Raw genomic sequence first — 72,089 nt, 5'->3', positions numbered from 1 at the left:
GTTTTCTTTGTTTCGCGATATAAAAGTTATTTAGGCCACTTCTAGACGTGTAATCAGAGCTTGTCCATTAGTAATAACATTTATAAGGAAAGAGAAATATGTTTTATTTCTCTTCGTTTCACATTATGACTTTTTACTCTAACCATACATCTGGCTTGTGTTTACATCGCTAGTCGACTTCCCTCCATCTTAATGACATGCGCATGGGACCTTTCAGTAGTCCAAAGATGGCCACGTTTTCCCTTGCAAGTGGGGAGTAAAACCTTCCTTGTGGTTTGCTTTTTGTTATGAAAAAAGTTATGATCAGTGTTCATCTAAATTGATGATAGCCTGTTCATAATTAAAGGCTGAGTGTTTTAGGGTGTCGAGTGACTCACAAAAGTTAAAGGTGTGAAGGAAACAAATAGAAGGGTGAGAGTTTGTCGCCATTCTTCCCAACTCTCACTAAAACCCAAACCAGTGATCAATCTGCTATCCTTTGTTGTTTTATGCTTCACTTAAGGCAGCCTCTTTCATGTAATTTTCTAATAGGAAGTTTGGCACATTTTGCTCATTTTTTCCCGTAGCGCAAGCTTTCCCAAATATTTATCCAACACTTGTCCACTGTCAGAAAAGTCACGTAGGTTAAGGGCTTTTGGAATGAAAAGCGTTTTGGTCTAAAAGAGGAATATTCATATTGGTGAAATATCCATGGGATAGAAAACACAAGTGGCGGTTCTTCTAACCATGTAATTTCCTCTTTTCCAGCCCAAACCCCGACTTCTACTTGAGCAGAATGGCTAACATAATATTTGATTTCAATGCATTAGCTATTGGCGATGATTTGGAGGAAATATGAAAATATTGTTCAGGGTAAGAGTAATCATGAAGAAGGCGATGTATTACCATGGTGTTTATGAGACGAAGGAGATGGGCTGATAGCTTGTGTTGTCTTAATAAATATTACTCGTAGTTGTTGACACATCTAGTAAAGCCGACCGGATCTATTGCAAATTACACAGAAATTAACAACGTATCAATAGACAATGAAGTCGGCTAGTGTTCGTGCCTAATAAGACTCGGGTTGCCAACAACAATTATCACAAAGTCAACAACTACCATTGATCTAAGAAAGATATTCCGTCTCACTCATTTTGGAAGTCATTTCAGAAAGTGTCGTCTTCGTCTCGGCCGTTGTCCGTGAATACATTGTAATTGAAAACCTAAAAGTTGCTTCCCTGCAAATCTTTGATGCTCTTTTTTGGATTATAATGTAATCTGAAATCAGATATGTTTAAGGAATCGGTGACGTGGAATGCCAAGGGTTGTTGGATAACGTATATGCTTCTGGAATTAAAGTTAGCTTTATCAAAAGCATTGGGACCTCCTGCTTTTTGGAAAGGTTACATCCTTCGGTTCTTGTCTCGAATCGATAATTTCTTCTAAGAGTTAATTAAGAATTAATTAAAAAAATTGTTGACAATTTATGAAAGAACGGCACTGCCGTGCTTCTATTTCATTGTACTTTCATATCGACATACATATTAAAAACAACATATTTAACATAATCTAGAAACAATATGACGATCCGATAATAGAATCAAACATTTATGGAAAGATACATACCAAAGACACAGCATCTTGAACGGTCATTGGTAGTCATTATAGAAGTCTACTTGAACATCGGAACCCATGAATTCATTTAGTAATGTACCCGTCGTGAAATTCAAATCATTAATAGGTTTGTTGCCATTAGATACCCTTGCTAAAATCTTAAAATGCTTCTTGGGTTTGTTTTCAGTGGTAAACTTTTAGTTCTTTTGATGACATCAACAGCACAAGTTAATTAAGCGGATTGTTATTAATTAACAAATTCCAACCTGCTTTGAAATTGCCTCACCTTCCATAACAATCTGAAACATCCCCTCGAAATATCTGTCAGTTGACAAACTATCCCTGTAGATGCCATATGAAAGGTGTCAATCAAGCAACCCTCATCTGCCAAGCACAAGTTTGAGATTTTAGTTTTTTTCATACAAATGGAATAATCTTGTTCGCTGTTACTCCATTTGTAAACACGAAGTTTAAAGCGCTAATACATATCTCTAGTTATTTACCAATTTATTGCCCCAACCTACGCCAAAATGCTAAGAATATCAAGATATCCCCAACAATGCAGATGTTTCTTGAATTGCATAATAGCTCCTGGAAATATATGACATTGTCTATTTCATAGCTCCCCATCTGTTTCATTCTCTCTATTCGTGCCGGTTTTGTAATTTACAAATACGTGCACAAATTGCACTGAATGTTTATATCCCGATTGTTTTCAAGAAGAGAGCAATTTCGGTTGCTATTTTGTATATGAACATCAACTATGGGTAATCTGGAATATGACTTAGGCTAATGAGTGTTTGGTCCTTTGTGAACATATTTTGTGAAATATTAAATAATTAAGAATATTCAAAAACTGTACCCCATGTGACTAACTTTAAATGAGACCAACTTTACAGATATTTAATTAACTTTTCAGGTTGTTTTGCCAGATTAAGTAAAGAGAATGATATGAAACATTCTTAATATTAAGTGTACAGCAGAAAAGTAACTCGTTATCGCTTTTACCTGTTGCACGGTTTAAATATAAAAGAATGCATGTATACTCTGAACACATCTATATTTGAACAATAATTAATATAAATTCATTGTGTCGTTTATGTTTATTTCACCTGTGATTAAAAGTCCAAATATTAAAAAAAATAATAAATCCACTACATGTTTCATATATAATTAAAAATATCGGAAACGGTGGAAAAATATACAAAATTTACCAAGACAAATATTTTATACTTATTTTAAACCTTAAAGATTATTTTAATTAAGATATGTATTTTACAATAAACAAAACAAATACTGAAATGTTTGTGGTTTAAATGATAATTGGATAATTATCAGTATTTACTTATAATGTATATAAAATGTTTTGTATTGTATTATTAATTGTTTCATCTGGGTCAGATGTGCTCATCACTTCAAAAAATAAACAGAAAAAAATAACAGTTTTGCTTATATATTGGTACGATAAAATTAATAAAATAAACATAAAACAGTTTTGTTTGTATATTATTGGTACGATAAAATTAATGAAATAAATATATATGTCTGTAAGAACATTATCATACAAAACAGAAATACATTGTTCTGATTATATATGTCGACAATTTTGTGTGAAATTAACACAATTGGCCACGTTTTGTATTTATTTCAATTCGGGTCGATATTTGTATTAACAATCATCAATATCATCATTAATAATATATTAAACCCGTATGCTTCAATTATCGCTGAAGAAAAACACAAAATATAAACTATGAAAAGACGCATCGATTTCACAGACACAATAAAATGTCACAATAAAGCTAATTTAAAATTTAATTTATACTTTTACAATGGAACCAGCAACTTTAATTACAAAATAATTATTTTTCCGATTTGTTGTTTTGTTTCTGTAAGACACATTGTTTCGCCCAATATTCTTATGTTTATTCTATAAACAATTGAGGGGTGAGAACTGTTAAATTTTCATATTTTTCAAATAGTTGCAAAAAATTTATCTAATTGAATAAATATTAACAGCATTGATTTGCATGTCGTGGACAATAGAATATTTTTTCTTCTCCATTTTGACACACGTTCATAATTCGTGAACCTTCTCAGACCCGCTAATTGTTTTCTTAAATACATGTTATGGAGAAAAGACAATTACTCATCTTGATTTCGGTAACAGCACAATACCAATAATAGTTTTGAAAAAAAAGAGTTGCATAATTATTTCATTTTTATAAATATTATTTTATGTATATTCGCGAGTTTGTTTTATTTATTGTTCTAGATATTCCAGATTAATTTATATTATTCTCATAATACCTTCCCCATTAAACACAGTGATAAAAAGACGATTGGCTTGTAATTGGAACGAACTAACTTCCCATTTGAGGACTTGACACAAAAACCAAGAAGCTTGTATTGAACGTTTATTTTGTATTAAAGATTTTCATCAATTTGTCCTTTCAGATGTTATATCATTCAAGTTAATTGAGCAAGGTGTCGTGTCTTCGGCTTTTAATTTGGTTTCTCATATAACTTGTCCATGTATAACGGTAATAGTTCCAGCTTCTAACCATGGCCGTTCGAGAATCTGGATGCAACCAAGCAGAGGAAGACAGATCTAATCAGATTGAACATAACTAATCAGATTGAACATAACTAATCAGATTGAACATAACTAATCAGATTGAACAGAACTGAACATAACTAATCAGATTGAACATAACTGAACATAACTAATCAGATTGAACATAACTAATCAGGCTGAACATAAATAAGTATACCCCTGAAAACGGCAATAATGATAAATGATATGTGTACATGGATCCTATTGTCAAGGTCCAGATTTTCCGGCGCGGGACAAAGATAGCTGTCTAGTCGTGCGAATGGGACGAAAAACCGAGGCGCCGTGTACACATTGGCGTGCACGTATTAGATCCCTTGACAGTTGGAATTCGATATAAGAGTAGACCGTACCGCCGCTGTCCGGGCAAAATTTCTCTCACAACACATTGTATGACGTGTGCCCGTCTTCATTAGCCCAGTTAGGAGCTGAACAGCAGAACGTTAAATCCCATTTCATTTACTATTGTCAATGCAATGAAGGAATTTATTAACTGTCTATTTCAAAATGATTTCTTGAATAGTTTTCCTGTAATGATTCTCCATGTTGCATCTATCTGGGTATATTTCGTCTGACCAGTAATAAACCAAATGAATGAAGGTTGATGTCCGAGAGTTGCAGAATCACTTTTAATTGTCTCATATCTAAGACATCAGGCGGATCAGATTCCGAACACTTTTAATTATCTAAGGTATCTGGCGGTCGTGATTCCAGGAAAGCAGGGTTGAAAGAATTATTGAGTCTGATAAAAAAGGAATTATCGTACATCATAAAAAAATAAACAATTGAATCATATCTCCAAATTAAACTTGGAACAGAACCTTTCAACCCAGGAACGACATCACTGGGGATGCCAAGGATGCCTTAAACCAATCAACTTGTTTACATATTCCTAAAATATCTTTTTTTAAATATAATTTTATTTTTACCTACATCATTTTGCGTAGTAAAACTATTGTTTATAAATTGCTATTAGTGCGGACTTATTACCGGTACTTGACTAAGCTGTTTAAGAAAAACAGTAAAGTACTAGTACTATATAGTGCAGTGGAATTATTCCGTGCACTTTTCTCGAAATGTTATATAATTTACTAATACTTAAACATTGTTAAGAAAAAAACCCTAATATATTAAACATATGTTTCTCTTCTAAATTCCCGTGCCTTTTTAACTATTTTTATTTTGCCTCGGGAAAGTTTTTTGAATGTGTGTGAGTCTTTCTGTGTTGTAAAATTCGCAGTATTTAATTGCCATGTTATCATGGCGTTAAGTGCAAATTGTGCAGTTAAGTATTATATGGTCAGACTTGAGTATTTCTTAACATACTATACTATAACAGTTAAACATGGTGTTATGTTTTAACGTTTTAAAAAAAGCTTCCGCTTCAAGATATACATTATGGAACTGTGACAATGTTTTCAAACATTATAATACGATATAAGGATATCGTATACGTCATATGTGAATGTCACACACGTCATAATACAATATATAAAGATTGCGTGTACGTCATCTTTTGAATTTAATTCAAATGTTAAAAATCCGAAATGGATGTACTCCGATTAAACTTTCAATTATTTCACCATTGGTAATCCCATGAATGAAAACCATGTTAAAAATCTGAAATAGATGTGTTCGGATTAAATTTTCAATTATTTCTCCAATGTTAATTCTATCGAATGAAAACCATTTTGGAAAGTTCCATGGTTTAAGACATATTTGGCATTATTGTATTCTTGGAATACGAAACAGAAAGAAAATACTGAAAGCGTGATATTTTTTAACTTTACTATATTTTAAGTAGATATATATGTATGTTATGCTACACTTGTACGTCTAATAATATTAAATACGTTTCACGTGTTGAGGTCAAAGGTCACTAATATATAGCTGTCAGTTTTATATATTCCTTCTAACCAATTTTACCGACAGAAGTCGTGTTATATACGCCCATATACGATGTCATAGAGAGAAAGAATCGGCCAAATTGGCTTTAGCTGCTAAAGATTTAAAGTGGCACTATCAGATATTATATTGGCAGAATATGCGTATACTTATGTTACAAAATATAACTTTAAACTGAATTAAAGTTGGTGGCTTAAATTTTAACCGAGGAAAGTTGTCTTTTTTAAACGATGATTTTTGGTCGTATGGATTTTGATATTTATATAATCTCCAACTTTCCTTGTTTTTTTCTATATTTCTATAAGCCTTTTGTTCATTTTTTGGTTTAGATTATCTGTGCTGTGAGATTGTATATATATATTGTTTATGAACTGTTGTTTCTGTCTGGGTTTTGTTGAACCGGATTCCTACATTGTCGTCCATACATATTATCTTATGACATTAATCTTTTGTAATATCCAGTGCGCTTGTAGTTCTGGTGGTCGCGCCACTTTAACCACCAATAAAAACAATATGGCGGCATTAGTGAACATACACTAAGAAATGAACAACTTTTTTTTGTTCCACCAGTCTGAATCCTATTAAATCGTTTGAACTTGTCGTTATGTATAATGAACCTTTATCATTAAACCAAAGCTTGTGAATCGACAGATATAAACACAAATAAAAAATCTTTAAACCTTAACTGTTTTTCCTATTGATTGTCATTGAGTTTTTTAACGGCTTTTTGTTTCAATATGCTGGTTACACAGTTAACATTAACGGGTGGACCCTTTTAAACTCTTGAAATGCCATTTCAAATTAACTACCAGCTTTCGATTACGGGCTGTATTAGAACCCTGTGTAAATAAACCGACTATACTTTCAATATATAGACATCGAGCTGTTGGAAATAGCCGTGGGCAGCCTCTCTCTGGGATCAATTATTGTAAATTCAAACCGGGTTCACGTTTTCTACGTTTATTGAAAACTTTAACTTCATTTTTTCCCTTGCCAATTTTTCTTTGTATTTTAAAAAAACGTTTCAAGAGTTTGAAAGACTCAGAAGTGTCAGCGATTGTTTCCTAAGCAAAATTCTCGACTGGTGCTTTATTGTCTCCAAGACAATTGCACCACATCGAGTCGGGACACTTTTTTTTCGAATCCGCCTTTCTCTATATTATTTTGAGAGTATTTCGGATTTAGAGACGGACGGTTGTCTGTATTCAAAAAGAATCGCTGAGTAAATATGATATTTGAATGGTCTCTCCTTCTCAGGATTTCTTTGTTTAGGGTAAAATGTCAATACAACTTGACAACTTACTGTTCAATATTCTAGCGTCTATGTGAATTTGTTTTAAAAAATACTCGGTAAAGGTTTAGAATTGAGCCGTTAGGATTTTATTGTTCAAATAAAGAATTGATACTAAATCCATTTTAACATTGTTTCTAAATTGTATAGTCAGTGCCTAAAGTTTATCTATTTACATTGAAGTCTATGTTTAATTTTTTTTAAAAAAAAGAAATATGTTTCATTATTTACTATAAAGAGACCAATACAGAACAGAGCATAACAATTACAAGATACAGAACATATAGCTAATGTTACATATTTTGATTTACACGGAACAATTATAAAGATGCTTAAAAAGAATTTATCAACTATTACTTATTATGTCATGACAAGAACAATACAGAACAGAACAGTTATAAGCTACAGAACAATTATGTATGTCATATAGCGAATGATTCGTATTTTGTATTGATACGGAACAATTATAAGAATATTTATCAACTATTATTTATTATGTCATGTCATGGCAAGAACAATACAGAACAAAACAATTATAAGATACAGAACAATTAGTGATACTGGACAACTGAAAGGAATTCTTACAGAGGCATTATTCAAGAGCTAAATATGCATATTGTAGGTCTTTCTTAAGGCCTTAAATGTTATATGAACTATTAATGATACATTCAGTAACATGTCAAGACCATATAATCAACTCTCTAGGTCATCGGAAGGCTCATATTTTAAGTAGATTAGAACTCTTCGGCTATTTAATGATTTAATTTACAAATGGAGATGCTAGGTCTCGAACAACCAGTACGGCGGTTACGATAATATACAATCAATGCACACATCTCATCAAAACTACAAACATTGATACCTTCGCTCAGAATAAAGAAATGTAAATGAAATTTTCAATATATTCATTTTGTATTATCTATTCTTGAAATATATTAAGAACGACCAGCTCTTTATCTAAATCTTACATAATGTTTCTTTAATGAGAATCTTTATCCAGTCTTAAAATTAGGAAATATAGGATATTCTTTGTCTATCAATTTCGTCTGGTTCTTCAAATTATATTGAAAGAGAGGAGGGCTTTTGGAAAGAACACTGCTCGGGCAAATTCCTCCCTCGCTTTTCACACAATGAACCCACAATTTAAAATCATACTTTAGTCTCCGAATAATGGTATATTCGTCTACAAATGATCGTAAGTTCGTCCCATTGATCCCATTTCAGACCCTAATCATATTTTATTTATTTATTTAATATTTAACAAAAGATTCATAGTCATATGTTAGTCTCCAAATTATTACCCCGTTTCAGAATCTAGAATATGTAATCATATTTTAGTCCCAGGAATTTCTGTATATCATTATTATTTAACAAAGAAAAATTAGTCATGGTCTATTAATAATGATTCCTTTGTTACATTAGTATCAGAATCTCTGAGATAGACATGCTTTTAACAACAATGTGCCAAGACGACCACACAACACACTTTCTTGGAACCGACCCAACCTCGTGTTTACAATAAAACCAGTAGAAAGGTAATTGGAACGGAGTTGGCTAAGTTGGCCCACCTGATGAAAATCTATTTTTTTCTTCATCATATTTTAATTGATCTTTAATGCCCACAGAAACGATTCATTAGACATACGAAGATCGTCGATTTTCATTCTTGAGAGTTCGATCTGTTGTAGACTGCCAATAAGCCCCATGGCTGTATTTTGCTTTATGTTTCATTACTCAATACGTTTATTCAAGTCAAGATGACAAGAATGGTCGACTATTTACATTTCACACAAATAGTCTGATACATATCGTTAAATGGCAGTATTTATTTAATTGGTTATCCATACAGCAAAAAAACACAAATCATACAATTATTTTATAACAATTAAAATATTTAACTTTCTTCTCGGAGCTTTTCAATATAAGAAATATTTTGTGTAATATCTAAAATGGCGGAAATAAAATACATATGTTCACCAGGCCCTGACTATCAGTGGCTATGAAATTTATTTCTATATTTACTTAAGTTAATGGTGAGATATATGTATTTGTTATACACCGTCAGTATGTATTTAAATATATACAGATAATATAAAGCAAATATATCATATATTGAAGTCTGTGTGTACAAGCTTTAATTAATTTTTAATTAATTTTACAATAATTTTTTATGTGTTGTTCCATTTTATTAATTAATTGCTGTTGCATTTTTTATTTATATTATTTATTTATAATTTTGGTTGCAATATTTATTTCTGTTTCTCTTTGTCTTGAAAATTCCTTTTTTTTTAAAAGAAAGTTGTCGATTTTGAAAATGATCACAAATTATTGATGCTAAGAATGGTTGAAATATCGAAACCTCTATGTACTTGAGGAACAATGCTAGTTTAAAAAATCTATTTTTCGTTTTTTCCAAAGCAAACAAGAGGAAATTGTTTTAAGGAGCTAGGGTGTGAAATTTATTTCATGATGACATACTTTTCATTTTTCTTTCATTTGCCTCTCTTTAATACGTCATACTTTTTTCCATGCGATGTACACAATGTCATTGATGAACATGATAAGATGGTCTGTCGTACGGAGCTTTATCGTCGCATCTCTACTAATATATAGCAGGGGTGAAGAGTGAGCTCTATCGTAGAGCAATTCATCTTTCCTACTCCGCAACCAAACTAGTAAATAAATCAACCTTATCAATAAATTGGACGCTCTGTGCTTTTATCTGCTACGGTACACGCGTTCGAAAATATATAAAGCCTGTCTCAACTTTGAACAGTTTCAGCAAGATTAGCACAGGAGGGAAAGCTCGAGTTTCGCGAAAACGGTTTAACAGAGACCGAGTCAAGACAAACGTTATCTTCGTCTACACCAATTTGCTACTAAACCATTTTGAAAATTTGTTTCAACAATAAACTTTATTGTAAATATAATCAGATGACGTTCTTGATATTACACACAACTATTTCTAAACGCCTTGAGAATTCTCTGATAAAAGTGAATGCGTTTTTCGTCTTGTGCTCTTTTATTTTACGTTAAAATCTTCTTTTGAAATTTACAACATTTGACAGCTTTGAAATCCGAGCTATTAGACAGATCTAATACTGATAACCTAAAGCTGTGTAGTTTGAACGCCCCTTCGTTACTAGCCAACGTATATAACATATATATATATATACACCCTAAACAAGAATGGCGGTCTGGCAAAAATATGTCGGTTTCATGATGCCTCGTAGCTGAAAAAATAACAACATCACAATTCATAATAAAACGAGACGAAATGCTTTTCTGAAATTTATGAGATTTTTTTTCTGGGTAGATATGTTAAGTAATTAAGTTTAATTTCTGACATTCGTCAGTGTAGATGATTAAATGGCGCTCTGTGTTAAAACATGTAGGTATCACCTGCAGTATTTGATGAGAAAAACACACATTTCACTCACAAAAGCCGGGTAATTGGAAATTTTGGAATCAATCTGAACTTTGTGGAAAAAGACATCTATCATCATGGTAGCTGTTGATCTCTATAGGTGGCCTGATTGGACGAATGTCGGCTTACGTAAGATGTGGAACACAAGATGGCAGAAAGAGCAGAAATGAACGGCTAGATGAGTTCATCGTGTTAATGAGAAGTGGTACTAATTAAACGGTACCCATCTTACCACAGACTAATGTAAACACTGCCCTACATGACGTCAGGAAATCCACTCAAAATCAGACTGTCAAGTTCATGCCATAAAGTTCCTAAATGAACGAATATAGGGCTTTATTGCTGAGCACAAAATATGCATATTGACTGTAATGTAATTTGTACCTATATTATATTCAGCCACCTGTCCATAGAGATTTTCAAAAGCAGACTGTCAAGTTCATGTCATAAAGGTCCTCAAAAAGATCCAATATAGAATTTGTATTGCGGAACATCAAAGATGCATATTCATACTTCTTTTACAATCCCTAGAGATTTTTAATACCTCATTTAATATGCCCGGTCAATTTATTATATCTCTTCTTTATCCTGATATTTTTATTGAGGTTGATTGTACAATATGACGATGTGAACCTGTCGATTTATTCCGTCTATTTGTTATTTCTCTGATCACCCTGAGAAATATATTTTTATTTGATATTCTGTGTGTACATTTACTTAAGTTAATCACAGAGTAGGCAAATTAAAGGGCGACAATCATTTCCAAAATTGAATGGCGTAAAATTGTTATTTTTGTATGTAAGCACTTGAGATTGTATATTTTATAGTAGTTTGAGTGAGTGCTTTATTTCTATGGGCAGACGATAACAAAATACTCTTACCAAGTAGCCTCTTTGCTATTGTATATTTATAATATCTAGTGGATTTAACGAGGGACTAGGATGGTGTCATCATACCACTTTCGCCTGTCCCGTAATACACAAAACACACACATAACAAATAAAAAATATGAAATTAAATGTAGGTTTAATTTTTTCTTTGTTTAACAGGCTGTTGGAGATGTGAACGAAAGCCTGAGAACATGGCTCGATAGTTTTTGTCAAGTTTTTAGAAAAATGTCGAATTTTGTTTGTTAATGCGTTTAACAGAGTAAAATTGGATCTGACAACCTTTCTGTGAACTTAAGAATTTTGATACGAGGTCTATTTAGCATTTTGTTAAATCATCTTTCAGCAATTTACTGGCCCATCTGTCAGACTGATATGTGTGCCGTAAAGCATTTTAATAATGTACACGGTTAACTAGCCCCAGTATACCTTCTATGTACATCTCCCCACTGTAAATACTATATATACGTATTATAAGGACGAAAGTAAGACACCATCAATTGAACTTAATAGGCTTATCGCTCTCTAATCTTCTCACTGCCTTCTTATCATAATTTGCCATCTACGCCAATTTCTTAAGGCGTAAATATCAGCACATTTTCACCTAAATTCCCCTTGATCAAACGCCTAGCGGTATTCGTACTATTGCCAGTGAACTTTGAAACCGTGTTCAGATATAGAACTTATGTTTATTGCCAGCATACAAGCTATTTAATATTTCTTGCAATTTAATTTCCAATCATAACACCGTCTTTATGTTTAGAATTGTTTTAAATTGTTGATTTATTTTTCTAGTAATGAATAAATAAATAAATAATAGAAATATAATAAAATGAATGAAAAATGTCAATGTTGTTTCATATGCATTTATTTAAAAAATAAATTAAATTGGTGTTATTGCCACATTATTATTTATAACAATATTTATTTGTTTATATATACAAGATTCTATGTAAATAAACACTCGACTGATAGATAATTAAATTGCAAGAATTATTAAAATATCTAAAGACACTGGCAAAATATATTCACCTTTGTAACATAAATATACTCATTCAGTAATTATTATTTTACTAATAAATAATAATATTTAATTTCGTTTTCCTTAAAAAGCACAGAACAACAATTTATATATTTTATCTATTATATTTTTTCTGTTCATTTACAACAAATTGATAAAATGTCATAAAAGTGTAATAATCTACCCTGAATAGCCCTGTGTAAAAATACAATGCATTCTAAAAAAAATTTCAACTGCCTTTGAATAATTACTAAATAAAAAAATTGTGACTGATGATGGAATTATTCCAATGGGTGCCAATAAATGCATAGGCCTACAAGACATGAACTGGTGTTGCAAAGAATATTGATGGATACATGTAAAATACAAAATGATGGGTGATTCAAATACTGATTTTTTTTTTTTAAAATAAGAATCCTAAATAAAATGAAAGGAGAATATTTTCAGATATTGTTTTTTTTTTGTTCAGCACTGATTAATAATTTATACAAAATTGGGTTTTGGCTTTTTTCTAAAATAAAATAAAAATGAACTAAAAAAAAAAATTCAAGTTCAAAAACAACAATAAGAAAGTCTGTGACCCTTAAAATTTGTCTATACAGGGAACATTTACAATAACGTTAAAGAAATCCTAAAATTTCTTCAAAGAGCACTTTGTCCTATTATTTTTACACTCTATTTTACAACACTTTGCCTTAAATAACCGACATATTAAACATACAAAGGGGTTTACGCACATTTATTAACGGTAGTCAACAGTTATAGTGAATGTGTGATGAAACTGCATTGAAGAAAAGTATCTAGCCTACCTTTTAAAAATGAATTCCAAATGTACACAAAAAGGAGGTGATTCACAATTAATAGAGTTCACAGACAATTGAGTCATTTTTGGTATCTTTGAGTGAAAGCTTTTTTTGGGGAGTTTCATTATAAGTTCTCGGCACATCCATACTGTCGTTCGACTTTTTATTATTCATCTCTTTTTCTGTCGATCAATATTTATATATTCTTATATTATTTACTATGTCAATATGCATAATATAAAATTATTAACTGTCTTTTCTGCGAGACTTCTTTTTTTCTGCGGAACTACTGTTTATCAATATATATATATAGACTATAGTTCACGAATAAGTCAAAATTAAAACAATGTTTACACAGACACATTTACACCAAATAACTGAATGTTTTAGCAAAATTTGTACCCATATGAAGTCCGAGCTTAAATCGTTTATTTATTCTCAAGTTACATATCATATATAGTTCAGAACTTCGTGCAATCGTATGCATATGGGTTGCTTGATTTATAAGGGGTTCGGAAAGCTAGTTGACAACTTGAAGCGGATTGTCCTTGCCCCTGAGCACTAAGAAGTCTTTGAGAATCGAACATATCCCGAACATTTGGAAATGGCGAGGTTGTGAAGTCCGTACCGTGATTTAATTCGGATGATGAGGACATATACCAACTATTTTGTCGCGGAAACGAGCTGGGCTGCGTCACAGAGAATACACTTGGATTAAGTCCATTTGATGGTGGAATCGACGCATGGGGTGAGTTACAACCATGTCCCTCGTCCGATGATTGCGAAAGAGACGATTGTTGCGCGATCGACATATGTTGAGATCCACTGGGAAACACGGCTTGAGCACTGCACGGGTAGTTATAGGTGGAGGGAGTGTTCTGGGTCGTAGGATTACGATATAGATCAGTTGATCGAGAATAGGATAAAACTTGCGGTGACACTAAAGGTGGTGGCCGACTAGTAATATAACTGTTAGCAGAGTTGATATCGCAGTTAGAAACTCCGTGATTCGATGTCATGAGATTTTCCACGGAAAAATTGCTGCACGGCCCGCCGTCAATAGGATCATGAGGAATAGGTAAAGAGTTAGCAGTAGGTGGGCGTGGTGCAGACATGCATTCACTTTTTGGAGAGTCCATCGGTTCTAGCTTGGTGCTCGATAACACGGGTGATGAATCCAAATTATTTTGATGATTCTCCTTCTCAACTTTGACCATTAAATCAGGACTTCCGGCATTGCTGGATACTGATGTTTCACCATTTAAATCGCCATTTTCGTGTGCTTTAACCTTGTCCTTGTCTTCCAAATCACGTTTTTCCCGATCGTCCTTATCCGCTTGAGCCAACTTCTTTTTGAAACGTCGTCGTCGTCGAAGATAACTTCCGTTATCAAACATATTGTAACTATCAGGATCTAGTGTCCAATAGCTACCTTTACCTGGTTTCTTGTCGTCACGGGGTATTTTCATGAAACACTCATTCAGGGACAGATTATGACGAATACTGTTCTGCCACCCTTGTTTATTTTCCCTGTAGAAGGGGAAACGATCCATAATAAAAGCATAAATACCATTTAACGTTACTCGTTTCTCCGGGCTGCTCTGTATAGCCATGGCGATCAAGGCGATGTAGCTGTATGGAGGTTTAACCATATCCTTGGACATGTGGTGCTGTGGAGCGTAGGTTCCATACGGGGAGGGTCGGGCAACAGCATAATTCTCCGGTCCGTACATCGACATTCCTCCCATGGCCATGCCAGTATATCCACCATGACGATAGTAGTTCAGGTTGTTTTGATCTCCGAGAAACGGCACCATTCCAAGACTGGAACCATTGGGGATGCTGGAAACCCCAGCCGTAGAGTAGGGAGACTGTAGTCCGGCGTGCTGCATGCCTCTGTTAACAGAGATAACACTAAATATTACTAAAAGTCACACTCGTATGTTTGTTATAGTCGGTACTGATAGAGCAAAGTCCCTCACAACCATACAGATATATACATCGACATGTGATTCGATGCGCTACTACTACGCCATAAAAGGTTTTAAGCTCCGCCCATAACACTGCACTAGCCAATGAGAAAATCGAGTTCGGTGTTTGACAGCTAAATGACCACACACTGAAGCACGTTCAACCAAGAGCGCTATGTCATAACACGGCGCGATGAGCATATAAATTAATTGATCATTTCAGCTAGAGCATCAATATAGTCGAGCGAGACGAGAAAAACTCAGTAGGGTCTGGTGTTGGGGAAACGATACGAGACTGTTTTGTAGTATAAACTCAGTCTCTTCAATATGCTTATACATTAACACGCGACCCCTGCCAAATGTTTTCGCTTTAGATAGCATTTTCAAGAGCGGCGTTGAGTAGTTTTGTATATAAAACGATTATACTCTACAGTAAACGAGGTAAATGCGCCCGATGGCCACCACTTGTTTAAAAAGTTCAGGAAATACCCCAAATCTACTATAGACTGTCCAACATAGAATTTAGTCACAATTTTTACATTTTTCTCAACATATTATTTTCAAAAAGCGTGAATCATATGTGTAATCGGAACCCTCTTCCCCTTTCCCGGGGCTTTTAATTTACTAGTTGGTATTGTTCAGAATCTTGAGGCTGTCTCCAGCTGGCATACATTACAGTTCCTGGGAATACGATTAAATTACTTGCATATTGCGGACCAAGTCTAAATGCGATACCCAGAGCGCTTACAACAAGTCGCAAATCCAAAAAACACCAAATATATTTTTTTGTTGAAGTAAAACGAAATAAGGTCTTTATGTCGGAATTTGGATAAGAGAGTCAGAGGATCTATTTTAAAACGGAGGTTTGATTTTACTAAATGCGTTGCTGCCAAATTTCTGCTCAAAACCGGGTCACTTACAGGCGATGGCTCTCACGAACAAATAGCTTTTTGTTTTATGTCGTATTGTCATAATGTCCGGCCAGGCTTTCAATAAATTTTACTAAAATATTTTAAAATGAGCAACAGCCCTCCCAGAGTGGCATAAATGCTTAAATTCCCGCACCCTATGTTGTTAAGGTCAGCACAGACTCTTTGTCCTTTTAATTCTGCCAGACTTTTTTCTCTGTTGTTGAAAGTCCCGAGTCAGAACCCCAAGATTCCTTGGCGTCATAAATTTGTCGATCGAGGCTGGAGGTCGAGAAAGGTGCCCGTTAACAGCCTTATTAAATTATTTCAATAATTCCATATGAGTGTCCTAAAAATATCTAGTCTAATCTAATAAATTTGGACGAACTGTACTCACTCTATATACACGTCGAATGATAAACAATACACTAGACAGATATGTTATATAGTTCATAAATATCATATAACAATTTTAAAATACTTTACAACATTCATTGTCAGCGCCTTTTAAAATGAAAAATAACACAATAGTTGACGCGAATAAGCACTCGGTATGATGAAAAACAATTTTAAAGGAACGAATTAGTCATCTAGGTCTAAAATATTGAATGAAATAGGCTTCGGTGTCTCATAAGTCTCATAAACAATTCTTAGGTCATATTGAGACTAATGTAGTAATTGGTATTTTTATGTTTTATTTAAGCGAAGAACCCGTATCTGCTTTTCTGTCTTAGATTTAACTATGTGTGATGAAAATATCGGGTGTTCTAGAGGCATTCAGCTTACTATGCCTGGTACATTACCCCTTTCACTAATAATTAGAATAACCAATGGTTTAAAAAATTAAACGCATTTACTAGTTTCAAACGACTGTCTTTATTAGCCAAGTTCGTGCAAAGCAATAGAACGTCAAACCCCATTTCATTCATCCCGCTTTAAACGATTTATAGTTAAATAACAAAGTTTGTGCACTTACTTTCCAAATAGAAGCATCCCGCCAAATCAACGTTTCGGTAGGTATATGGACGGCGTTTAATTAATCTTTATCTGAAATGAGAAGAAATAGATATTCTGGTAATATAATTCATATTTTCCATTTTCTTTAATATAAATTGTTTTAGTGTCATTTAGTAATTGAAGTGGAAATACAAGGGGCACAATTATATGGAATACAATCACTGTTTGTTACTGAACGATGTATTCCATAGAAGTGTGTCCTATGTGTTTTTCGGCCTGACAAGGACAGCCGTCTAGTCCTTCGGATGAGACGAAAAACCGAGGCCCCGTGTATACATTAGAATGCACGTAAAAGATCCCTTGGCAGTTGGAATTCGATATAAGAGTAGGCGATTGTGCCGCTGCCCGGGCAAAATTTCCCTCATAGCTCACTGTATGGCGTATGCCCGTCTTCATTAGCCCAGTGTAGGAGCAGAACAGTAGGACGTTAAACCCCATTTCATTTCATTTCATTTCATTTCCTATGTGTTTTCGTTTAACATAAAAATGGCCCGCATAAATTTAGATATCTATTGAATTATTAAGATTACTCCACTAAATTTGGACACATTTAGTATTCATTTAATAGAATTGAAGTTACATTTTGTATTCATTTAATAGAATTGAATTGAATTGAACTTACATTTTGTATTCATTTAATAGAATTGAAGTTACATTTTGTATTCATTTAATAGCATTGAAGGTACATTTTCGTCAATTTTAAGATCGATCAATGAAGACCCACCTATCGCCCCATCATTAATTAGTGATTTACTGATAATAATCCAAAAACCTAGAATAAACTACACCCCTTTAACGTAATTAGTGTAATTACCTACCAAAATAACTCCACCCCCTCTTTTACAACCACGCCCATTTTAATCTTTTAAACAATAGCTGTCAATCGCCGGCCTAGTCTTATTGATTTCAGAATGCTACACTTGCTGTATAATGTGCAAGTTCTTGGATCAAAAAGCTCATCAATGCAATTTTGTTTTTGACTGAATTGTATAACATTATTTTAATTTTTTTTTCTTTGTATAACACATAGCTAGTATTTCCTTTACAATTCTAAGCACAAACGCTGTACAGATACTTGTTTGTCTTCGTGATACTAGCGAAAGTTTTGGGGTTTCAAATCTGCGGTTATCTCCTCAATTTTCCATATATGGATTTACATTTTAATAATAGAAATCAGGAAAATATATGACACTATTTTGATTTTGGACAGAAAATAATCATGTCAAAATCTAATTCAATTTGTCCAGAAATCACACCCACTTTAAAAAAAAAACCCGCACCACATCCGTGTGAAAAATATCGGTTCCGGTCTTTGTGTGATCACTAAGCAGTCAGGTGGGTATTCTTATTTTAACCCTCATATTGCGGTCATTTTACGCCTGGATGGTCAATTTTATGAATTTTACTTTTTATTAACTAAAATGCAATTAATTAAGATGACAAAACTAACAAATAAACATCCGCTTTATTAAAATCTTAACAAGCCAAGCACACTTTCTTTATAGCTAACAATTACAACCAACAATCTAACTACAGCGTCTTCATTCTTCAGACAGAAATCAAATTTAAACCGTTTGTCGTGTTCCAATAAGCTCAATAATGCTTTTCTGCCATTGCCAGGGGCCAGAAAAGATTTCTGGAAAGATCATTCATGGCCAGACCAGTTCAAACATTTAGCTATTAAAGTAGCTTTCAAGTCGTAGCGTAGAGGCCATATTGGCGATCAAGTCATTCGAAGTAAATTTGGCGGCATATAGGCCGTAGAAAATTGCATCCTTTGATAGAATCAATGATGATTGTTGGCAGGTTGCAGCCTGAGGGTGCCAAGCGCGATATTTGTCTTATCCCGTGTTGCACTTTCACAAATTGATCAAATCTGCTCTGACACCTCTATTGTTAAAAGCTAGGTAGTCAATAATCGTGTATGTTGTCCTGCCATCGGTAAAATTCAAGTTGAGTTAAATCTCAGAAATAGTTCGTGTTAAAGACGGAGATTTGCTATTTCAGTCAGATTAGACTGATTGCCACCAATAATTATATCAATATGATTGACCGATCCTCGTCTATATTTAACATCAACCTAAACTGCCAGAAGCGACATGATTGAAATGGTCAGTATTTGTTAATTGTGTGTATGGTCAACGAAGATAAATGTTTACATATTAATTATAATAAATGAATATTAACTAAAACTCAGCTGTATCAATGGGCAATAAGTAAGTAACTAAATAAATATGGTCATTTAAATCTATAATCGGCTTTCAAAACGGATTTGGAACAGAAAATTATAAAACAATGAGATTACACGTACATTAAATAAAACCAAAATTGAATGCACACAATTTCATTTATTTGGTAAATGAAATGAAATGGGGTTCACATCTTGCTTCTCTCCTGTTTATCTTGCTTCTCTCCTATGCAGACATACGCCATGCAGTGTGGCCAGTGTCGCAAGGGCATACTTTTTGTTAAAAAACAAATTCAACTGCCAGGGGATCTTTAGCGTGGCGGCCAATACCGGGATCCAGCCCAGGACCTTCTGATTATTAGTGGGTGGAACTAACCAGTGTCCATTTTATGGTGTTTTAAGTTTATACATTTTTTTGTTTTGGATTAAACTCGTTCAATAAAGTCAATCAGGTCGTAATATAACGGATAGCCTTGGTCCTTTAGCTCTTCCAGTAGATTTTAATCGATTTAACTGTACTTGCATCCTCCACGTGCACGTGAAAACCCTTGGCAGTTGGAATTCGATATAAGAGTAGGCCGTAAAACAATTACCCTCATAGGACATTGTATGGTGTATGGCGCCTTCATTATCCCAGTTCGGAGCAGAACCATAGGACGTTAAACCCCATTTCATTTCATTGACGCACGATTAAATTGAACACAGAAAAATGTTGAGACAATGCAAAACCCAATATCCATTGAAGTTTATTTTATTAAAAAAGGGTAAACATTAATGCAAACTAACAACAAATTAGCACCTTCTCGATCAAGAAATAAAAAGCGCAAGCTTTAAACCGGGAAATGAAAGAAACTGGTGTTCCCAAGAATCCATGTGATGCAAGGATTAAAACATACAATCCTATTTTTTAATGTTTGCAGCCTCCTATTGATCGCCGATTGGATCGAAAGAAATACACGCGATATGTATATGTCCAAAAATTAAATAAAAATATAAAATAATAAAAAAGATCTAGACATTGTTTTCAAAATCGACAAAATATAAAGAAAACAGTGTTCAGCTTATAGACAAATTACAAAGAAAATATTTTGCAGCATAAAACTACAATGAACATCAAACTTAAATATATTACATTGCGCATCACAATCTAAACTATACAGCCTTGTACATCAATCTACACAAAACCACAATGCGCATAAAGATACACCATATGACATTGCGCACCAAACTGTACAATACAACATTGCACACAAACTTAAACATACATTATGTAAGAGATAAAGCTGCCTATTGCAGGTCTTTCTTTAGGCCTGAACTGTCATCTAAATTATTATCCAGACCATAATCAACTCTCGGTTTCATCGCTAGTCTGTGATATTTACTGAATTAGGATCCGATCTGCTGCTCAACGCTGCTTAAATTAGGAAATGGATACCGACTTTAGTAATAATGGTCGAGGCTAGGCCCATAATTCAATCGCTAAATTCTCGGTTCAGAGTGGATCAATTTGACTGACATTTTCAGCAAATTCCCTTAACATTATCTAGTTTTTAACTATTAAAGGTGCATTATGGGAGATTACATAAAGACCTGGCAGTTCTCCCTACATTGCGAATCAAATTACGCTATGCCACATTGCGCATCAAACTAAAGTATACCATATTGCGCATAAAATTATACTATACAACATTGTTCATAAAACTGCAATATACCACTTTGCACATAAATCTTTGCTACACCACATTGCGCATACGACTACACTATACCACATTGCGCAAAAAAAACTACACATTGCGCATTAGCAACCAAACACTACTACATTAACCACTCCGAGCACAGGCATACTTACTATATTTCGTATATAAATAAGGAATGAGTGCCACAAAATTTCAGAAAAAGACGGCAATTGAAGATGTCAGTCAAAGCAAGAATTATAAAATATAGAAAAGAAAATGGAAATGACCAATTTATACCAACATGGGCAACATGATAAAAAGTGTTCTTGTGCACGTTCCTTTATAGGCTAACAATCGAAAATCTGCGTGTTATGTTTTCATTATCGCATATCCGCACTTGTCACCATTGCGTGCAGTTAATCAACAAAAAGTGACCGCGCATTGTGAAGACACTATTCTTGAAAATTGAATAAAGGGACAGGAAGAACTTAACTAGCAATAATTGACAATCAAACATTTAATTTGCGTTCAACCCGATCAAACTGTAATTAGCCAAAACGTAAATATCGGTATCGGATCGACTCGGCCATTATGCGAAAATTTAATAGGAAAAAATGGGTTATAATACCAGGCCGATGAGATTTCTTTAAAAGGTCAAACAGTTTCTTTCCATTTATCGTGATAGCAATAATTGTATTATTAACTCAATGCAATAAAACGCGGAATTAAAAAGTATTTCTTCAACGTTTATGCTATACATGGCATTGACAACGATTATTTATAATGTTTGCGTCATAAACTGACATTAGTAACCCGCTGTATACCATATTATAATACCTTAGGTATTACGCAACGCGACAAAAACAAATACCATTTTTGACAACGGCATCTTCTTAGGTACTGGGTGGAAAAGTAACCTGGTCAATCAAAAACAAAATATCTTTTACTGTAGACACGCACTGACCAGTCCGTATTTTATCCTCGAATTATTTTACCATCATAAAATGACTTCCGACGTACGTTCGGAAAGGACTGAAAAACAAAAATTAAATACTAACTTACCCGGTGTAAATATATATAAAATTAAACCAAGCGTTGTGGCGAAATTCTGCTATCCTCCGAGAAGGCGTAGTGACTGTGTAAGAGTTTGAACATGGACTACTCACTATCCGTGAATCTATTCGTTTATGTTACCGTCATTTATGTTTTTAGAGATAATATTCGGTATTTGGAGTCTGTGCCTGGCTTAACCTTCGACTCGACAATGTATATGTTCATAATTTGTTTCAACTATCTTATATTGATCATAAATGTTAGAAATGTGTTCTTAAGGTAATTGATATGTAATTCTTAGTATGTTTTTATCATATTCCTCTTCCAAACTTGCTTACAAAGATTAGCTGACAAAACAAAGAGAATGTTGCCGGGCGGGTATATCGTTCTTTCATATCGTATATAGCTTTCAGCTCCCACGGAACGAAGGAGCTGGTCTGTTTTAGATATTGGTCAAACACAAACGACTCGTGAACCTGTCGATAGAAAAGTTCTGATGAAAACCATCGTTGTAAGTTATTCCATATTTTGTCAATGTGAAAAATATACTCGAGTAACGGTTCCCTGATTTCCTTCAGAATGTAATGTGATATTTAGTTTGTGTCGATATGATACGTCTCAATGTACGAAAACAAACATATTTTACTCACAAGTCATAAATTATGATATTAAAAGCACCCAACGATATTTATAAAAAGTAGTCTCGTTCATCCTTTAAGGCCACTATGCGTCTAAGATTTGTTTTCATATTATGACAACATACTTTACGCGAAAGTCAAAAATGGTTTTAAAGACATCATACTTTACGCGAAAGTCAGAAATGGTATTAAAAACATAATACTTTAGGTAAAAGTCAGAAATGTTTCTAAAGGCCCCATACTTTACGCGAAAGTCAGAATGGTGCTAAAGACCCCAAGAGATATTTACAAACAGACGTTGTCGTCCCTTGGTGGATATTTAAAGAAATTCAGTTCCTTTTTCTTCTGAATACCAAACACATCTTACATTTTATATTGAATATTTTTGCAACAAAGCTATTCAGCAAAATAACACAATATCCAGGCAAAATTGTCCCCTCTCCACCCACCCATCCATTTTAATACACTTATGAAATGTTCATTTCATTTTTATATGGGATTTAAAGTAACTGAGCGTGATTGCGGGGATATAGGAATCCCTTGCAAACTGCAATATTGTAGAAAATATCAGTCCAAAAATGGTCCCATTCCGATTAGGATTTACAAAGATATGGCAAAGTGAAATACTGCCCCCTATGTAAATGTACATTTTAATTTTATGGTTTCATATTACCGTGGATTAAGCCAAGCGAAATATTTGATAGTATCCGAAAAATACAAAACACGCAAAGTTAGTTTAATGATCGAAATAATAACCCCCCCCCCCTTTCTCTCTCTTTAAATTCACTGTTGGTAAATGATTATAATAAGATAAAATTTTATTGTATCATTGCATCCACCAATGACAGCATACACAGTTTAAACATTTATAATAAGATTCTGAAGGTTCATATAGAACCCCAGCGATAAAGGGTTAACAGGATATACTCAAAATATACAAAGGAGATAATCTTCTAACCTTATATTAATAAATAATACAGATAAAATTGAATTAAATATACTCATTGATGGTTACGCCATATGAGTGATATTTTTAACTTTTAACACCTAATCTCCGCATATTTCACCGGCGATCATATTAAAAAAACGAACTTATCTCCATCCGCATTCACTGCTAGCATTTAACACAAAACACTGTTTATATACTGAACTTTCATTGCGGTTACTTTGAAAGCAAAAATTATTTAAAAGCTAATTTAAAATCTGTCACATTTACTTAATATAAGTATGCTGTATTTGAACATTTAAGTTTTATTCTGGTACTTCAGTTGTTTTTATTATGGTCTATAACCTCTATACAATTAACCCCCAACTCTCCGAATCCGAAATTTTTAGTTTTGTGAGTTTCTGATGTGTTCTGTATAGTATAAGCTTGCTTCGCCATTTATTTGTGGAAATACGTTTTATTTATTTCAAAATATTTATATTACAATAGTTTTTCTAATCCATTTACTATTTAATTGTTACTTCACTCCCAAACGCAGACTTTAATTCATTGGTAAATTAAATCATTAATACGTTTAGTTTAAATTCAATAAAGTAGTAATATCAAAAAAAAATAGTCATTTTAAACAAAACAATAATAAAGAAAAGAAATGGTTTGGTTATCTACACTTTTATTTAACAAATAAATTTGAAATCCGAGCAAAACAAATGCAAACACACCAGCACGATGGACTTATACACTCGGTGATATGCTGTTCAATGGTCTCAACAATGAAGTAACACCTTTACCGTATCTCATAAACAGGGGTCATTAAATTCTATAAGGAAAAAAAGGTATTCAATGTCTTACATAATTTCAGTAACCTGAGTTTTTTGTTTGTTTATACTCAACAAACCAGGGTAACCTGTTTATCTAATACCTGACGAGGACCAGCTAAAATGGCGGGGTATTTTTTCAGAGCAAAGGAAAGTGTGGACTACGACACCAGATCAAGTGTTCCGTGTGATGACAATTTCTTTACAATACCTTCAACGTCAATAGATTCAGATTCACAGAAGCGAAGGTCAGAACTGCTATATGAACATATAGAAGTATCATTTTCATTATTAATAATTCTCAATTTCATGCTCGTATTCATATTGACATTAATGCACGTTCATTTGATATAAAAACTATTGTACGAATCACGTGTCTGTAATGTGCTCATTTCTCGGGCAGGCACGCGTGTGTTTCTGGGTAAATTTGTATATAATGATGTTTACTGAAATTTCGCACGATTTCAAGTAGGATTATGTTCTATTTGAGCTTTAATAGTATTCATTTGCGACATGAGTGTAAACGATATGCTCTTATTCATTCGACCTCTTGGGGGTTGTTGCCTTTGATAAAGCGCTTGATTTTTGATAATACCATCTTGTTGGAGCCATTTGTGAAGAGAGCTTGATTTAAAAATGAGATTTTCGTCTGAAGATACATCTAGTAAAACCTAAGTTAATAGCGAATGAAAATAACATTAAATATTATTTAAACTATTAGCCAATTTTTACTTTTTTTCACACAACATGTAATTTGTAAGAAACTTGCAAATTACCCAGATAACAGTCCTCTGTGGACAAAACGTCTGACACAACCCTTCACGATTATACTCTAGAAACAAACAAACAGATTATACGAAACCTCGACGCCATCTCATTTACTTCATTTATAAAACTGTGTTGTGGCAAAAACATGATCTGGAAAGCACAAGTACGTCTTAAGTGTTGGATTCAAAGGATTGAAACTTATAAGTGTTGTAAATTGAACAAAATTTGTTTTCTTTTGTTTATTTCGCAATAAACTCGAAAGATGAAATTCCTTATGATCGGCTTCTTGTAGTGGACACAAATATTTTTGTAACTATTAATTTCTCTATAACATAGTAAATGATATTAAATTAGTGTCTAAACCACAAAGAAATCTATAATATTGTATACAAATTCACAATAATTTGGAGTTAAGCACATCAATTTCAGATCAGCAGCAATAATTACGATAAATGCTCTGATAGTTATAACAAGTACAATCGTACTATGGACTAGAAACTGACAAGATTGTTTGATGAAATTCAGACATCTAATTCACCACATCGTTCAGAATTGTTCAAAGAACAATCATGCCAATTTTCATGTCGATCGGACTTGAATTGACGGAGAAATGTGCTTTTTCGAAGAGCATCAGCCAAGAACAAGAAGAAGAAGAAAAACAGGATGACCATTTCCTGGTCCAAAATTGAAGGACCTAGTTAATAAACTACTAATAGTGTCTTCTTATTTTGCGCACAATCCTATCAAAGTTAATGGCCAAGGCGCATTTGGCTATTGAAAAACTAAGGGTTTTAAGTTTTGAATTTTGTATAGGATTTGTGTTAATAAATCGAGTTCCAGTGTATACTATTCCAAATTAATCATGTATTGCTAAATGAATACTGGACATGTATTTTATAAACTTGGTATTGGAAGTGTTTAAAAAATGTAGTCCCATTGTATACAATTTCGAATTAATTATTTATTGCTAAATGCATATCTAGCCCCACTCCGAATATGCCATTTATTGCTCAGTGAATACTCGGAATATGTTGAACTTTGCATACGAAGTGTTTAAAATCTAGCCCCAGTCCGAAAAAAATCATTTATTGCTTAACCCATACTGGACCTAAATTTACGTTATTGTTGGAAAAGAATACATTATCCGGTGGGAGGGGGGTAGCCCTTGCTCAGCTACATGACAAAAATGGTAAAACAACATTTTTTATGAGAAAAGTGTCACGGTCGTGTGATTTATCCTTTATCAAGTTATGGTGGGATTGGATGGGCATTCAAAGTGCGAGAAAATGATATAGACATATGTGATATCACAATTAATGCTCTGCCTTCATCAAAAAACATCCACGCCGTCGATTCTCCCCATTATATTTGGCGTCATAGCTGTGCAAAAACTCTATTTTAGGCTCTTGTTAAGTTATCTGTGCCCAGGCGTATTGGAAACAAATAAACGAATAGTTAATGTGATGAATTTTCTTGATATTTTGGTGTTTGACACAGTCGCGGTTGGTTTTTGTTTTTCTGTTTTGCTTCCTTAAAGTTTCCTGTCAAAGTCGTGCAGAACTGATTTTATTGCATATCAGTAAAACTAACCCAGATATACGCCAAAATGACGTTTTCAAGACCGGGGGGAGAGGAGACCCCCCCCCCCCCTGCAAAAATTCCCGGATCCGCCCCTGTATTGTACTCACTCTATCGAACACAATGTTTTGCGGTTGCCCACACTCGATGAACATCATCTTGTGAGCTTGATAGCACGATCTAAGGAATGGGTCAGAGGATCTTCAATATCTATCAAAATCAAACAACTGTCTTAAGTACAGATTGTGGGGTGTCATAGTAATGATTCCTGGACTCCTCAACTATTGCCCCTTTTGGCGGTTTCTCACATGAGATGCTGATATTCGGGTGTTAGAATGACTCATGTACGTGTATCTAAGCTGCAATAACGTGCTAGGCATAAATTTATGTCTCATGGGCGATAACCATAGCCTAATATGCTAAAGTGTATGCCCCTCTAATTTGAGAGGACAGTCGAGTAATCTAGATTCCATTATGTGGGTAGTTATCTGTATAACACGAGTATTATTCATGCTAATATAACTGAAGAATGTCAGTCGCCCTCATTCTCTAACGTGTGAGTTCCTCAATTAGCCAATGTTTCCATATTGAAGATCTGAGTAGCAAGATAAGTATTATGTGTAATGATGATGTTTGGAGAAACACGACCCGTGTTCATCTTGTCTAAATTACTATTATCATGATATGGTATGTGCGATTGGGAAAATACAATAATATTTGCTGTATAAACCAGAATGATCTGAGATGTTCCGACAACGTGGACGTTTATCGTCTAATTCACATCTTCACTGTAACGTTTAACGTCAACTATGAAAATAACAGAGAGTATTATGAAAACTTCCCATTTCCCTTAATAGATGGCATGGTCCATTAAACTTCTATCATCTAATCAAACATTTCTTTAGTTACGATTGGCACCGGTTTCTACAAACAGTCAACACACTAACAGATGTACAAGCAACATCAGCAAACAAATTAACCAATTTAGGGAACTTCAATCCAAAAAGAAATTTCTTATGTTTCGCTACATCAAAGATTTTCGGAGTGTAAATGGGGTTGGCTTTGCCTTAGGGTGTTCCTAGCACAGGTGTTAGTTTGTAGGACGAATATCTTATGTCTTTTCGTACCGTATCACCCCACAACTTAAAACATTTTATTACGTTACATGGGCCACACATATTACTTGATCCAATTATCGCTGGATTTATTTGTATCTTTCCATCTTAGCGTATTTCACTATTATACTTTGAACTTTTTACCCGTAATTTTCTAGTATTCCGTGCTTCATATATTCACACGAATTCACACAGAGCAGAAGCGCGCTTCTTTACGAAAATACCTGGTACTGACTAAGATCAAATTTTAAGCATGAAAAGAACTATTATACGCTCAAGGATTGTTTTGTGTCCTCTCTGGGTGATGGATAGTGCGAACCAACAGTGTATTAAATAGCAATATGAAGTAAGTCTTCTCGACAACTCTCCTTCTATAGTTCTCAATAGGTTATAACACCTTAACATGATGATACGGACAAACACCACTGAATCGCTTAGGTGTGCCTTTCACCAATAAGGAGTTATTTGATGAGCTTTTAGAGTTTGAGTTACACTTTAGTTGTTGGTTTGTTCAATCAAAGTGAATACAATGTGGGTAAACAGAGAAAAGGCAGGTAGAACAAGAGAAGCTCGGGCAGCCAAGTTGGACACGTGGGTTGAAGTAAAAATCACGCCTCCCTTCAAACGTTTTTTCTTATATAATAGAACAACCGCTAAAGATGATGAATTATACCAACATAACTGTTCATGATACATCCAGTAAATAGTAATTAAATACAGGATTAAGATTTGTTGTGGTTACAAATTCTTAAAGAACGATGGACAGATAGTAGACGACGATCGAGCTAAAGACTTGTCTGGGTTGTAAACTGAAATGGGGTTTAACGTCCTTGACCAACCGGGATAAGTAAGACGGGTATACGACATGCAGTATGCTGTGGGGAACGTTTTTACCACGCTACAGTCAACTGTTTTAGACTTCCACAGTCAAGGTTTATTTGGTGAACCTACTAAGAAAGAAGGAATTAAAATGAACGTCTAACAGCTTTTCAGTTAAAGTTATTAAAATATATTTTTTGTTACCGATGTCGTTTTAAACAATTAAAAACACCCACGTTTTATTATTAATATATTTTATTTATCATCGTTTTCATTTATATGTCTGCGAGAATCTAATTTTGTCGATTTTAGAAACGACGATAAGGTACCATGATTTTTATTGTTTGTTTTTTAATCTTTAAGATCCTATGAAAATCATAGTTTTTGATTTTGCTGCTACAGGTTTGAAATATAGATAATGAACCATGTTCTGTTTATTTCCGTGATTTTATTTTCTAGGGTTTACCAAATCCTGAGTTTTCATAACTGTATTCAACGAAAATTCCCCCAAGCAACACTGGGCATTATACATCATGTATAAGTGGCATAACCATGTGAATAAAACCCCATTTACTGAAACCACTAGTAAAATACATGGTATTAATCCACCGATTACAGGGCCACCCCATCTCAACTCCATATGAGCATAGTGTAATGCTCCAGCTTTCGAGGTCAGTTTTTGATCACCTCTGTAGCGCAGTATGCAAACAATAATCAAATAACGCATCAATTAATTTGATGATCGAGATGCTACGAGTACGACCATTCATTAACCTAGACCTAGTTAACACGCTCTTGTAAGGTGTATCATGTGATGAGAGGGATGTGTATCAATACCATCGTGCATATCATGTTTTATTTCTACGATTGTTACTTGGGTGGTAAACCCTGTGTCTTTACCTTTGTGTACTCTTCGCATCCATGTCAACTCCTAGTTTTGGTAAATCACACAGTGAGGGTGGAGAATCGCATTGTTCCGTCACGCAGGTTGGTTCAAAGGGCAATAATCGCTTGTCTTCAATAGTAGCAACTCATTGTAAACCAATGTTTCTTCAGCTTAATAGAAGTTCTAAATACCAGAATCTACAACAAGGTGTTACTATACAACTTGATGTCTCAAGTAACTCTAAAACTTAGTTGATCTTTCTATCATCCTTCAACCAGCTTATATTTGTTTTAAACCAATTTTCACCTGGGAAGATTAAAACTTTATCAATTTTACATTAAACTGAAAAGTGTCGGATTCGATTTATAAATTGAGACTTGGTGTCAACGTAGTTAATTGAATTTCAATTTAATTGTGTCAAATTTTCACTTGAGAATTAGCCAAACATTAGATTAAAGTATATCGAGTATCACAATTTATCCTACAAAAGCTGTCATAGAGAGAGAAAGAAATGGGTTTTAACGTCCACTATACACAAACTAGGTCAATTTCGGGATAACACATGGTTGAATTTTATTTCAATAATTCGCTTGGGCGTAGCAGTGGGAGGAAACCGGGGGACCCGCAATAATATGTACTGAGAATCGTTCTCAGACCAGATAGCGTTTACATTACGAATATTTAACCGTGCCGTACTGCGAACCGTTCCGAAACGCTTACGTTTGACCCGTTTACACTATAAAAATGAACCGTTCCGTTCTGGGAACCGTTCCCGGCACGCTTAAAATTTGTAATGTAAACGGGGCTTATGAGTAAAACGATGGACCTGTAACCTGGAGGTCCCGGGTTCGTTCAGCGATGCACGATAGAGGGTCTGGTAAGGACATGTTTCTAGTCGTTCGGATGGGATGAAAACTGGGGTCCTCTGTACACATTGACGTACACGTTAAAGAACCCTTGGCAATTACAAATCGAAATAAGAGTAAGCTGTTGTGCCACTGTCCGGGCAACATTTCCTCCGTAGCACACTGCGTGGCGTATATGTTTTCATTAGCCCGAATGGAGCAGAAAAGCAGGACGTTAAACACCATTTCGTTTCATTTCATATATTCACTTGTTGGTTCAAAATAAATAAAATACAATACAATACCACGAATCGAGTTATCAGTTGTTCGGTGCATATTACTAAGACCATTTTATCCCAAAGATACTTATTAAACTTCAAGGTGGTCTATCTTTAAACATATACCCAAGCAATAGTTAATATGGATCTGCTATCAAATGGTGGTAACAGATTTTTATGTCTAGAAAATAGACAAGATTTGGCTTTTATCCTTTTAAAATCTGTCTCTTTTGTTTATATCCTTAGAATATGCCTTACATGATTTTGTTTTTAGCATCTTGTAAAACTTTACTTTTTTTTCTGAGAAATCTGTAACATTACCACCCAGTTATAGTTTGAACAGTTTCTGAGATAATGTACTGGTGTTGGTCGGTTCAATTTATTGTATCATCTCATTTGATTTAAGGGCAGAGTTAAAGCTGTTAACCCCTCCTTATGCCACACACATAATCGTTGATCATGAAACAAGATTCCAAACAATACGTAATCCCCCAAAAAATCCAAACAATACGTAATCCCCGAAAAATCCAAACAAAATGAAATTCCGAAAAAAATCCAAACAATGCTAAATCCCGAAAAAAATCCGCAGAGTTCATCTAAGACATATGAATCTGTACTTTTTTTAATTTTACAATGGATTCGTTACCATCATACGTGGAGGGACAATAGTTTTCCCTAGACAGAGGTGTTTCAACCAGGCCCTGTTTATGATTTATGTTTACATTTCTAGAATCATAGGGTGGGGGAACATTCTCAAAACGAAACTGTGATTGCTGTGTTTGAATTAAGAAGAATGTAAACTCAGGTACACCGCAACAATTGAACAGAACTTAGCCCGCACGTGGGATTATACAGAACGTAGCCCGCACGTGGGATCATACAGAACTAAACCCGCACGTGGGATCATACAGAACTTAGTCCGCACGTGGGATTATACAGAACTTAGCCCGCACGCGGGATTATACAGTTAAATTTGTTTTAAATTTGAGTGATGCCTATTTAACCCTAGGATGATACAGCGCAGTGGACATGTACGTCGGTCCTGGGGTTGATTCACTTGATTTGATAGCACTTTTCATGTCCGCTGGTTTGTCGTATGGGTATATGTTTGTTTATACGATTTTCCTGCACTTATACATGTATAGTGTAAATAGACAACCTGTATTCAATATGGACCAGGCTTGGACACAAATAGCCTAACTATAGGGAGTACTATAAATATTTGTAAATCCATGAGACAAATTTTGGAAATTCCCAACCAACAGCTGATTTAATTATGAATAACTATAATGATCGTTATCATTTATTTGTTACTTTCCAAACAAATACCCTTACTATTTCTTAATGAATGAAAAAGTAAAATGGGGAGATTGTTCAGCTTGTCACAATAATATACAAATCGTGGCTTAGAATACCAAAATCGTCAACATATGAATAATTATGTATGTGTGTAGTGTCAAATACGCGAATCTGAGCAAAGAAATACTATATGAAGGAAATGTAGCCTGTGTGACGACCACACATCAGATTGGTCTCGCCATTATTGCCCATTGTGTATTGGTATCTACTCGCGATGGTGCCCACACTAACTAGATGCAGTATTATTTAAATAAAGAATATTTGTGGTCAGATAATAAATTGTATATCCACCTGGGTGTTAGATGTATATAATTATTTACTGACATCGGATCTAACCCCCTTTCTACACTATTGACTCTCGCTAATCCATTAATTCATCCTCTACCACCTGTGTAACGATAGATATAGAAAGTTATAATATACATATGTAGATACACATTATATATTTTATATAATGAAAAAGGATTTAGCACAAACGATAGAGAGAGCTTAATTTTCCTTACTTATTGTAATAATTCTAGGAGCATATATGCTAGAGTTATTTTCAGTAAGTTCATCAGCATGTTTGCTAAGTTTCTATAACTTTATATTGTAGATTTTTATAGTAAAATTCTATAGTATGCATACGTCATTCATATGCTGATTACACTATTTTGCCTTATTACACTATTTTGCCTATACCGTTTTTTTTAGGACTTCGAATTTTGTCTAATGGTTTGGTTTAACGTCCACTTGACACAAACTAGGTCATTTCGGGACTAACATATGGTTTTTAATTTTATTTCAATAATTCGCTTTCGCGTAGGGGTCTTTCGCAATGGGGGGAAACCGGAGGGCCCGGAAAACCCCACGAGGTTGGACAGGCGACCCTACTACTTGTCACATACAACCAACCGGGGAATCGAAACCACGCCAGTTGACTCAATGACAGGCCTTATGATACAGCGCGCACGTGCTAACCATTCGGCCATCCAACCCACCGCAACATAAAGTACTGGACGAAATGAAACATCGATGCTAATAATGACCACCAACAAAGTACTAGTCCTGTTGTATACGTACTTGGGTTAATAATGAATTACACAATTAAAATCAAGCACAGTATAGGGGGTAGATCTGATGTATTTCTATGGTAGTTCTTTAAATGCTAATCAATTAATACTACAACCGGCATACCTTTTTTTACATATATCAAACGCACTGGTAAATTAATTACACAAACAAAATCGAGCACAATTAGATATAGGAGGGTCGATCAAGCGTATTCCTTTGGTAGCTCTTGGGTGCTTTAGTACTACAACCAACGTACATACTTCTACATATAATTAAAATGCACTGCACATGTAAGCGTGAAGAACTGACTGTTCAGATGATGAACTCTTCACGGGGTACAAGAATAAATCTGTTAAACACAGCAATGGTCCAGTGACTTGTGACCAGTGTGATTTATAGGACCAAGGTGGAAGTCTACTATCCACCAGTTCCCAACTGGTCATCAAACTGCTGGCACTGACAGGAGGATATTAGCATGCCACTTTCTGGTGTAATATCATGCAGCGACTATTATAGCCACCCATGTGCGTTCTCAGACAGCTTAATCCTGATAAATAATACCAGCACTAGAGTTGTCTATGAAATTACATTTTTACGACTTAAAATGGTAGTTTTTGCTCATCAGTTATTTCAAAATCGGATTTTTATTTTATAATTATTCGGCGCCCCCCATATGAGTCTTCATGTTTCACTGTGTAATGCTGTTAAGTGCGGTAGAATTAATAATGCTTAGAGACAAATGAACAGAATTCATCGTAATGATGATAAATTTTAAATATTTAACAGGCAAATACGTTTTGTTTTTATAATATCATACACGTATATTCACATGATCAAGAAATGGGATATAAGTATCATACCTTGTAGAATTTTATTGTAATGCGGAAGCTCACTATACAAATCGCACACAACCAGATTTGATCTTGACAAATTACTCCGCTGTGTAAGAGAAATGCTCCGAACTGGGCTACTGAAGACGGGCATACGCCATACAGTGAGATACGAGGGAAAGTTTGCCCGGACAGCGGCACTACGGTCTGCTAATTCCAACTGTCAAGGAATCTTTTACGTGCACGCCAATGTGTACACGGGCCCTCCGCCCTGCATCACTGACAAGGGGGAATCGCGCCGGAAAATCTGGATGGACTATCTCCAACCAATGCAGGGATCGAACACCCGACCTCCAGGCTAGCGAGCCAGTGCCTTAGCCACCGTGCCCCCCCCCCCCTAGGCTGTGTAAGATAATTCGGTTAAATACCCCTATTTGATTGAATCGAGTTTATCTGATGTTTTATTCTGATTAATTTTATAAGATTAAATAGTTTGGTTTTAAACATAAACTTTTGACCATGGAAACCAACTCAGTCATGGTCTCTATCGGCTGAGGTAACACTTTTAATGTAAACCGAAATCCAATTCGGAAAAAAAAATGATTAAATCGACATTTATATATTTATGAACCAGATCAAAGATACCCAGTCATTTTACGTTTGAGCATTATGCGAGAAATGCTAGATGTTTCTGTGTTTTGGAGAAGTGTAGCTTACTGGAAAATTGTAAGTAAAATAGCAAGTTTCCTTCTCAAATTCAAGCAAAAAACTGCGAATATAAATGGATAGTCTTTAATACAATATCGAGTCAAATTACAGCAGCTAAAAGGAAATATTGGTGTTATATTTGATATATTTTGTCGCTACAGCTGGTTCAAGGATTAAGTTCTACATTAGCTTCAGAGATTTTTACTTGTTTAGTTTTCGGAATGTCGCCAGGTGTTTGGAACACTTACTTGGGAAAAGTTTTTTTTTCTTCTTAAAACTGAATGATCAACCTTAAACCAATCATGCTACCTTCAAAGATTTCGAAACAATTTCCAAATACATTGCGGCTTACGTCAACGTGTCCAGTTTGGTATTTAAATGTCATTTTTACTTTTCTTTGTAACCCCCAAGTCTCGAAGTTTTTGTTTAATATTAGAAATAAACCAGAGAACATTGTGCAATTAATGCTGGTTTTCAAGGGTTATTCTTATAAAGAGGCAGATTATTCATGAGATTTTTGAACAATGCCGGTAAAGAAAAGCACGCATAATATGAAGAGAATGTGTTAAATACTTAAAACTATACATTTATGTTACCAAAACTGTAAAGTACATTCAAACTTTGTGTGAAGATTTCTGAAGATTTTTTTTTACTTTTTGTTTTGCCGCCCAAAGACCAAAAGCATAGTAAACACGGCGTATAGCAAGGCATAAAGATACATTATGGGAGATTCGATAACGAGTTGGCAGTTAAAAATTAGATAATGTAAAGGCAATTTGCTGAAAATATCATTCAAATTGATCCACCCTGAACCGAGAACTAAGCGATTGAAATTTCCGCCTAGCCTCGATCATCATTACTAAAGTCAGTACGATAAATGCATAGCCTCGATTTTCCATTTAATCGTTAAATCCGGAAGGAAAGTTATGCAGTAAATCGGCTCATAATCCATAAACGATCGCGGGCTAGCGATGCCATCTAGAGTTGCTTATGGTCTGGATAGGTTAATTAATGTCTAATTAATAATTTAGATAACATTTCAGGAGTAAAAAAAGACCTGCAATAGACAGATTTAGCTCTTGCATAATGTATGTTTGAAGGTGTTTAATAAAATAATAATTTGAATAAAGCCGTTTACAAAAACGGTGTATAATACCATAACTGTAATTAAGATAAATATAAATTTTTGTGTGACGATTTCGGGTATTTTTTCCCTGATTATCAGTTTTGACCGCCATCTTACCTCAACCTTTCCCAGAATCTCGACTACAAGTTACATAACTCTGTGCAGTTTGAATTTTATTTGCACTACGTGACTGAAACTGATAAACAAATGACAAAATGCAGAGACGATTATCGGCTCCATGTTTTCTGCCATTGAATGAGCTCATGAAATATGTGTTAATTAATAAATCAACACGCGGTGCAAGGGTCAGTTTTGAGGGATAGTCCTGGTATCGCACTCCGGTGACATCACTAACCTGGTCTAGTTTCGTTTTATCATTGCATGAGAATGACGATTTAGGAAATATTTCGTTTGATGAACTCATTCGACAGAATTATCAATCTATAGTAAAGCCTAAAAGTTATTTCCTCAACCGATCGGTACAAATGTCTAGCATCTTATTTTGCACACACCGTTCTTCCTTTTTGCTAACTTTTGATTAGGTTTGCATTGTTTGAATGTTCTTAGTTTGACGAGATTGAAATGGGGGGGGGGGGGGTCCAACGCACGCACTTTAGATGATTGAGTCAGGTATAATCCGTAAGATTGTAGCTTTGTACGTATGAATGAATGAAAAGTAGTTTTATGGCATGTCAGCTCCAACCGGGCTATATTGCGCCAAACATATGGGTGACATCTACGAGACAAATTAAATGAAATCACAATATACATCAATAAAAAAAGTATCACAGTTAACATATTAAATATAAACATGGAAAAAACAAGAATATACAAATTAAAATTTTCTATACAAATATATCTCTTTTAAAAATGCTTTACAATATAGGCAAATATATTCTGTAATGACTGGCAACGGGAATATTTGGATCTAACATCTTTGAAATGCTTGCACTCAATCAGAATGTGCTTAACTGTCAAAGGAACTTGACAATTCACATTCTGGCTGACGTTCTCGCTTTAATAATAAGTGCAGGGGGACTGCACCACACATAATTTACACAAAAACAAATATAAGGACAAGACACAATACGCAGAACAATTAAGTGAATGGATCCGGGGGGGGGGGGTAGGGGTAAAGGTGAAAATTAAGTTTAAAAAGTATGACCTATGCAAGAGCGAAACAAAACAACTTCATCCCTCCTGTTGGATCTATAGGAGTTTAACAAGTCTTCCGAGAAGAGGCTAATGTGATGAAGTTTGTTAGTGTCTGCAAGATCCCAAGACCTTTGCCATCGACCATAAATGAAATGATTGATACACGTCTTAAAATATGTATATGGTAGGAACAAAATTGACAGGGGAAGATCTAAAGCAAGCCTTGTACGAGACATGGAATAGGGGCACGTTTTTCCCCCACGTATTTTTCGATCTTTTTATCTAAATGTTAATGTTTCTTATGATTATATTTTAGTTAACCACCCCTCTCTCTCTCTCTCTCTCCCCCCCCCCTCTCTCTCTCTGGAACGTTTCATAACCCAAACGGTAATATTGTATCTGTGGAAACGAGCCTTGATTCATGGTAAATATATGTGTACTTGTTCAACCCGCTGGAGTCTGCAAAATGAAGTATTTTTAATGTTGAATTTAAATTGAATAGGCCATGCGTCGTCTCTACGATGACAAGATACAGATTGTATATGGAGAGCGAGACGCGCCAATTTGTGGCACTTTGCATTTTTCGTTATTTTGATTTCAGCTTTGCCTGACACATTTACCTTCATTTCTCAATGCTTTTACTCATTTAACAATTAGTTCAATAGGCATTATGTGAACAGTTCTTGCATTATCTTTTCTTTGCCATGCCTCTCCATTTCCACCCAAATAATTTTAATTTGAGCGTTACGACGATGGATCGAGTACACATTGAATGATATGTTGACGTTTTCATCAATTTTCAATGATGAGGAAATATTAAATTATTAATAGAGAAAAATATTGTTTGTAATTTTCCAGAACCGTGAACTATAGCATCTACTTGCTAAATTTCCAATCGAATAGTTTATTCTTTTTACGTGCAGGCTTTCAAAAATTATATATTTATTCAAAATATATTTTATTTAAACTCAGATATGCTTAAACAGTATGAACTAAACCGAAATTGTGTTTACTATCCATGTAAAAAAGATCATAAATTATTTAGAACACCGGCGTTCTGTTGGGTTTTCACAATGAGACAATGTGATATTATTAATGTCAATAAAGGGGCATGTCAGCCGTGATAGATTCTGACACAAATATACAATATTTTATTTGCTATTGAACTTTATATAGATTTGATATGTTTTCTGAATTTATCAAAAAAGTAAAGTTAATAGTTGAAAACAAGTGAGGCCGGGAACGTTCATCTCGGGAACTATGAAATAACAATGTTGCTGTAAATGAAATGAAGGTTTAACGTCCTACTGTTCTGCTCCGAACTGGGCTAATGAAGATGGGCATACGCCATACAGTGTGCCACGAGGGAACGTTTGTCAGGACAGCGGCACTACGGCCTGCTAATTCCAACTGTCAAGGAATCTTTTACGTGCACGCCAATGTGTACACGGGCCCCCCGCCCTGCATCACTGACAAGTGGGAACCACGCCGGAAAATCTGGATGAACTTTCTCGGCCAATGCAGGGATCGAACACCCGACCTCCCGGCTAGCCAGCCAGCATCTTACCCACTTAGCCATCGTGATCTCCCCAAAGTTGTTGTATCAAAGGAAAGGGGCGGTGGAAAAGTCAGTTGAATTTCCGCCGATTGCACGCCCCAGTCTCTATCCTTCCTGCGTTATGGAGACCGTCGCAACCGTTCAACATAACCCACGGAACTGGGTGGGTTGAAGGACCCCACGATTATTTATTTAATGGGACATAATTTTCTTACTCCGTCGGCGCAGATGGGTATATCCCCTGGTTATTCGCCCTGGTGCAAGTGTTGCAATTGTGCGATGGTCCCTTAAAATTCAAAATATTCAAACAATTTCGCAACAAAACTATATTTACATTACCTGGCCACTGGATAAATGTAAAATTCTTATTATATAAAAATACGGATTCATTATAACTGAATTAATAGTTAATGAGATAGAAAGCTTTACTATATTATTAAACTGAAACCCTTGATCAATATACCATATTGGTGTTTGTGGTTAGTTACGTGATGTGTACGGTTGTACGTGACAAGGAATAGGGTCGCCTGTCCAACCTCGTGGGTTTTCTCTGGGTCCTCCGGTTTCCTCCCACTGCTAAAGACCCCTACTTGCAAGCGAATTATTGAAATAAAATTAAACCATAGATTAGTCCCGAAATGACCTAGTTTGTGTCGAGTGGACGTTAAACCCCATTTCTCTCTCTCCCTCTCTCTCTCTCTCTCTCTCTCTCTCTCACGTGATGTGTATTGTTTGTTTTGTTTTTAATTGTCTTTTAAGAATTTCCTTTTCTCTGGATTTGGTCAGTATTTTTGGGATTGTTTTAATTGCCATTACGATAGCAACTTATTTATTTTGTGGTCTTATTCGTATTAATAATGTACAACTTTAAACGATCCTTTTTTTTAAAATCGAGATGGTCTACCGGTTTCTATACTGTAACAAATGATATTACGATGACAACTACCAGAATGAACTTGTTAAACATTTAAATTAAAAATTGCGTATTTGACCTTACTGTCGAATCATCGCCAGCAATAAAATTATTAGTGACCATAAGTAATTTATCAGTAGCAGTGGGTGGATTAGACCACCGTAATACCACTTCTCATTATTTATTTATTCGGGAATTTCAGATAGCTATAATCAAAGCACAGCAAAATGTATTATATTAATGCATAAACTATAAGTGATTAAGTTGGATAGCATTATTAAATTGATATCATTTCTTATCACGTTGGTATCATTTCTTATTATTTATTTATTCGGGAATTTCAGATAGCTACTTTATGTAAGATTTAGATAAAGAGGTAGCCATAATATTTCGAAAATAGATGATGTAAAATGAATAATTTGAAAATTTCATTCAAAATACTCTACTGCGAGCGAAGACGTGTGCAATAATTTCAATCACCGTACTGGTTATTCGAAGCTATGGCTCGCTCCTCCGTTTTTATCTTAAATCAAAATATGGCTGAACTGTTCTGATCTATTTAATATCGGAGAAATCCAATGCCAGTTGATTATGTCCTGGATAAGTTAATTAATGTCTAATTAATAATTTAGATAACATTTCAGGCCTAAAGACCTGCAATAGGTAGATTTAGCTCTTGCATAATGTATGTTTAAACTATAAATTCTTAAGTTGGATATCGTTTTTAAATTGATATCATTTCTTATCACATTGGATATAATTATCAATTCTTGTGATACGGCCATGTCTATAACGTATTCAATGGGAGTGTATGATCGAGTTTGTGACTATTCAAAATACATTTCAACATTTGAAAAATATTTTAACTGCAGTTATATATAGTATTTAAAATTAGAACTGAAGATAACAAAATACAAATGGAATGAAATGAAAAGGTTAGCTTTCTCACAAACTATTTCTAGCGTTTCAATAAAAAAATTTTTTTTATGAATATTAATGTCACCATTTACATGGGGAGTAATCAAACGGCATACGAGTCGCCAACACGCGGAGTCGAACTTGTACCACATAAACGTGAGAATTATTTACCGTTCAAGATCGTATGTAAACAAAAGAGGAAACGTTGTTTGCCGTATATTTGTTGTTTTCTTTGTTTTATTTGTTCTTATATCTTTCTTAACAATTTTGACTATTAGGGTGGTTTGGGGCGGGGCAGCAACCACTCGTTCACTGTCTTTTAAAAACAAATTATGGATTAGCTTAAGTTTCAATTATTTATACCTTTGTCAACTATACGTACGTACATTTGATTAAAGGAAATATGCTTGCATGTTTTGGCATTTAATTTTAGCAATTTATTTTCATTTGTTTATACCTTTGTCAACAATACGCACGTACATTTGATTAAAGGAAATATGCTTGCGTGTTTTTGCATTTAATTTTAGCAATTTATTTTCATTTTGTTATACCTTCGTGAACTATAAGTACGTACATTTGATTAAAAGGAATAAAATAAAGCATGAAATATCGAATAAACTATGGTTATTGATTATTGTGTTTAACTACTTTAATATATTAAAAGTTTCTTACTTTATGTTTACCTTTAGGATATATTTACTAATGGGGTCGTAAAATATCACTCGAAAAATCGCGCTAAATATTTACTTATATAACATCATATCATTGTGTTTGTTTATTCAATCTTGAATTTATATTTTATTAATATTTATTTCAAAACATTAGATACTTGACACAAACTTAACCCTCTGATTTTTATTTGGTATTTTTGTGTTTTTAGAAAATATTGTGATATTTAAATTTAATTTGTTTATACAAGATTGTATACATATTTTATAAATGTATATCATTTTGAAATATGTATTTTGTTTGCGTATATATATATGTGCGATTTATACACATAGGCGGTGGAACTACAACGAGAATAGTGATATTTTCATTGAGGAATTTCACCTTTTAAGATGTGGTTTCAGATCAAAATTTTAGTTGTAAAACAAACATGACAATATTATAAAAAATCAGTAAGTTAAACATGTAAAAATTATTATCTGAAAAGAACCGACTTCTTGAATTTGTCAAATGTGAAATAAAGTTATATCAGTAACAAGAATTTGTACATAAATTACCCCAATAAAGATAACAAGGAGATAACGGGGTTTATTGCAAATAGTTTGTAAAAAATGTGAAAAAATAAAGTGAAAAAAAAAATGTCCAATTTTATCAACATAGATGAAGATAGAGTCGTTTTTATTTCGTGTCAACATTTCAATAACTGATCCAATTACTATTTTAATATACAACCGGTGAAGTTAGCAATCATATAAGCGTAATTTTACGTGGTCGTTATTACATCATTTCTGAAGTTAATATCTTTAATTTCTGTTTTTTCGTATCAAAAATCTGCCAACATTTCTACCAATATCTGCTCTAGCCATTTCAGCCACGTGAAAAAATATTTTGTCAGAAAACAAATAAAATCATGCAGACTTGATAAACGGTAGTCGCCATGTTACAAAATAAGAAAAGTTTAGCTATATTGCTCAATACGTGAAACGAATACATGTCAAATAATTATAAAAAACTAACCAAAAGGGACGTAAAAAGAGGCCTAACCCAACAGAAGTTCTCTACATTTTATCTTTCAGCTTTCATACGAAATAAAAGATAATAAATAATTGCATGTCGTGCTAAATATGCTTGAAATTCTCCATAAATCTGAAAACATGTTGAATACTCAATAAAACAGTTAAACATGTTAAAAACGTGAAAGCTGTAAAAATACATGTTTCTAAATGTACAATAATAGAAATAAACACGGGGCAATTAAAATGTCTGCTAGTTTTTGAATCTAGTTGATAGTTCACCTACATTTTAAGTTACACAACTATTCGTAGTTACTGTCAGTTTTAGTAACAAAATACCACGATTTTTATATTCGTACGTAAAATCTCTTTAAGATTTGAAATTTAACTGTTTAAATCAATTTGTATTACAACGTAGTTTTCAAACAAGCTAAAGTAAAAGTAATAAATGTATGTCGAATTGCGATGATTTATATTTCCGTAAATCCAGATTTATCAAATCAAAAAATTAAATTTAAAATGTCAATTTTATTTATTCACAATAAAATCGCAAATCTAAATTGAATGCGTAACACTGCTTGAAAATCATAGAATCTATGCACATGTTAAATTAAATTTGAAGTTTTGTTAATTAAAATTCTTCGAAAAAATTACAATTTTCTCTTAAAATTAAATTTTATAGCTATTTCGATAATTTCTGCTATGTCGCTTTTCGTTCTTAAACACGGTATCTACTACCAGTAATTAGAGTCTACTTCAAAATTGTATTCTTTAATATAAATAAACATTACATCGTAGAGTTTTCATTGAATTTAAAAGAAAAATATTTAGAACATTTCAGTCACAATTCTGTTTCATTTGAATCTTTATTTAGCAGGTGTCCGTTTCACTGAGAAAATATATAAAATAATACAGCCCATGTGAAAGACATATTGCCTATATAAAGAAATGGAAGAAACATATATATAATCCTAGGCGGTAACAGAAGTAAAATATGTTTATCGCGATATATACTTTTTTTTAACATAAAAATCCATAAAAAAGGTTGTTAATTTTCGTCATCATGATTAGAATATCAACAGTTTGATATTTCAATTTCATTGTGTTCTTAATCAAACCGTGGGAAAAAGTAAACTTTGCCGAACTCACGACGTAGCGAACGTTTTTCCGAGCCCAAAAAGTGTAAATTTCTAGCCGAAGCTTGACTGATTTCGATAAGAGGTAGGTAGCGTTTGATTAGCGGGAAGGTTCTCATGTCTTGCGATTCTCAGTTCGCGTATCGCTTACACCTCCCTTGAGGGCCACTTGTCACGTAACGGATACTTGACTTGCGACTCGACGGACGGAATAAACGGTGTAATATTTCTACCCACGGCGTATACACATTCGGTTTATATACTGCCTTTTTTAAGTAAGAAAAAAAATACTGATATGTCAATGAAAAATGAATACTCGAGGGTAGATGTAAGAATTACTTACTTGACTTGATGTCTATGTCTAATATTAAAAGTCTGGGAATCAATAACGGTTCCTTATAAACCAAACCCCTGCCTGGATCTCAGTATATTATACCACACGCATAGATTCTTCTCGGCCAGCTATTCAAAACCAAAATGGTTATTACGCAAAGAAACGGAATGTTAAAGAATATCTTGGAAATTGCTATCTGTATTTATTTAGTTACTTTTGAACTACGCGACCTCCTAAAGAAGCTTTGATGAAAGTAGTTTATTATTAAAAGCAACTGAATTTTATGTCCACAATCTGAGGGAGCTCGCATATGGCAAGCTAGGTGTTATGGCGAATGTTGACAGTAAAAACTTTGGCAGTGTGTTCTAGTCAAACAAATCCCCGCATCATATATTACTTCTAGCCTTCCTCTATCATCTTTAAAAGCAGTTTTCTGTGTCGATATATTAATAACAAACTTCTATTTGATACTGTTTCCCGCGCTTCGTATTAACCAGCCTAAAAACAGGATATTAAATTTTTCGGGTAATAATGTTTCAGTATTGATATTTTCAATTAGCACCAACTTTATTAATTTTCATGATGATGCTTATCCGGTTCTGTATCAATATTTATAGAATGCTCTTTTTTTTTATTCTTTCTTTTGCTTTGTGATTCATCAACAGTGAGAATTTGTTTGGTTTTTAAGCTTTTAAATCTCAGCTCGTGTTTGTTTATTTCATTAAGAATCGAGTAATTATTATATGACTAAGTTCTATTATGTGGCCAGTTGTGATTTTAATTGTTGATTTAGAAATTAGCCAATCTGTTATCCAATGCATTGATTTTAAAATGCTTAAATTTTGGCGGGCATTTGGAAGACATAACCTATGGGTGTCTTCCTTTGTCGAAATACTCTCGCACTCTAGCATTAACATTTTAAAGATATTTGTATTTATACTCGTTGTAGTCGCCCTTCTGTTGAATGCTGGAAAATGGCAATAACATCCCATCTCCCAACACAGAAGCATTATTTTATATATTCTGTATTCAAGACTAACTTAGTTTAGTCTAACAAAAATAATATTTCATAATATATAGGCCTTATAGTGTTTTATGAAACAAAACAGCCCAAAACTAAGAGTCCACAAAGTTTGAGGGGGACAGATGTTCTTAGTAGCTACGCCCTTTTCAATGGTACCTATATCCGATTCCATGTCGGGTCAGTCTCTTCCGTTTTATTTCTTTACCACCAGTTCGGACATCAACAAAAGTTTATATTTTACCGATAACTGATTATTAATATTACCTTATACGTGTATTGAAAGAGCGGCGACAGGTGGTCGCTGATAGTTATCCCCCTTGTTAGCAGCGCCATCAAATAGTGTAGTAAATAAATCGATACGATAAATATTATTGCTAAACATAATCACTAGATATCTGTAGATACAAGTACAAAAAATAAAAACAAAAACGTTTTGAAAATTTGTAGAACAATAGTATAGGAGGGTTACGCAAACAATGGCGAAACGCTAAGAGAAACATTATAACACGGGAACAAGGAGACACGTTGCTAGCTACCAATCAATCCATAGGTGGAAAAGATGTACATAAATATTTGTCACACCTTAAGAAAATAACTCTTCTTTGTTGTCTTTTCATCCAGGCCTCTTTCATGTTTTAAGCTAATGACCACGTGGCTATTGTTTCACGACACTAATATCACGTAAATTAATATCTTTCCTAACTTCTTCTGTGAAGAGTACTATAACGATATGTATTAAGACACTTCGTTCATTAGTCACTGATCTAAGAACAGATTTACGAGCTTTGTAGTGTTCTCCTTGTCAATAGGGTACTGATGATCCCAATAACTTCAACAACTAATCCATTGATCTCAACATCGTGTGCGGTATTTCATTTCAGAATTTAGGGATTAATTATTAAATTATAAAATCAGGGAGTTACTTCGGTATGATTTTGCTCTTTTTTTAACCTCGAGACAATTGAAATTATAAGATTTTATATTTTTATTTCATGAATATCACATTCATAGCAAATATTGCGAACGATTATTCATTAAGAATGTCGATAACGGTTAAAACATGCGTGAACGTCAAATATATCTGTATTATTTAAACTGAAAGAGATAACAACCCAGGTAGCGCACAAAATCTAAATATAAAAAGTGTGTACTAGTTTTCATAAAAGACTGGATTGGTTTTGCTTATTTAATTTTAAAAATCTATACACAATTGCTTTTGGTTTTTAAGGACTACCCGGAGGACAGATCCCTCATAGCACACTGCATAACGTACACATGTCTTCATTAGCCCAGATTGGTTAGAACAGTAGAGTATTACAAAACCAACCCTAATTCATTTCATTTCATTTGGTTTTTAAAGACTACCCGGAGGACAGTTCCCTCATAGCACACTGCATAGCGTACACCCGGATTGGCTAGAACAGTAGGACAGACCCAACCCTAATTCATTTCATTTGTTTTTAAAGGGCTTAATGGACCAGATCAGTCTGTTGTTATTTTGAAGATGATATTATTCAAAATTGATTATAGTATGTACAGGTAGATTTATTTTCTTAGCGAGGGTGAAAATGCCCCTTTAAACCAACCGAAATTTTCTTTTTGTCTCTACTCTAAACATATGATAAACACCACCCTAGTCTTTACAAATTGTTAACTTTACTTTTCGAAACCTCAATATAATCAATTATTATAAAAGAATTATATGTTGGCGTCTCCGGACGTCATTTAAGGGATTGGTGAATCACCTGCAATATTGGGAAATTTGAATCTCTAAAAGGCATATCAGTCCGAAAATGGTTCAATTCCGTACAGAATTTGCAAAGATATGATGAATTGAAAATTCAGAATCTTCCACAGACGATATAAACTAGATGACCGAGTGTGCAACCATAGCAGTATATGACTTTTTTAATCGCGTAATAAAAGAGATGTTTTATTCATTATTGTGATTTTGGCCAACCTCATTCTGATTTGAGAGGTATGAAAGTGAGTTATGTGCTTTAAAGAGTGAGTTACGCGGTTAGTAATCTAAGTTGAAAAAAGCACGATAGATTTGGAGCCTGATTTCACCCCAGGTAAATTGCCAAAAGACAATTGTAAAAGTACTTATTTCATGTACATCGGTTTGTTGTATCCATTTTTTGGTAGAGTTTTCATTTGATACCAGTCGCTCTTACTTGTTCCAGCTAGGGTAATTAAATCTCTTGCATATTGAATTATGTGTATATGTGTGTATGGCGCTTCTGAAGTAACCAGGAATCCCGGTGTTGGCCGAGAAAATACCACACGGATATGCTAGCTTGGGTTTTCCATTTTCAGTGATGCCAGACGGCGGGCCTCGCATGCAAAAGCGAGGCCCCTACTATACCATTGGTAGCCCGTTTGGAAATCGAAATAAGAGTGGGCCGCAGCTCTTGTCTCAGGGCGCTTCTGAAGTAACCAGGAATCCCGGTGTTGGCCGAGAAAATACCACACGGATTTTCTAGCTTGGGTTTTCCATTGTCAGTGATGCCAGACGGCGGGCCTCGCATGGAAAAGCGAGGCCTCTACTATACCATTGGTAGCCCGTTTGGAAATCGAAATAAGAGTGGGCCGCAGCTCCTGTCTCAGGGCGCTTCTGAAGTAACCAGGAATCCCGGTGTTGGCCGAGAAAATACCACACGGATTTTCTAGCTTGGGTTTTCCATTGTCAGTGATGCCAGACGGCGGGCCTCGCATGGAAAAGCGAGGCCCCTACTATACCATTGGTAGCCCATTTGGAAATCGAAATAAGAGTGGGCCGCAGCTCCTGTCTCAGGGCAAATTGTCCTGCATGGTGTATGCCCGTCTTCGTTTCCTCAATTGTTTGAGAAAAGAAGGACGTTCATTTACATTTTCAATTATTGTATTTAATTGTTTCATAGTTTCGACTATATTCTTTGAGTGGAAAAACACTGATGGTTGCCAGGCCACGGTTTCACAAAACATTCTCAGTCTTAAGTTAAGAATTTATTCAACATTCAATCTCTGATTAGGAGAAATATCTTTGATTCAGAAACACACAACTTTGCAAATAGTTTCGTATTGATGTATTTGATACATTAGAACAACAAAATTTTCATAAAGAGTTATATTTTGGGTAAAATAAAGCGAACAATTTCGACTAAATTCTTAAAAACCGGGGCCTGCTCTTTTGCGTTATCGGAATTTAAATACGACTGGTACCAGCACCAGAAACTGGTAGAATGTTGTTTGTGAACGCCAGATAAAATATGTATGTAAAATGAATCCAGTATGATATGATATTATAATATATCTATTAACAAGAGGTGGTCTGTCAATCTGTTTTACCTATTACATATTGAACACAACATTAAGAACCGCTACATGTGTTTTGAGACCATAGAACACCCCAGGCTTTTTAATATGTTGTTTTGCTAGCTTTATAAATGCGGCATATGGTTCAAAAATGAGAGCCCCATCTGTTTCAAACCGGAATCTATATTCAACCACTATATACGTAATAATGAACTTAGTTTTATGTAACTTCTGTTAAGAGTTTATATTTCTTAGCCAAACAGACAGAAATAACATCCACTGTAAAATTTATCATTTTCTCGTCCATGTGCGATCAACCATCACACGCCCTTATCCTAGTGTGAAAGGTGGCGAGGTTTTTGGATTTTTCTTGATGTAATTACCCACTATAAATAGGTTGGGCATTAACTTTAGAGGTATTATTTGTTTTTATCCCAGACATTAAATCCTGGGAACCTGGAACCTGTAAGAGATGTGTATGTAAAATTTATCAATTTCTCCTCCATTTGCGATCAACCATCACACGACCGTTTCCTAATGCAAAAGGTGGCGAGTTTCTTTGGAGCTCTCTTGTTTTAATTACCCACCACAGACAGGTTGGGCATTAACTATATAGGTGTTATTGTTTCTCCCAAAACGTAAATCCTTGAAATGCAGTTACCGAACTTGGAACCTGGAGATATTACCCCACGTGTGTATGTAAAATTTCTAATTTTCCTGACCATGTGCGATCACCAATCACACGCCCTTCTCCAAATGTAGAATATTGTGAGGTTTCGGAATTTTCTTTCTGTAACTACCCATCATAAATAGGCTGGCAATTAACCCTAGAAGAATTTTTTTCTCCCAGAAATTAAACACATCGAATGCACAGTTACCGAACTTGGAACCTAGAGCTATTACCCCACGAGTGTGTATGTAAAATTTATCATTTTCTCGCCAATTGCGATCAACCATCCTACGGCATTTTCACAATATGAAAGGTGACGGGGTTTGAGGATTCTTTTTGATTTAACTGCCCACCCTGAACACGTTGTGCATCAACTATCTTTTGTTGAACTGGGAATCAGGAGATATTAATCAACGTGTGTGTATGTTCCGGTGTCTTTGGTTGTCACTTGGCAATGTTTTGCACAGAAGCAGACATGCTCGTATAATCACATGTATATAGCAGCATATTATTATGTCTATATCCCAAAATAACTTAGCGTACATAACAGAAAAAAGGGAAACTGCAAATATTTGTAATAACATAACGTCTAGGCTCTTCTGCATACACCTGGAATATTGCATGTTTTAATTCCGAAAACTTTGTCAGATTCGGAATTTTATTTGATATAAAGGAGACAAAACCATTTGTCCCTCAGTTAATCATCACACATTATCCACAGTATGTGTTCCCTCCGAAACAATCATATTTGAAAATGCAAGGGCATTATTCACTCACAACTCAAACCATTCTTTTAGCTTTATTTATCATCGTGAAACCCGTATTTTAAGTCACAACCTGGAGCCACGCTGGCTTAGTGGGTAAGACGCTGGTTCGCTAGTCTGGAGGGATCGTGTTAGCTCCCTGCATTGGCTGAGAAAGTTCATCGAGAGTTTCCGACGTGGTTTCCCCTTGTCAGTGTTGCAGGACGGAGGGCCTGACAAGGACAGCTTTCCAGTCGTTTTGGATGTTACGACTAGTGTATACATTGACGTGCATGTAAAAGATCTTTTGGCAGTTGGAATTCAATATAAGAGTAGGCCATAGTGCCGCTGCCCGGGCAATATGTCCCTCACAGCATACTATATGGCGTATGCCTGTCTTCATTAGCCCAGTATAGAAGCAGAACAGTAGGACGTTAAACCCCATTTGATTTCATTTCATTTAAGTTACCGTCTATAATACTGTAAGTGCAGGCGAACCGAAATACCCATAAAGTTTTCGTGAATCCGGTTTTACGTGTAATCACCATCATGTCATGTTTTGATGTGAGCCCCGTGTCCTTCCCACATACCGAAAATCTCCTGTTAGTCCCTCCACAGAAAAACTTATAAACATAATTGTGTTCAAAGTGGCAGTGAGTTAATATGAATTTAGAGGCAAATTCAATTCTGTCATATGGGCTCATGTAAAGTCAAGGCCGTTTATAGTCTAGGATGATATCCAGGATATCCCATAGCAAGTCATCATGGCGCTCTTTGTTTTTAAAATGTCATTTTCTCCATCAAAGTGGAACATTACTTCAAATAACAATAACATTATTTCCTGTTAAATACCTTGAACTTACTGGAAAAGTCAAAATAAAGTACCTAAAATGTTAATATCAATGTTGTTTGTAGTACATAAGTATTTAAATGTCAAAGAAAATTATGGTTTCCATTACGCCATAATTCTTTATACACAAAGGAAGGAACATAGCTTGTTCTACTTTCTTACTTACTACGGAACCAATATACGAGTTTTTACAACGATATATCAGTAGGTTTTGGACCACAGATACGTCATCGCGTCTATCGTCTGAATCACCCAGACAGGATAGGAGTCGTGCACGGGACATATCTATTCCCACAAGAACGCATATCACTGTTCTGGTATAAGCTTCCATCACGTCCAGTTTCTATTGTGCTTCAATTACACATCAATTGCTCGGTTTATCTATTTAGTACCAACAAATGTCCAATATGGTTAAATCCCTAAGTCATAAGTTCTGGGTGTTTGTTCCTCTTTTTAACAAATATGCTAGAGCTTGATCGGTTTACAACGTTGTGGTGGTAAATATCCACAAACGTAAAACAACAATGAGTTACCTATGAGATGCGATATCGGGCATTTTGAACAGAGTAAGCATACTCTGCTTCGTACAAGACATACGTTCAGACTTACAGCGAAATGGAGCAATGGTTTGGACATGGCTACTGTTTAGGAGATGGAGAAAGGGCACCTGCAGATTCGCCATACTATATATGGTCTAAATACCAACAAGGAAATGGGCAATGGTTTGTACATTGCTACTGGCTTGGAGATGGGGAAAGGACACCTGCAGAGTCATCATACTATATATGGTCTAAATATAAAATTGCTTCAAAATTTGATAACTTTGTGAAATGCGCAAATGCGAAGTGGTATCAGGTATCAAAGAAAAAATATTACTCGTTTTTTTTTAAATGGTAGTTGGGATTTCATTCATAGGATAGGGTATGCTTACTGTTCTCGAATTGACGGTCTAACTTTTCAGATGTAATTTTATTTTCAGAAGGACCAACTATTATAGCCCGATGTCATTCAAATACCCGAATGGTATTTGTTACTTGTCTATCTATTTGAAAACCATTTTAGATATTGGCCATTTGCCCCCAAACCTCAAATAAATGTTGGTACTTTGACCAATATTTTATAAAAAATATTATTTGTTGCAATCAAAACATGTTTATTGTTTTTCTAAATGCACGTGTTGAAAATGTGACAACGTCATAATGTAAGTTGTCAAAATAAACATAGATTTTAATAAAATGTTGCAAAAATGGTGTTTGATTTTCCCAAAAAAAAATTCTGTCTAGTAATTGAGGGTACCCATGTATAAAAATTAGATTTTTTTTAACCGTTTGTTTTTCTTCGTAGTACCCCGGTCACCGGAAGCAAGAGAGCAGCGGGGTCATTGTGGGTCGGCAGTGTGTGTACAATCTATGAAAAACGCTTAAATGAATATTGTTAAAATGTCATCTTGTTATTGTTTCAAATGTAACCTGGTCATATATGTGTCACGTGCTTTATAATATCAAACTATTGACTCACGGACATCATACCTGCATTAACAGTAAACAATTCTTTGTGTATGTCCATTCCCGATCTTTAAAATTTTGGTTCACAATATGTTTTAAAAGAATTATAATTTTAAAAAAAAGTCACCAAGCAAGTTGCCAGAAGGAAGGATAGGAAGAATTGTAACTTTAAAAGCAGTGCTGCTTATATTTGCCCTGGACTTGGCTCGTTGTACTTAGAGATAATCTAACGAGTTCATTGCCAAAATGGATCCGATGTTAAGGATCTCCTTCGGCAAATTTGTAAAAATAAAAATTTTCGGGGTTTTCGCCCCCCCCCCTCCCGGCCCTAGCTCAGCCCTTCTTTGAAAAGACCCCACTCCCTCCGCAATCCTGCCAACCAACCAACTTATTGGCTTCTAGAGCCTCTGGATAAATACCCTTCTTTCACAGTGGCCTTAGAATCGAGCACACATACCAAATGTATGACTGTTCCATCGATATTTCAAGATAAATATTTTTTTAAAAAATTTCAACCCTTATTATTCTTTCCATGTTGATGAATCAAGTCATTTAATGAAAGATCGTGGCTTATATCACAACCGATGGAAATCATTTGATGTATCGATGATGAGATTTGGTGATGTTATTGACACTAGAATCCGAGCCCGGTGCTTTACCGTAACATCTGAACACCTGTGGTAGAAAAACGGTTCCTCTACCTCATTACACGTGCATTTGTTCAGGTTACATGGACGCAATTAAAGCGGTATCTGATAACTGTAGTATTTACGTTACCGGACAGATTGCTTCTGTCTCTTGTTGATACAGACAACAATCCACGTCTCAACCCCAGTAAACACTGACATAGGGGAATCCCATTTATTCAAGCAACTACCCGGTTAACCTGTGTTATTATATCATTAATGTCAAATTCTTTCATTAATTGCCGCATTGTTTTCAAATGGGGCCATAGTGTGATTAAGTAGTTAAGCATTATAAAAATAATTGACAAACGGACCCAATCATCCTTCAGGTATTTCACTGTGGTCGCCATGTTTGTTTGTGTTGGTGTTTGTCTATTTTTTGTGTTAATTATTGAATGTTGTTGACTTTCATCTTTTAATGAATGACCATGATGTTGTTGACTCACCTTTTTATGAATGACCATAATGTTGTCATGTACCTCACCAGTTACCTATTGGGACTAGACTGGCCGCGTAACCCAAATGAACTATTTAATAAAACATGTTATTTTCTGTCTATATGAGTTTGTTCTTTGCTTTATGGAAATTACGATTTGCTATGCATATTGAAATACTATTAGACTTATGGTGAGTGACCACGGGTTTTTAATGCACAGTGCTGAATGTTTCTACATTTTAATAATCTAGTTGTTTTGGATGTGCCGACAAACCGAGGTCCCGTGTACACATTGGCGTGCACGTAAAAGATACCTTGACAGTTGGAATTCGATATAAGAGTAGGCCGCAGTGCCGCTGTCCGGACACAATTTCCCTCATAGCACACTGTATGGTGTATGCCCGTCTTCATTAGCCCAGTTCGGAGCAGAACAGTAGGACGTTAAACCCCATTTCATTTACATTATAATATCCGAATACATATCCGACGGCCATACATGGGATCGTGTCTTTTAAATGAGACATCTATGAAGGAAGCCGTTTTATCCAACGTGATTTGCTTTCAATAATATCTTTCAAAACTTGTATTGGACACAATATAATGCCCATCGTTGCACACATACTCAGAGACAAATAAGATAAAGGTTTAACCTCTCGTCAACCTAACACTGTAGTAATTTTCAGACAAACGTGTGGTGATTTCATTCTCTCCAAGGCTACAAAAGCAATCAATGTGTTTTAGACACACATTAAGTTTCAAATTGTAGACTAATTTTCGTAATCTGTCCGTTTTGCTAATGATTTTGGCGTGTACATGAGCTGGTTGGGCGCAGATGTTATGATATAATCTAGCTTACTTCTTATGCATTTAAAAGTGTCACAATTGCTCAAAGAAAAACCGATGTTTCTTTTCTAAAACTATGAATTGATTTATGTCCGAAAACCGTACAATGCCTCAGATAACAGACATACCGCCTTACACTTCACACAGAAATGTAAGCAAAAAATCTAAATTTCAGAACGCGATTAAAACGAAACGAAAAAAGGCAAACCGTACACTATATACAATGAGTTTTTATTTAAAACATTTTAAATTGTTACCACATTCTGTAAAAATTTAAAATTCAACAAACTTCTTCCTATCGTGGCTAGACACTTTAGATGAAAGTTTTATGATTCACAAAACCATACCACCCATTGTTACAGGACCTGTTCGAGTTTTACAATAAAAGATGGATTCGAAAATATGGGGCTTGCTGTACACACAATAAGTACATTCTGTTATATAGATTTAAATATGCTGAACTAATCCTAATGACGTTTACCACCTATGCTGTGAGTTAGCTTATATAATAGCACAGAAACACACAAAATGGTTGTCATAAACAAAAAGCTCATAATAAATAAACACTGTTAAACATACAAACACACACAGAATGACAATCGTCATCATTTATATTCGATTAAGCTCCTGTTTTCGTCATTACGTGTTTTTCGGTTCGCAATTTATGACCTTGTGAATCGTTGTGTAGCGATTACGAACTCGACAGCTACAGAACGTAAAGCAACTAATATGATGTAGTAGTCAAGTCATTTACTAACATTTTTCACAACTTCTTAACGTTCCTCTATTGTACTAACGAGAAAGCCATGAACCTATATATTCCAAATTCCATTTTTTTGCATATGTTTCACGGTAGGGGTGTTTTCTATCTAACATGCCAACAGTCAATTAAATTTTTTGTCTTGAAATGAAAATATGCTCTGATGTTCTTAGAACAATTTCGTAGCTCCACTTTGATCAATTTAGCATACAATGCACGTTTATTATAGAAGTCTGCATGATAGTGCATTTGTGGTTGGTGGTCTAGGAAGCCAACGTAGCTCGGCTAGATCTAAATATTAAGTCCACCTGCAGATTCCGTCAAGGTCGCGAGGTGTAAATAGGGTTAGGGCACGTGATTGTTGATGAGATTGTTATTTAGGGTTGGGTCTAGAGTTAGGGGTATGGTTAGCGCTAGCTTTGTTTACATCTCATAACCATTAACCAAATCTGCAGTTGGGCTTAATATTTAGACCTAACCCCGTGGCTCAGGGAGTATGCCAAGCCAGGAGGTCGCGGGTGGCCGAGGAAGTTACCCGGGATTTTTCAGCCGGGTTCCCATTGTCAGGGGTGCCTGGCGGAGGGCCATGCAAGGAAATGCGAGAAGTCGTTGGGATGGTATGGAAAACTGAGATCCACTAATTGTGTACTTGTTGACGTGCACGTAAAGGAATCCATGACAGTTTTTTGATTCGATGAAGAGTAGGCCAAAACACCACTTTCCCGGTACAATTCCCCTCGTAGAACACTGCATGCATATATCTGTCTATATAAATAACTGAAATGAAATGAGGTTTAACGTCCGACTGTTCTGCTCCGACTGCACTAATGAAGTCATACAGTGTGGTATGAGGGACATTTTGCCCAGACAGGGGCGCTACGGCCTACTCTTATATCGAATTCCAACTGTCAGGGGATCTTTTTAGTGCTCGCCAATGTGCACACCGGACCTCGGTTTTTCGTCGCATCCGAACTAGTTACATTGTCCCTCTGTCCTGCACCACTGACAAGGGGGAACCTGCTATATAAGGCCGGTTAATGCAGAAAAGGTAGCACGTTATAGCCCGCTTCGTTTATTCTTTTTTTCCTTATAAACCTTTTGTCACCATATTGCCTTCAAGTTTACTTTCAATTTGTCACAAAACAAGTACGATCGTACTATGGACCAGGAACTGACCAGATTGTTGAATGAAATTCAAAAATCTAATTCACCAAATCGATGCAGAATTGTTCAAAGAACAAGCATGCCAATATTCATGTCGGTCGGACTTGAATTGATGGATCCGATCCTTAGTCTTTGTCGAAGAGCGTCACCCCAAGAACAAGAAGAACAAGAAGAACAAGAAGAAAACCAACAAAATGACTAGGGGTTAGAGACCAGTTTCTGCTCCCAAAAAAAGGTACAATAATGCAGAGAAAACAAAGGCAACAACAAGCTAAATGCAACAAGTCTTGAAAATAAGTACAATAAGGCAAATAAAACCACAGTATGACAACGATAAATGTAACAAGCCTTAGATATTAGTTGACTATGGAATATTACTATAAGTGTTATGTGAAAATGAACAAGATTATCTCACCTGGTATAAGCGCGTATATATCCGAACCCAATTTAAATGACTGGTTGCCTACGGACACTATTATACGATAGCAGCATCGTATCTTTGGCTATGAAAATGGTACTTATTATTATTACTTATAACCCCATATAGCTGGGTTTGTTGTTTATTGTCAAATCATACATTTGTATATTTATACAATAAACAATCATCTAGGTTTGCTTTCAAACACAACAATCGTGGTATATTATAGTAATATACTTTATGACTTCTTCTATTAGTTTGTTTCTATAAGTCATACACTAAATACAGATTAATTCTATTGTTAATTTATACAAATACATAATAGATAATTAACTCACGCATAGTGTTGTCGTTTGTGGATTATTATTCAATAGATTATGTTTTAGGAATGTGGGCGAGGGGTGGTCTGGTCGTTGATCGGTCAGGGGAATGGACTCCACGAAATGAAATGGGGTTTAACGTCCTATTATTTTGCTCCGACAGGGCTAATGACTACGGACATACGCCATACAGTGTGCTATGGGGGACATTTTGCCAGGACAGCGGCGCTACGGTCAACTCTTATATCGAATTCCAACTGCCAAGGAGTCTTTACGTGCACTAACCGACGACCGTTCTGCACCATTGACGAGGGGGAACCACGTCGGAAAACCCCGATGAACTTTCTCGGCCAACGCAGGGATCGAACACGGGACCTCCAGGTTAGCGAGCCAACGTCTTCATTACTGAGCCACCGTGGCTCACTGGACTCTACGACTAGAATATACCGGATTCGAATCCTCACGGGGTGGGAGCGTCGCGATTTATCAATATGTCAAGGCTGACACCCGTATGGTTGACTTAGACAGTGTGCATAGTCGTTCGGATGTGACGTGTACGTAAACGAAGTTGTAAATCGAAGAAGAGTAGGTGGAAACGCCGAATTATCCCATTTCGTGTGACACACGAAACCATGGAAATATGAATGAAGATATTTGTATTTACCAAATGATTGTGTTGAGGAGACTTTAAACCACAATTCATTTTATTCCTGGTCTACAGGCTGAAATATTTTGAAATGTTGTTTTTAATTTAAAACATTTAACCCCTTTCACAACTTAATGTCAAATAACTAATATAATACATTGTCCTTGAACTCAATTGCATATTTTGAAATAATAAGTATATAAACACGTTTAAAATAGGCAAATTGGGAATACCAAAATAATTGTTACTTTATTTACGATATATATATACCACATCACATTTTCTCTTTCGGGTTAAGGGTGTTGGGTGACCGAATGGTTAACGCGTGCGCGTTGGATAATAAGGTCTGTCATTGAGTCAAGTGGCGTGGTTAACATTGCCCACTTGTACGTGAGAAAGAGTAGGGTCGACTTCCAACCGGGTCCTCCGGTTTCTTCCCACTGCTAAAGACCATACGCGCAAGCGAATTCTTGAAATAAAATTGAACCATGTTATTTGTTAGTTTGTGTCGAGTGGACGTTAAACTCCATTTCCACCTCCCACCTCTCACCTCTTTCAAGTTAGCAGCATAACACTCCATTTTATGGAAGAAATACTTATAATTACAATGACTTCAAACGTTGTGAAATTTCTAGAAAATTGTTATTACAGCAACTCATTAAATTGATAGGGGATTCGTGGGTTTAAATAGCCTGCTAGGATATTCAAAGATGCCCATACGTAATTATATTAATAAAGGCGTTTGCATGTGGTGTAAATTTGCTGGTTAATGAGATAAAAGTGTTGATAGATTACGTTTGATTTTCAAATTGACTTAATTTATATTTAATTCAAGCAGTATAGTGGCCAAACATTAGTTGAAGAACGGTCATTGTCTTTGAAGTATCTTCAAAGAAGCTCAAGGAATAGATCTTAAAAAGAATGGCAAAGGTACGTCAGTCCTTTAATTATACACACGAACACTATGTTAGAAAATGGCTGAGCAGCGAAGAAACAGTAACACGTGCGGTGTTTGTAAGTAATTCCTTTCTTGAGCTCGGTGTCCACCCGCTAACAAGGTATAAAGGCAAATCATGGGAACCTCCCTTCTAGATCCTATTACAGCACCTGCGGCAAGGCGTTGTACCCTTTCCAACTTTATTCCATATTCTCTTCTCTACTGAGGCTACTGTTACTCTGATGAAGGGAAATTAGCATACTCCATTTTTGGGAGAGTAATGATTTATGTAAACTTAAAGGAAACTGCCGTTAAAGGCCTACCGCGTAGTCCTAACATATGCTATCGTCATTAGGAACATGGCTATGAATGTCATAGAGATGGTGAAGTACCGTGGCCAAATCTTCCCACCTGACATAATGTTGACAGACTAGTAGATAGGCAGAGATCTATCACATCGTTAATCCTTTTATGACCCCCGAGACCTCCAGACCATCACTAGCCTGTCATAAAATCATCTGATGACCACGAGGAATGCAAACTTTATGTTTCCCACTTATTCAGCAATATACAGACAGAACTATAAACGAAGGCTGGGATTTGGTACGTTCCCAGAATAGCAGTATTTTTTTTTACATATTTTCAGCCAATTTCCCGTCAGGATGGTTGGCAGTATATATCGACAGTGAAGTAACATTTAATAACTGCACCTTTCTGGGGAGAGGCGGCGTGGATGGCCGAATGGTTAGCGCGTGCGCGTTATATCATAAGGTCTATCATTGAGTCATCTGGCGTGGTTTCTATTTCCTGGCTGTACGTCAGTGACAAGGAGTGGGGTCTCCTGTCCAGTCTCGTGTGTTTTCTCCGGGTCCTCCGGTTTCCTCCCACTGCTAAATCCCCCTTCTAATCTGTGTATGTGGATGTGTGTGTGTGTAAATTCTGTCACTGAGTCGACTGGCGTGGTTTCGAATCCCCGGTTGTACGTGACAAGGAGTAGGGTCGCCCGTGCAACCTCGTGGGTTTTCTCCGGGTCATCCGGTTTCCTCCCACTGCTAAAGAACCCTATGCGCAAGCGAATTATTGAAATAAAATTAAACCATATGTTAGTCCCGAAATGACCTAGTTGTGTCGAGTGGACGTTAAACCCCATTTCTCTCTCTCTCTCTCTCTCTCTCTCTCTCCAGGATAGACATCATGTATCGATAATCAGTATCAAACTGGTGGGTGTTGTATACACTAAGTAAGAATTACCTTTCATCAACATAAAGTAACTTTTTATTTCTGACATTTGACAGTGAAGTAACTTTTAATATGTGTGCGATCCTACTGGGCGAGATGGAAATTGAAAGTGTCAATAAAAATCGCAAGAGCATGGATATGTGTATCAAACTCGTGGGTATAATTGTATACACCTAGTAAGAATCACTCTGTTTCATCAACATACAGTCGTGTCACCCTTTATTTCTGCTAACCGTAGACATAACATAAAGCATTTCGTATGTCTGAGTACTAAAAGTTTAGCCCGATAAATACTCTAATGAAGGAACGATTAGGTGAAAGATATGTATCCTACTTATTGAAGCAACCCATTGTTTTATCATTGACTCAAGTTGTCTTTAGCATACACTGAAAATCTTTCAATACATACACATACAAAAGGTAGTTCCCCGGGATGTTTAAAATCCGTGGACTTACAATGAACCTTTGTAATGCAACTTTATTAAAAAGTTCATCGGAAAGATTATCAAGGGTTTTAACGCAACAAAAAAATACAGAACTGGAGGCAAAACAAACAGCTGGCTTAACTTAAATCTTTATATCTAATTAATCAATAAAGCATAACATCGATACAGCGTTATGCTGCATATAAATGACATTCATGATCAGTAAAGTGCTGCCTCACTAAACTGGAGGTCCCGAGTGGGTCCAAGGCAATATCCAGCTTCGTGTCCCCTTGTTGGTGGTGCAGGACGGACGGCCGGACAAGGAAACGCGCCTGTTCGTTGGAATGATACGAAATCCTGAGTTCCACATGTTTAGTAATTCCACGAAGGGTAGGTGGAACAACGCTGTCCGGGCACAATTTGCCATAGCGCATAACATGGTGTATGTCCGTCTTAGTTTGCCCCGTTAGTACTGAAAAGTATCACGCTAATAGCCATTTCATTTCATTTCACTGAAAATACATATTCTGGTGATAGCCGACCGATACCCAATCATCTTATCTGAAGAATCCAGATAAAGATGTACTTCTTTAATCAGTTGGTCTTTCTAGGTGGTCAGTTTATGACTTACTCGCCCATAAACATATCAAAGCGCTATTCAAATGACAATACGGACGTGTTATTGGAACGTTATGGATACTTAGAATATCTTTGAGATTTTATTGTCAGCGATTAACGGATTGCAGAACTTGTAGTTGGTTTCGTTTTGTTTATTTACCGGTTTTGTTAAAATCATCATATAAAGGCAAAGAGATATTAGTAATAACAATGGTCGTCTAGTACATTTATTAATAACCGCTGAGTACTTTGTCAGCAGCAATATAAAATAACTAAATGAAATGAATATGTGTTGGAGTGGCTTTGAACTTTACACAAAATTCTCAATGCAGATCTTTAAAACAGCGGTTTCACAAGTTATAGGCTTGAAATAATTAGGATATATTCTTCAGGGAAGAAACCTGGAATATAAAAATAAAAAAACAATTCTTATCCTAGATGCAGTATTTATTTTAAGGAACTCTTCTATATTTCCAAATGAAATCGATATTTCTGGAAACCAAGGCAGCATATCCAAAGATCATATTTGAGGACTCGATTTATATAAATTGTTAATTGACAAAACCACATATATTTGAGGATCCGGTTTACAGAAGAAACTTTATTGCATATAAAACCTTACAAGGTTATGTGTATATACCAAAAAAATAGAAATATACATGAAACAAAGGATACATACATGGACATAATTATACAAAGATACACAACTTTACAAAGACATGAACGAGCTCCTAAACATTTTCAAATTTCTACATTTTTATTCATCATCAGTATTTTAAATTAAATTGTTTGCTAATTGACAACACCCTATAGATTTGCTTCACAAATACGTAAATATGCTGTAAAGAATTAAACTTACTTCCATCCTTCTATACAGTTATAAAAACAAACGATTCTCGGACTAGACTTTACAATCGGACTACCACTCATGTTATCCTTACTGTGGGGAGTTGGATGGCCGAATGGTTAGCACGTGCTTACTGTATCATAAGGTCTGTCATTGAGTCAACTGGCGGGGTGTCGAATCCCCGGTTGTAGGTGACAAGGAGTAGGGTCGCCTGTCCAACCTCGTGGGTTTTCTCTGGGACCTCCGGTTTCCCCCCACTGCTAAAGACCCCTACGCGCAAACGAATCATAGCAATAAAATTGAACCATGTGTTAGTCCCGAAATGACCTAGTTTGTGTCGAGTGGACGTTAAACCCCATTTCTCTCTCTCTCTCCCTCTCTTCTCTCTCTCCCTCTCTCTCTCCTTACTGTATCATCAAACAAGGACGCATTGCTTGTGTCTTCGGACTGTCTGCTCCAGTCGGCGTTTGGGTAAAACGTATCTCCGGACCGTGGAAAGGAACATCCGGGGTTCCTCCGTTATGCTTAATGTTACCCCAGTTTTTGTTTGAAGGGACTGGTCATTCGTATTTTGTCCTTTTACTACATTTGAATAAACATATCGATAGCTATAGGATGTTACTTTGAAAGAATTTACCTATAATTGAGCCCTACTGAAATTCATTTATTGTTAGATGGCATTCAACAGATCTATTTTCGGAACGAGTCGTAAATATATTCAAATGCCAAAACATACTTTGAATAATCATACTCAGCAGATCTATTTTCGGAACGAGTTGTAATATATTCACATACTTTGAATAATCATATTGATAAATGTGTACGTATAAAATCCATTTTTAAGTTGTAGTTCACGTCTTATTAAGGTCCACTACACCTCCTGATATTTATTAAATGTTTATATTTAATATGAACTAATTGTTAAATATAAACAGCCATCTACCAACTTTATACACCCTTAATCTTTATCATATTTCTCTTAGATAAAAGTGTCAAAAGAGACATCACTTTGACTGAAGTCAAATACTTTAAACGCCAGTTCAACCGTGAAATTGGTTAAATTTCTACGCCCCAGTTGTTGCTACCATCCACCTACTTATAGTCCGACTTACTGAAATATAAGGTTCTCGTGAAATACTGATCAACTGTTTGTATTATTGTAAGATGGACATTGGTTTTTCTTCACTGAGAACTTACTAAGATACAAAAACATGTCACTGCCACATTTAGAGAGATATTTTAATCGTCTTAAGTATTTTGCGGTTATAACAGAAATTTGAAATGAAAAGAAAATTAAGAATTAATCTAGCGTCAACAATCGCCACCGGTCGTTCAAAATGTTTGAGATAAGATCTGAAAATTGTATGTAAGATGGGTCGATAGTTTCTATTTGAGACCAAACCACCTATTTATTTAGAAGAATCATTCATATGACCAATGCCGTATTTCCGCTGATATTCAAAGAACCCAACTCATGTAGGTACAATATACGTTGTTCTAAATAGCCCACATCGTTGAACGATCCGAGATGTGAGACGTAGGGGCGCCTCTCTACACTCATGTTTTGTTCTCGGGGTCCTCATCCCCCCCCTTTTGCTAATGTCTTATGAACGCAAGCGAATGTTTGTTGCTATGTTAGTCCTGAAATGACCTAGTATGTATCGAGTGGACTTTAAACCCAATCTCCCTGTCTATATGTCGCAAAATTCTCCTATTTTTTGCACACGTAACCCTAGAAATAAAAATTACCATATGTACGTCTCATATCTGAACAGTAAATGTTGTATTTTTGTAGGTTGATTCTGCCTGGTAGCGCCGGTTTCTGAAATACAGGACCAACTGTCGCTCCATTAAGCATTAACTAATGACGAATGGCGCGCAAGAGACGGGGTATGCGTAGTTTCTCTTTATAGAACACCCAATTATACTTTAAATTTAACTTTTGCGGGGTATGCTTATTGTCCATCTACAACACCCAATTCTACTTTAAATGAAGGGGTTGGATGGAGAATGGTTGCGCATTGTAACATAAGGTCATTGTAACATAAGGAGTAGGATCGCCTGCCCAGCATCGTGAGTTTTCTCCGGGTCCTCCGACTGCTAAAGACCCATACACACAAGCGAATTATTGAAATAAAATTGACCCATGTTAATCCCGAAATAACCTAGTTTGTGTCGAGTGGATGTTAAACCCCATTTTTTCCCTCTCTACTTTAAATTTAGGAAGTTTATCTTTTGCGGGGTACTTCTGTCAGATAAAAAGCATCGCAATCGCCTTTGGTAAATGCTACATAATGTTGGGATGGGGTATAATAACAATTATAGTAATACTATTAGAATAAGGATCTATATAACCAGTATTTATTTTTCACATTATTTTGTACTGAGTTCAGTTGATTAAATTACCGCAGTTTTTAATCTGCTCAGTCAACATTTTGTAGCCTTAATTTACGGATTAATTCGGGTCAATTCTCCCAAATCCCTAATCTTATTATCCAAACACAAGAACATGTGAAATATCAATAGCCGTGAACAAACTGGGAAGAAACAGACGAGGGTATTAGAAGCTAATCAAGAAGAACGCTAAAGGAACAATACCCAGCAAGTTAAAGGTTGTAGGTGGTTGTAACTGATCAGTGCCTCCGACAAGGATGTCATCTTGGCTGCTGTGTGATTCGATACGTTGACACCTGTGGACTATAGAATCCCGAGGTCTCAATTAAAAGAACCCCCGGTGGTGTTTGAGGCGGGTCAATCAATGTTTGTGCTTAACTGGACAACGAGCATGACATGGAATCTTAATCAAGACCATTTGTGACATGACATTTTGATATCCGCTTCGTCCCCTAAACAAGTTCGGCCACGAGATATATGGATCCTCCCTCGGGCCTCTCACTGGTGGGAATCACAGTGAAAAGAGGAACTGTTTCGTCTTATGCAACAGGTTACGTAGATGCTGTTTATTTTAACTTCTGTGCGAATAACAAACCAAAGCCTTTCTCGGTACAGGATAATGGTTCTAATTTAAATCTCGCTAGGACAATAGTAGAAATGCAATGAAACTCGATTGTTAACGAGGTCTTGAAATTCTTCTACCCATTGAACTGTAAACATCAGTAACTTCTGTTAGACAGAAACGAAAATAAAAATACATTTCAAATTTCTTGCTATCCTTTTCTATTAAAAAAGGTTCAATCGATATACGAGTTAAAGACCTACACCAAGTATTGATACTAAGCTTCAAAGGAGATTTTGACTCTACTTAGAATAGCGAAACATTAATTCACATTCCATGTGTTAAATAAAAAGATCTTTTGATTGATGTTCAGCAAAATCAATGCAATTAATTTCTGAAATAAACGACGTCTATTTTCTTAGCATTGCTACCTTTAATTATATATTTATCAATCATTACGAAGCGGTTGCCTCCCTTTACAGACCAATCAGCGTAAATACATGTAACACCATCGAAATATTCGGCAGATTTACCACAATTGTATGTGATTCGTGTGAATTAACCCATTGGTGTTGAAACGGAACACGTGCATCGCAGCCTCTCCAGATACGTTGAAGATCAATTGATGTGTTAACGACAGGGCCGCTTGCATCATCAAACTGCACGTGCACGATATATAAACATCTCCCTGTAATGAACTTGAGTACAGTTTGTCATGGTGCAATACTCGCGTTTATTTTAGACATTTCCTTGTATGAAATTACAAGTAAAAAATGAAATAATTAACACTTTTTCCCTCATTACTATTTGCCATCACCTGCGACGTTTTGTTTTAGAAAAACACAACCAGGGTAGTGTAGTTAAAAGTGATTTATGAGTTCTTACTTATAAACAGCTTGGCAAAAACCAAGGTTTTCCAGAAAATTGAAATAGTTTAAATATTGAAATTTAATCCGTGTTTTTGATTTATGTTTGAGTTCTAATATACCAGCGAAAAAACGCAACGGATTTTATTTCTGATTTATATTTCGTTTCGTTTTAGAAGCAACGGAATACAGTTTCTGCCTTTTAAACACATTATTAACACATGTTTGGGGCAATTTGTTTTTTTATTATTATTTAGTGTTCCCCAAATTATTTACAAAAATCTATTTTACATTTCGTTTGTTAAACATTTGAACTATTCGATTTTATTTATTTATTATTTACGCTTAACGGTATACATCGGCTATTTCTTTAACCTGTGTAGACTGTTTTCATATGTAATAAAATTATTCTATTTTTTTTAACGTGTATCAATGTATTTGAAATTGACACCAGTCTGTATTCCACAAATGATTTAATAATATGGATGCTTATCATACTGGATACATATTGAAGACATCGCTTAACGGTTCATTCCAGGTGTGCCGTTTTTATTCTGGATTTGTTACTAAAAGGAAACAGCAAAAGGCGTGGCACGTCCTGAAACTCTATGATTATTCTTAAATGCTGGCAGCAGTATAAGGCTGTGATTTATGGCAAGCAATAACTAAATTACTGTTTTCCTATTTAAGTAAATTGTTGCTGTCAGTTCCAGTTGAAGTATCAATAAGAAACCGCTATTCTATTCACTCCCTCCTTTCGTGTCGGGTTTTAATTTGAACACCATGAATTATGACATCAATGATGAGTGCGAGTTGAGTTGTAATTAGTCTGCAACTGTTTATATCAATTGATACACAAAACACCACATATACCAAAGAAAAAGACAAAAGAGTGTCATGTTTCTGCGTCTTCCCCGTGGATTTGCCATGCTAATTTTATGATTTTACGCTACTTTGGTTTATAATGAAGGGCTTATTCTCGCCGGTAGGCTAGTGGTAAAACTATCTACTGCCTCATAACTGATCCGGAACTTTATACATTTCAACGTTTGCACAACAGAAGGACATGGTTTGTTCGAATGTGAACGGTAAAGCGTTTGTAGCACAAGTCGAGCGATACTGGCGGTGAAAACATGGTCTGGGTTCTTCATTACGACCCATCCATCAAATTTATGACTCGACATAATCGTATTCTTCGGCACATATGGAAAAGAATTCACATGTGCTAAACTGCCCTGGTTTTCACTGTATTGTGCTTGGCAGACCGTTCTACTGTTAATTTATCGTGGTACGTTTGTATACACTGATGTCCAGCTTCTCCGATAAAAACCACGGATTTGAAACATCCCAGTTTCTGTTTTCATAGTTGTAATATTGTTAGTAATTAATTTAATACATCGTAAAGATGGAATTTAATAGTCAACGAAGACTACACAAGTTGGCTGCAGATCCAGTCTAGATGTAGTAACAGACAAACATTTGCTGTATTAGGATTACATAATACAAATTCAAGGTTTGATTAAGTAACATCAAAATATCGGGGACCTGAACCAGGAACATCAAAACAGCCTGATGATGCAGGAGAACCATAGATATCCCCTCATCCCCCAAACACAGACAACAACAAGGCAGATATCTTGCAATGAAACTCTTCAAAGACCACCAAACAAAAATGGAAAATGGAGGATATAGTAAGCGGACTTACTAAATATGCGGTATTATCGGAACCGTTTATGGTAGCTATATGCATTTAACCAAATTTAAAAAGCATGGTAAAATACTTTATGTATCTGGATGACCAAGAGTAAATAAAATATCCTATTTACCAGACTCTTCCATTGTCCTAGTGACTCAAATAAATGTAACTAATGGTCACCGTTGAATAAAGTCGACTTCCAACAACAATATCTTCTATTTATATAACCTTTGGATTATAGATATTAATAAAAATCCATTGAATTCTAACATCAGTTTAAGCAAATAGGACGTCAACAATTGGATATATCTTTCAACACAATGTGTTCACGTGTATTTTTATATTAATTTTGTATGTTGTTAAAAGTCAAATCAATGACATCAAACATGACATATTCATATAATTAATATTCAACAATAATTAGGAATTTGCAAATTAAAGCCAAAAAATAATAATAAAAAAAAACAAACAAACAAACTTGCATATCGTTTGGTCTTTGGGAATATCTTTTATTTAAATGTCGAACAACAAGAAGGAAATGCTCAAACGCCATGAATTCACTTCTTCAAAATACCTTCTTCACACCACTAATATAGCTCGAACTCCACAAAAGATCGTTTGCGTTTGTATCACCATATTTCTACCAAATACAATTGGGATATCCAAATATATCGAAACATTCAAGTCAGCATTGAAAACCCCATCATTTACAAAATAGTTTTATGTAACCGACAAGAAAATACTTGAAAGCACATTTGGAACTAAATGTTTAGTAATAAATCCTAATTATTAATATTAATTCAAAAAGTGTTGTTTTTTCGCTTGTCATGGGAGGATCTATCTATGTTGTTGGACCTTGTATCCAATCCCCTTGTTGTCTACTACAGCTATAAAACAGTATGTTTAAAACAAAAAACAAAATAAAGATATGGAAAACTGCTATATAGAGACATTTCCTTTAGAACTTCTGAAGATTGTAATACTCGCGATAACGATCACTAATTGATAAATTGCCCAATTAATTAATAGCACGGTGTTATCTGTGTACTCATTATTGTCTATCTCCTGGGACTGTCAGTCTTTCCCTTCAGTCAGGGATCATCTTATCATTATGTCTATCTTAATTATAAACTACTGAAAATTGATCACCATGATTCAGATGTCAAAACTTGATGTTACACTATTGGAATCGTTTGAAAGCCTGTGGTGATTGTGAAAGTAGTAAAGGAAAGTTTTTTTGTTTCATTAAGATCCATACCTACCGGATTGATATTCTATTTTACATGAAGTATATTTCTTTTGAAACCAGCAAACGGTTTTGTTTCCAGGGAGTATTTTATAAACTGATCAAACAAATTTGACTTGATGTAAGGTATACGAAAGCGTGGCATGTTTATGATAACGTCCTTTTTGTTAATATGTATAGATACTTAACTCTTCTCTGAATTGACATCAGCGGACCCCGAACAATCCGGCCCCGAGTTCACAAAGCATTCTCGGACATAATTAAGAATTTACCCAACTTTCAATCACTGTTTCTGAGAAATATTTTTGATCAAGAAACACAAAACTTTGCACATAGTTTCCTATTGATGTATTTAATACACTAAAACAACAAAAGTTTTATAAAGGGCTACATATTAGTTAAAATAAGAAGAATAATTTTGAGTGCTTATATTGACAATATATGTATATATACAGACAGTAGAATTGTAAATATATGATTCAAATCCTTCTCGGGATTGACTTTCAATCATGCTCAGAATTGACTCTAAATCCGTCTCAGAATTGACACTCCGGGTTGCTTATATTGACTATACTTGTAAATATATAATCTTCGAGATTTTGTTTCTTAGGAAAAGATATAGATAATTGTCATAACAAAAAACTCTATTAACAAGTTTATGAAATGCTCAGTGATATTATTTACGTTGGTCATTAATTAGCTATTCCCATCTCTTATTTGTTATGATTAGTCATAACACTTGGCTGGATTACCAATAACAATCTCTTATAACCATCATATATAGCACTATCTCTAAAGAAAATACCAACATCACCTAAAACAAACCAACTTTGTTGATTAAAAGAATCATTAGCCAGCCTTTATAAACAACCTGATCATTCTGCACTGGACTATGGCGTAACTTCCTTCAATGTGTATTACGTCACGAAAATGGTGGTTGAGTTTGCCTTCTGACCGGGAACGTTATGGCGTAATTGTATTATTAAATGGTTCTATTTATCAGTCTCGAGGCCACGTCTCGCGCGTTAAGGGGGGTTTCACGCGTTCCCGTGGAATTTGTTTATTTATTGAAGGTGAAATTTAGCCTCCGTCGATGACAGGTCTAGGGGAGATGAGAATTTGATGCTTGATAGCTTAAGTTTGACAGCCTATAGGGGATTGGTGTTAGTAGCGGGCCAATGACTCAAATTACATCCGATCTATTACAATAGACGGAGCAAATTGAAGATGTTTTTTATCCGCGATCTGCACCCTGTAGTAAACCCTTTTACAAGACACTAGAGAAAGGGGAGACCCCAGTTTTCTGCATCATTAAACCCAATACCCACAGTTTTGTCAATCGGCATAGAAACTGTCAACTTGGTATGGTAAATGACAGTTATGATTGACAACGACACAAGTTTTTAGAATTTATCTTAAACTATATCCGATTGCCGTTATTAAGTAGAAATATTAGGTTGCGTAATTAACTTCATATGACAATTACTTTACATTTCTCAACTGTCTTTATTCTTATATTGTAGTTTTGTCAAGTTTACTTATAGGTATAACAAATTGCTTTTGATATTTGAGTTTTAAGAATCGATCGATGTGAGGTAATGAGTAACGAAACACAGGCTGATAAAAAATATTATTTTCAAAGTTTACAAATATATACATATTTGTTATTTTGGTCATTTTTTCTGACAACGGATAAAACTTCGATTTTGATAGTTTAGCATTAAAAATCAACTCGTTTGAAATTATTGCTGGGCAAAAACATAGAGCAAAAGATTATTTTTAAAGGCTTAAACAGATTATTTTCAAAGTTTAACCAATTAATAAATTAATTTTTTAAAGTTTAAAAAATTAATTTTCAAAGTTTAAAAGTTTAAAAAATTAATTTTGAAAGTTTCAAAGTTTAAAATATTAATTTTCAAAGTTTAAAAGTTTAAAAAATTGATTTTCAAAGTTTAAAAAAGTTTTTTCAGTTGTTTTTTTTTTAGGTTTTGTTTTCCATGTTTAATGAAAATTTAACAAAGGTTTTTTTATTTTATTTTTTCAAAGTTTAAAACAGTTTTTGTTTTCAAAGTTTAAAACAGTTTTTGTTTTCAAAGTTTAAAACAGGTTTTGTTTTCAAAGTTTAAAACAGTTTTCGTTTTCAAAGTTTAAAACAGTTTTCGTTTTCAAAGTTTAAAACAGTGTTTAAAACAGTTTTTTTTATTGTTTAAAACAGTTTTTGTGTTCAAAGATTAAAACAGTTTTTTAAGTTTAAAAAAAGTTGTTTCTGAAGTTATTTACTTAGTTAAATATTAGACTCATTTCATATCCGCGACGCTTGCGCACACACGAACATGTTTTGTTCTATATTATTTGAGGGTATAGCACTAAGGTATCCGGACTCATACATATTTCATAAACTTTTAATCATTTTTAAAATATTTTTTAAAACATTCTTCTCCGCCATGCCTCTCACAAATATTGGCGGGAAAACTAATCAAAGTCCGTTTAGTAAGTGTTTTTGTAGAGAATAATAAAGTTCCATAAACATAGTTTGTTGTTCTTGCCGCTTTCAGAAAACAATGGAACGTAAGACCAGTATGTATAAACCAGAAGAATTTCGAGTAAACAATTGAAAAGAACGTTAAAGGGACATGTGTCGGTGTATTGCTTTTTTTTTCAAGAAAGAAAAAGTTATGCGTTTTATTCTATTATCAAAGTTGAAAGCACAAAAGAGTTCAGTTTTTTAAAAATTTGAATAATACCAAAGTCATCCATTGTAGTTTTATTTTGTAAAGAGTACTTTAACATTAATATAGTGGATTTACGTCTAAAAAAAACAAAAAACAAAAAAACAAAAACAAAAAAACAAAAAAACAAAACAAAAACAATTAAGAAGTATACCCGCTTATGCTATTTGTGGCCCGTTTACATAGTGGACACTGCAAATCTTTTCTGCTTTTCGCAAATCGGCAAAGTGTCATTACAGTATTGAACAAAAGTAGTCCACTCTCAAAAATACATTTATTGGTGAATACAAAGGGCAGACAATTTGATCTGGAAAACCCATAAAAGTCTTCATTGATATTATGTATATTTAACATATGACTAGGCATACGTCTAAAAATTGTACAAATTTATAGAATTTCGGAAAATTCGCGAGATTTTTTCTTTTGTGTCTCAAATTTAGCTAATTAGCCTCCTAGCAAAGCATTTATAAGGGAGATGGAATTCAAATGTTATTGGCAATGAAGTTAAATGAAATCTATTTTATCAGAAGATATATGAAATCTATTTTATCAAAAGATGTATGAAATATTTCTTAGATAGAATGATAGAATAAAATATTCATCTTGATATATGTATAGTATTCTAAAACCAGTAGGTATATGGGTGATAAGAAATGCCAGCAAAACGTACACGAAATTTGATGATGCCGACTGTTACCGCCTAGAGGGGTATGACTGTATACCTCACCCGAATTCACTACAAGACCTGAACAGTGCTTTACACTATTAGCGCGTCTAGTGTGTGTTTTCTTCCCTTGTTTCACCTCCATATGGTTCCTGTCTTATTCGTTTTCAATCATTAGAACAACAATCTTAAGAGGCCAAAAAAAATCTTTAGCTAGCTTCAAAATGTGCGACTTGTGGATACGCTTACCAACATACGGTGAATATTTTGCTTACATCCAACTTGGCGAGTGGAAAAAGAGCCGGCGAAAAAGGGCTAACAATAGATAAACCAGAAGTATGTTTTTGGAGTAAACAATTCAATGTGTTCTTATGGAAACTAATATTGCCGCTCTTTGTAGAAACACACATTTTAGCTTGGATATTTCACACGCGGTGACAGTTATAATATCTTATTCCCCGCATTCGCTCACTCTTGCAGGCTTTTTCTAATTTGCTCCTTAATTTTCTTTCACAACAAAAATGTTTCCTTTTTGTCAATACATATTGTCCGAGCTGTTATTTTCTGTATTCATTTTTTCATTATATTTGCAATATCTGATTTCCGTCACAATTTGAGACAAAATTGCCGTTTGATCAAAACAACATCTTGCTGGGGTTCTAAATCGACTAACAAATTTGTTTATATACAA

At 34.9% G+C, this 72,089-nt stretch overlaps 1 protein-coding gene across 2 annotated transcripts; it reads right to left on the bottom strand.

Moving 5' to 3' along the window:
* Nucleotides 1-12,838: 12,838 nt before the first annotated feature.
* LOC126816863 (forkhead box protein C2-B) lies at nt 12,839-43,947 on the bottom strand. Of its 2 annotated transcripts, none has more exons than XM_050543650.2 (3): nt 43,823-43,947; nt 17,396-17,466; nt 12,839-15,437 (listed from the first exon to the last, which is right to left on the bottom strand). In XM_050543650.2, the coding sequence occupies exons 2-3, from the start codon at nt 17,410-17,412 to the stop codon at nt 14,003-14,005; spliced, it is 1,452 nt and encodes a 483-aa protein (XP_050399607.1). In that variant the 5' UTR covers nt 17,413-17,466; nt 43,823-43,947; the 3' UTR covers nt 12,839-14,002. The 2 variants fall into 2 exon arrangements, with proteins under 2 accessions (XP_050399607.1, XP_050399608.1); XM_050543651.2 differs by lacking the exon at nt 43,823-43,947 and adding an exon at nt 22,363-22,398.
* Between the last annotated feature and the right edge of the window lie 28,142 nt (nt 43,948-72,089).

The sequence above is a fragment of the Patella vulgata genome, chromosome 3 (assembly GCF_932274485.2).
Source record: "Patella vulgata chromosome 3, xgPatVulg1.2, whole genome shotgun sequence".
Taxonomy (NCBI): domain Eukaryota; kingdom Metazoa; phylum Mollusca; class Gastropoda; family Patellidae; genus Patella; species Patella vulgata.
This window is presented reverse-complemented; position numbering and strand designations above follow the sequence as displayed.